At 29.5% G+C, this 72089-nt stretch overlaps 3 protein-coding genes and 1 long non-coding RNA gene across 6 annotated transcripts; 1 reads left to right on the top strand and 3 right to left on the bottom strand.

Moving 5' to 3' along the window:
* Nucleotides 1–52863: 52863 nt before the first annotated feature.
* LOC125419043 (uncharacterized) lies at nt 52864–54781 on the bottom strand. Its single transcript, XR_007238015.2, has 2 exons — nt 54642–54781; nt 52864–53497 (listed from the first exon to the last, which is right to left on the bottom strand). It is a non-coding gene; the product is annotated as an uncharacterized LOC125419043 (long non-coding RNA).
* LOC107406129 (AT-hook motif nuclear-localized protein 1) lies at nt 53623–59017 on the top strand. The gene is made up of 5 exons (XM_016013232.4): nt 53623–54788; nt 56934–57001; nt 57280–57411; nt 58105–58266; nt 58446–59017. The coding sequence occupies exons 1-5, from the start codon at nt 54401–54403 to the stop codon at nt 58677–58679; spliced, it is 984 nt and encodes a 327-aa protein (XP_015868718.3). The 5' UTR covers nt 53623–54400; the 3' UTR covers nt 58680–59017.
* Nucleotides 59018–64219: 5202 nt separating this feature from the next.
* On the bottom strand, nt 64220–68170 carry LOC107406406 (ATP-dependent Clp protease proteolytic subunit-related protein 2, chloroplastic). Its single transcript, XM_016013522.4, has 9 exons — nt 67911–68170; nt 67781–67824; nt 67600–67672; nt 66314–66434; nt 65650–65787; nt 65450–65566; nt 65016–65084; nt 64831–64926; nt 64220–64549 (listed from the first exon to the last, which is right to left on the bottom strand). The coding sequence occupies exons 1-9, from the start codon at nt 67985–67987 to the stop codon at nt 64412–64414; spliced, it is 873 nt and encodes a 290-aa protein (XP_015869008.3). The 5' UTR covers nt 67988–68170; the 3' UTR covers nt 64220–64411.
* An 807-nt stretch (nt 68171–68977) lies between these two features.
* Nucleotides 68978–71289, bottom strand: LOC107406407 (general transcription and DNA repair factor IIH subunit TFB5). 3 transcript variants are annotated; one of them, XM_016013523.4, is made up of 3 exons: nt 70954–71289; nt 70112–70177; nt 68978–69298 (listed from the first exon to the last, which is right to left on the bottom strand). In XM_016013523.4, the coding sequence occupies exons 2-3, from the start codon at nt 70144–70146 to the stop codon at nt 69121–69123; spliced, it is 213 nt and encodes a 70-aa protein (XP_015869009.1). In that variant the 5' UTR covers nt 70147–70177; nt 70954–71289; the 3' UTR covers nt 68978–69120. The 3 variants fall into 3 exon arrangements, with proteins under 3 accessions (XP_015869009.1, XP_024925204.1, XP_015869010.1); XM_025069436.3 differs by having other exon boundaries at nt 71028–71287; XM_016013524.4 differs by lacking the exon at nt 70954–71289 and adding an exon at nt 70473–70936.
* Between the last annotated feature and the right edge of the window lie 800 nt (nt 71290–72089).

Raw genomic sequence — 72089 nt, 5'->3', positions numbered from 1 at the left:
TCAAGAACATTCTTCAAGACAGTAGTGCTCGGTTTGGTGGCCTGAATATAACTTTTTCTTGTATCTACGTTATGGTTCATTTGATATGGAATCAATATAATCCTTTGATAAAAATAACAGAGATTCCAAGTTCCAACCCGTTTTTAGAATCTCTCCAAATTATACACATTTTCTTTGGATTCTATATGCTAGTAGATAATTATTACATTACTAAAAGTCTCATCAAAATATGCTTTAAGTTTTCACCTGCGTCATTTCCAAGGCTTCCTTCTCATTGATTTTTTTGGTGCAAAGCAGCCAAACCCAAAAGGGCAGTGGATGAGGATTTTCCTAGCGAGATCGTGTTTCCACCGAAGTCTATAGTATTGCAGAATGTTCTTTAATTAAATAATTAATTTTCTAGAGATCCAATATTTCTTGATACCCCCAAGCTTCATAAGGCTACATTACCATATCCTAGCTACTTAAGCATTAATATTTCAGTGATATAAAAATATATATGTAACCCATCTTTCTATCATGCATTCCAAAACTTTATTTGTATGAATCTCTATGAGTAGGCTTGTAGCTTAACATTTAACCTTTAAGAATAACCAAAAGCCAAAAAATGCCTTTTGAACCCATTATTATTGCTATTAGTGGTTAATTTGATTCTTTAGGCATGCTAATAGTAATTAAAAAAAGAAGAAGTCTTGGCAGCGTTATCCTTCCATATGTTAAAAAAAAAAAAATTGTTTGGGTTGAAGAAAAGGTAATTAATTAAATATGCCTTTTTGGGGCTATATTCTAATTTAATGAAAGGAGAAGAAACAATGAGCCCGTTTTTATCCATTTGCAGTTGCCTCTGTTTTATACTGATATTTTTATGTACTTTCCAAGCTTTTAAGTCAAATGCCATGAGCTCTCGATCTATTACTACAAAGACAAAGCAACACTAGCCAAACCGCCCAACTCTCTGAATTTGGTATTATACTAAAGAACAAATTGCCAGCATCCCCCTAAACAACAAAAATTAATCCAAGAAGTTAGCAAAACTAGTGTGCAAAAACCAAACTCAAAATTTTAAAAAAATTGATTACCTTGTCATATGATATGTTTAATCTATACATATATAATTAGATTTATATTAGATTGACACGATGATTTTAGTATTAGAATATTTTGTATTGATATTTAAACTGTTTCAAAAATTGAGATTTAAAAATACATTAATGCAATTTTAAATTTAAACTCTTGAAGTAATTCAAATATATATAAATTTTATTTTATATATATATATATTATTTAAGTAAATAAACTTATATGGTCTAATAAATTATCAATATATTTTTAGATCTGTAACTCTTAATTAACCTAAAAAAATGATAGTAAAACAAATAATAGTTGTAAAATCATCTTATCGATGTGATGTAAATTTAAATCACATGTTACATGATATATATAATATATTAAAAGAGTTTGATTGGAGAATCCAACAAAGTACTGCTTCGTAGGGAGACTTGTCTTGTTTACCGGAATTAGTTGTTTTCCCTTGCAATAGTGGAATCTCTTTTATGCTTGTCTAAGGATTTTTATGATACTAACCTCCTCATTCATACAACTTTTGAAGTTCCTGGTTATGCGAAACGTGTGGGAAGGTATCTTATTAATGTCCACAATAAATCGAATTATTCCCTCCATGTTTTTATCTAATATACACATCAAAAACACTAAAAAATAAAAAAAGGAAGGAAATGACACATTCTAAGCCGACTCTTTACAGCAGATAGTTATAGGAAGAGTCTAAAGAATTAGCCCAATAATAAATTGCTGTAAAGTTGTACATAATTTGTCCTCCGTTTTGTCTTAAATGTTATTGAGGGGATTCTCGGCCAAGTAATAAGTTGCATAGTGATTAGTGACATTTATAAAGCTATTGTTTTTTTTGTAGCAAACCAACAAATTAAATGAAAAATATGAAAATAATAATAATAATAACAATAAAATAAAGCTTAATCCCTTACTATTTTATTATTTCAAAGTGACCCATCAGTATGACTAACTCCTTAACATTTCGAAATTTGATTATTATTTATAATTACATAAAAAAAATGTAAGCTGCCGGTGTTAGACCAAAGAATGGTACAAAATAAACAAAGTTGAACAAGAATCTTGGCTATTAATTGTTAGTCCTTTAGTGTTTGTAATTAGAATCTATCAAACAATGCCCACTTGGAACTTTTTTTTATTTTTATTTTTTCCAGTTGCAATTCTTTGTAGCGTTGACGTTCCAATGAATGCTTTTTAACATGTAATGTGATATCAAACCGATGATTCTAAATTTTCTGATCAGCCAGTTTTGTCGTATACTGTGGTTTTACACTACAACTTTAAAAGTTTAAACTAAACACAAAGTCTTTCTCTTGGGACCTTGTCTCTATCTCTTCTGCCGCATGTATGTCCGACTCCAAGTTGTCCACTCCATTGTTTAATTCCTTTCTATGGGCCCCATTTGCATACCCATCAACATATTTATGCAGTTTAAATATTGTTTTCTACTTATGACTATTCCTTTTTGAATAAATTATTTCCCAGTTTATAATAGATGGATAATATGATTATATGTCATTGGTTTATTAGTTTTTTGATTTTGTATTTTTTAACCTAATTATGTATAATTCTTCGAAAAAAGAGTTTCTCATTCTAAATGTTTATTAGTGCGTGTTAGGCGTTATTAAAAGTTATTAGATATATCAAATAATAATAAATTTTCAAAATGGAAAAAGTTAAATTTAAGAACCAATGCAATTTAAAATTGCATTCAATTTTAAGTTTATGTTATTTTTTCCCCCTTAACTTTGTATTTAATTGAGATGGCTTATAAATTATATCACAAGCACACAAGAACAAGTATTTTAGATTAATTAATTACATACAATTAGGTAAAAAAAAAGATCAAAAACAAAAAATCAACACATTACCAAATGATATGTTAATTAAAAATTTCAAAATAAAAATCTAAGTAGGACGTCGTTTTAACATTCGATACGTAGTATGTTTTTTTTTTTATAAATTAGGAGAGTTTATAAAAATAAAACAGTGAAAACAATATTAATAATAATAATATTTTTCATGGATAATAATAATAATAATAATATAAATGATTTAAGAGTAATTAAGAAATTAGATATATATGTACTTCCCAGTAAAGCAGTGGAAAACGAGGTGACTAAGAATGTATCCACCTCATGCAGAATAAATGTACACAGTGCTGAACCTGCCATGGAGCATTTGTTCCTTGACTTTTGGAGGGATATTTCAAAAGAGCTTCCAAACTTTGCTTAGATCTTCTTTTTATGGATATGCCTGATGTAACATGTAGCTTACCAGCCAAAAATATGCTTTCCCAACTCATTAGTGTTAATAGTATTAAGTTGACATTGAGAAAATCTCTCAATATCCGTTTCCCATTAAGTCTCTCTAATAAATATGTTTGTCCAGAAATTTTTTAATTAGCAGACCCGTTCCATGGAGTTTGGTTTGCATAAACCTTATGCTCAGAAAACCAGATAATGTGTAGTTGGCTACTTTGCTATTAAGTTATCAAGGCATCTGCATATTACAAATCAGCAAGTTTTGTCATCAAATATGTATAAAAAAACGAAAAAAAAAATGTTACCAAAACTCTATATAAATATTTATCTGAGTTTTATATGTGGTCTTATTATCATTGTAATCTTCTCTCCAATCTAAGCAATCAATGGCAAAGATAATAAAAATTAGCCAACTAGCTAAGTTTCCATTTTGTTAAATAACTATATTGTCTTTACATATGGAATCAAATAAAAGGAAAGCTTTGGTTTTACACATTATTGGTCCAGTGAAAGCTGAAATCTTTATATATATATATATATATATATAGTTTAGCATAATATAATCTTTTTATTCTTGTTCTTGACCTTTTCCTGAGTGCTTACTAAAAATGTGTAAGAAAGGTATATTTAATTATCTGAACCCTCATTTCAAAGGTATATGTATATATAAAGCAGATTCTTAGCCTGATTATGATAAAAACATAGTACAGTATAATCTTTGTGCTTAGTTAGTTGTCATGAACTTTCAATTCTGATAAACATCCGCTATATGTAATTGTAGCTTCTACATGGCTCTCAATAAGTTCCAATCTTCTAGGATGGCCTTGTTCTCTTGCTTTTTTCTATTTTTGTTTGCTTATTCTCTCAGTTAAAGAATCATATATAAATGTATACAATTCTTCTTCGATGGATGATGACCATCGGAATATATATAATTGTGAAAATTCTCATTCGATCATATGTAATTCACAGATAGATTCATATAATTGGACAAACGATTTCCATCAAAATTTAGACCACCACGCATTGCAACAAAATTTTAAATGTATATAAAAATAAACATATATCTGGTTGTCCTTTTCCTACTCTGTAATAACAGCATAAATGCTGTACACTACTGTTGAATCTTTAATGTTCCTATTTTCTTTAGTTTTTGGCTACAAACCCATGGTTTGCCATTTGTCACAATTCTACGCAATCAAAAACCCATTATTTAAATTTAGAATGATCGCTATTTGCTTCAAAGTTAGTGGGATAATAATAATAATAATAGAAGAAGAAGAGGAGGTAGTACTTATTTTGACCTCTTTTTTTTTTCTAATTTTTTGGTAAAAGTAGTTTCATCTATACCCAGCAAAACAATGTTTGTTGGTAGAAATATGTCAAATGCGAACCACTATCATCACAATTTTAAGTCACCAAAACCACTCAAAACAAATAGTTTGACAGACAAACACTCCAGATAATTAACAAATTTCAGAAATGTTGCCTTGCTTCACTGAATAAATTTGAATTTTTCTATTGGGATTGATTTGGACAATCTAAAGCTTTACCTGCCGGGTAGTTGTTAAGGCAAAATCAAAGTCAATGTTGACCCTTAAGATACAACAAAGAGTATAACAAACTTTAGTGGAAGACACACAGACATCATTATCTAGTGCTATGCGCCTATGCCTATCTCTTATATCATATTTTTCTTTCTAAATTACTAAGCAAACTGAATTCAACAAATTAAGTCGGCGAAGTTTGACTCTGCTTCAGTTTGTCATCTTGGCTGCTAAGCAAAATAATATCTATCAAATACCATTTGGCATTTTCTACTTGTTTTGATTCTCCAGCAATTTTTTTTTTTTTTTTAAAGTAAATTGATTCACTAGCAATTGAATCTCAACCCCCAAAACAATAATATAATAGCAATTAAGGTACATGTTCTTTCGGTGTCTAATGAGGACTTTAAACATTGTTTTCATATCTTTGAAATGATATAATGGATTTGGCAGTTTTTAAGGTACTAATCCATGTCTTTGAATCCCTAATTTGATATTGACTCAAAAATATGCAAAGCTCTAATTTGATATGGAAATGATACAATGGATTTGGTACCTTAAAAATCTGCAAAGCCTAATTTGAGTTCATATCTTTGAAAATAATGAAATTTAACAACTTGGGCATGTGTAGCTCTTATGCACAACTTCCTTTTGGTTCTTGGACTTTAACATCATTTATATTCATAAAGATTTATTATTCATTTTCATCCATAAATATCCAACCTTTTTCTTTTTTTTTTTTTGGGACAAAAGATCCAACTTGTTTAAATTACCATGTATTCTTTTTGGAATTTAGAACACTTTCTTATGCTACTCTTGGACAGCAATTTTCTTGTTGGGCTTAGCCCACCGATGAACCAATACCAAGTAACAGTTCACTTTGTAAATAAGTTTTGGGTTAATCAAAGGTAACATGTGTTTGAAACGGCGACAACTAGCTAAAATAATTTATCGACTTAATCCAATCATAAACTAAAAATATACTTTCACATCGATAATTTGAATCTTTACTTTGGTGGAAATCCTAACTTCTCCAAATTGTAATAATAATAATAATAACAATAATGAAAAAAATACCAAATTTAGTGTTTTTTATACAATAATTTTGAGTTTAAATTTTTCATATAGTTAGAATATGTTTGGTTTATGGATTAAATCGTGAAATATAATATACGTTCCTAAAATTTTAATTTTTTTTATTTGGTTGGATTTTTTAAATTTGAATTTATTTATTCTATGGAATCTCAATTTCTATTCTTTAAAATAAATAAATAGAAAAATACTCTACTTAGATTGTTGTTGTTGTTGTTTTTTTTTTTTTTTTTGTTTTTTTCCCTAAATTTTTATTCTTTTATTTTATTTTTTTACACTTCGCACTCTTTTTGCACAATTTTTCTTGTCCTTTTTCGTTTATTCAATATTATATTCCATTATTGCTCTCAAATTAAAGAACAAGAATAACTATTTTATTCCACACTTTTTTATATTAGGAATTACTAATCTTATTTAAATATACCCTTAGTAATTGGAAAAAAAAAAAAGGTTTGAACATCATATAAGCTTGGGGGAGTTTATGAAAATAGCACTTATGTTAATTTTTCCAATTTTAGCATATATGTCTTTGCAGTTTTGGAAATTACAGATACATCGCCTCACATATCATTTTTATTGCAATGTCACCCCTTACGTAATTTTTAGAATTTTCGCATGTCAATAGGGCTTGTAAAATATAAAATGTCAATTATATTTTGCATGAACGCATTTACAAGAAGATGTGACTACTTACAAGTGAAAACTTAAAAAATTATGTACAAACTGGGTGACATTGCAACAAAAATGAAGTACGATGGGATATATTTTACTTTAACAAAGATATTTACGCAAAAATCACAAAACAAAAGGGGTCATAAAAGAAAAGGGTGATAGAGTGACTTGGTAGTAAAAAAAAATCACAAAACAATAAGGTTAATTACACTTTGATAGTTTACTCTCAAAGTTTTGCAATATCTTCAACTATTTAACTTAATAATTTAGACTTTTAAATTTTTAATACGTTGTTATTTGGATTTTGTTTGACTTTTAACTATATGGTCTAATTATCATTTCTTGAGTTTGGTATTAGGTTGTATCAACTTTTAAATTTGAAGATACTAAAATGTAAAATATTAAACTTGTTTTTAAAAAGTTGGTCCTATTCACTTGAGTGATATAAAATTGTAACAATTTTTAAATTATAAAATACTAAAAATGCAGATTTATAGAATTACTTTTATAACTTTGAAATTTAGTATCTTCTATATTGAAATTTGATGAAGTTAATGTTAATCAAGCAAGGAAGTTGTTAAACCCTATTAATCAAAAGTTAAAAAAATCCAAGCTGTAACAAGTTGAAAAAAGGCTAAATTACTAAGTCAAAAAATTAAAAGACTAAATTATAAAACTTTGAAAGTACAAGAGTAGTTCAAGCAAAAACATTCATCAATATAAAATAGGGATGGATAAAATCCAAACCAACCCAATGCAATAGAACTAAAGTATTCAGTTATGGTTTTATACACTTTTGCGACATGGTTTGAGTTATGACATATAATAACTAATAAAATCGATTCAGTTTGCAAGTTTGGGCTCTTTTTTATCCAACCAAACTCAATCCAAATCGAGATATATATATATATATATATATATATTAATTACACTTATCGTAATTAAATATAAACCAATCAAATAATGATCATCTCAAAGTTTCATATTTAAGGTATATTAATATGTTAACTAATTAAATAATGATACATGTATACTTGATAAATAATTTGATAGACTAAATAGTATTTCTAATATTATTCATAATTTGTTTAGGATTGTGCAAACAACATATCAATGAAAACTTGGCGGATAAATAGTTTTAGAAATAATTCAAAAACAGCATGGCTCAATGAATGCCTTGAGCTTGAAACTTTGGGTCTAACAATTTTGGAGCTTGAAATGATTGAATCTAATAAGTTCTTGTGAAAATTCCGAACAACAGTGCCAAAAACCTTATCATTATCGTTGTTGTTGTTGTTAGTATTATTATTTTATTTTGGAAAGGGGGTTCAAACTAAATTTGCGAAACCCTCTTCTTTTCAAAATCAACAAATTCTTTTTTGGAAAATCTACCTTTAAAAAATAGACAATATATCAAAACATCCCTACAATATAACTTCTTATATTTCTTTATAAGAGCTTTTAACACCGTCATTGGTTTTTTGTTTTTGTTTTTTTAATAATTAAAGAAAGTTGGAGGGATAGAAATGGGTGTATTCCATCAACTTCGAATAGCGGATCCATTTGCATTGAGCAAATAATTTGTGTACAGCCATATCTTCCTTATGGTGATCAAGCCTTTGATCAAAGGTATAACACTTCCTTGACTTTGGTTTTCATTATTTTTGGAAGCCTAAAGTTCTTCTAGTATACTATTCAAATACTTTTAGAAATTGTTTTTAAATGAGTCATGCTATTTATTATCATTGATAACAATAACCAATGTGATAAATTTTAATTGAAGCATTTTATTTTATTATTTTTTATTCTAAAACCATAAAAATGAATTCTTTAATGATAACAATTTAGATTACCATTTAGTATGCAGGTCCCACTAGTGAATGACATTTTTCATTTTAAATATCAAAAGCTAAAAACATCATTAGAAATTATGTCAAACATGATAATTAATCTCTAATAAGTAGAAACTAATTTTAGCATCAAATATTCAACAAAAGAAGAAGAAGAAAATTCCAGGCTTAATTTGCTAATGTTTATATATGTGTCGATCTCCTGTTAGGATTTCCTAATAATTTTCCGGTAAAACTTTTTACTATTAGCCATAGAATACTTCAAATGTTGAGACTCAAAGATATTTTGATGAACTATATGAGTTTGGTGAAATATTAAAATTTTAAAATAATAAAGTGAACTTTATCCGGGTTTATTTAAATCCTAACCATATTCTATTCCTTTATTGATTGCACATAGCAAAGATAATGTGATAATTTCCAATAAGCTAGAATAAAAGAACTTCTCTCTATTTGTTTTTTTTTTCTTTTTTTTTTCTTCCCAAAATTATAGACCCTATTTTTGATTTTTTAGTAAATCTTAACCCTTAAAGTAATATTAGGGCTTATATGTGAGGCCATAATGGGAAAATCATCATAACATTTTAATAAGAGAAAATCTATCTATCAGCCAGCCTCAAATTATCTCCTCAAAATCAAGACTTATTCAATTTTTAAATTGTATTAAAGGCTTAAATTTAAAATTATATTTATTAATTACTATATCAACAAAATTTATTTTTCCTAAACGAAGTCTAATATATCACTAAATTAATCTTTAATTACTTTTTAAATTTTAAATTCTAATCATTGACATGATTAAAAGATTAATAATGAAAAATTTGATATTAAAACCATTAAATCATCTTGATGTAAGCCTAACTTATATATGTATATATGTGTGTGTGTGTGTGTGTGTGTGTGTGTGTGTGTGTGTGTGTATCTTTTTCATGTTCTGATGATACATGTCTTATTCATGATAAGGCTCTAATATATGTTAGAATGGAAATGCCACAATAATATTATAATGGTGCCTTCTTTTCATATTTTGTCCCCAAAAAAAAAAAAAATATATATATATATATATATATATATATATATATATATATTTTGAAAAAATATAATTTCGTTTGAAAATTATTGCTATTTTAGTTAGCATCTTAAATATATAATGGAATATTAATTATGCAATATTTTAGTGTTAAGAAAAAAATTATCTAAAAAATATTGAGCCAGAGTATTAATTATCTAATTGAATTTTTAATTGTTCATGAGTTGCAACATGCCAATTCCGCATTCTGTGTAGATTCTTGATGCACATATTTGTTTTTTTAGGGGGGAAAAAGAAAAAAAAAAGGGACTTGAAGGTAGCAGGAAAGATTCCAATAGCAGGTTTCTTTGTTGTTTTCCTTGGTCAAAAACTAATAATTTAAAGCAGATAGAGAAAAAATTAAAATTAATATAAATCTAGGTGGCTGTGCGAGTTTTGAAGCAAGTTTTTTTTTTTTTTTTTTTTTTTTTTTGGCTTAAAAGAGTTTTGAAGCAAGTTAATCCAACAGAAATTGGGATTCATACAAGCTGGTTGTTAGCAACTAGTAATTGCCAGTTGCAATGTTAATAATAATAATAATCATCATCATCACTGTTCCCCAAAACTTCTTATGGCAAGACTTCCATTGTTTTTGTCTCCTATTGTTTTTTATTTGTTAGTATTCAGTATGTCTCATTTTCAAATAAAATGAAATATAAAAATACTGGTATTTACAGGATTAAACTGTGGATCAAGAGGATAACTTTGTGATTCATCTATTCACCTAATGTATAATATGGAGTTTCCCCCCCCCCCCCCCCCCCCCCCCCCCCCCCTTCATAAATGACCACGATTAAAGAGCTCTTACGAAATTTATCTATATTTTTTCATAAATATAAAAATTATCTAAGAGTTAACATTTGTGGATGTAATTATATTTAATATCACCAATCCTATACTACTATTTATTCTTTCGACAATTCTTTTTCTTTGTTTCATAATCAGATTTCAAATGATTATGAATTTCAATACATTTTAGATAGATATTCAATGGGCCTTGTTTATCCATGATGATAGTTTCTTTTATGAGAATAAAGTACTTCTGGCTACTGAAGAAATGAACAGTTTTTATATGAAAATCGATGAATTGTCCACTATATTACAACTTATATATGAAAATCAAATTGACCAACGTAATGAAATTGAAAAAAGAAAAACAAAGTTTTTACCCAATTATATATATATATGTGTGTGTGTGTGTGTGTGTAAGAGCAATGGAGATAAGAATCACAGAAATTAAGCGAGAGAGAAAAAAAAAAAAAAGAAAAGAAAAAGAGTGTGTGTGTGTGTGTGTGTAAGAGCAATGGAGATAAGAATCACAGAAATTAAGAGAGAGAGAAAAAAAAAAAGAAAAAAAAAGAAAAAGAGTTTTGAAACTAGAAAAAGAAAAAGACAAATAGAAAAGAAAAGAGAAGGTGAGATTGAAAAAAAATAAATAAATAAATAAAACCTAGCAACATTGGTAATCTCTAATTGTGGGTTTCTCCCTTTAGAATTCTTTTTTTCTTTTTAATTTTTGGTTTCTTAAGATGCTTAGAAAATGGGTATTTAGGTCCACCAAACTCTATATTTGGCTAAGCGTTTGATTTTTAGAAACATATAGTTAGTTCCCAATAAAGGCTTCCCACATGGATATTTATACAAAAAATTCATATATATATAGTTTTTCTATTATCAAGTCCGACCTGATCTAAATGTTGCGGTCCAAAAACATGTTAAAAATTGTAGCCATTGGATTTAAAACCTTAAACATGAACTGTTTAGATTTAAAATTCCTTCATGTGAGAAAAATTGCCGAAATTCCCTTCCCACTTGACACCACGGCTCCCGCTCGGCAGTAATTGAAGCATTTTTGGTAGCAAGAATTAAAAAAAAAAAAAAAATTCACAGCAAGGTTCTAATAGAATTTGACCATTTTCTTACCTTTGGAAATGCATATGTTGGAAGTATTCTAATTTCTCTACAGTCTTTTATATTCTCGTTGTTAAGGAAAGTGGAAAGAAAATGAATGCATATGAAGTTTAATATTTATGGATCATATACAAGTCCCCTAGCTTCTTTGACAATAACGACACCATCGGCCACATTCTTGAGGACGGGTGAAAACAATGTCTAAATTGTACTCTGTACAATAAATACTAACTTGAAAGGAATAGTATAAAATCATACCAAGGACCCTCAAATCCAAGTTCGTAAAATAGATCAAGCCCCCCACATGCAATTCCACAGAGATTCAATGCACAGGAGCCACTCATTCGAAGTGATCTCAACTGACAAGAAGAGAATCTGGCATGAACTGTACTCTTTGGACCCTTTAACTTAGCCTCAGTAGATAAAAGAATCTGGTTTTACCTTATAAAGTAAGCTATTAATTCTGTTTGCAGTAGCATCTATTGTCAACTTATCGTATTTTGCTCCAGCCAGCTCTTGCAAGAGATTAAAACTATTAGTTTTCTGCATGTTTAAAAAAAAAAAAAAAAAGAGGATTTTTAGCACTGTTTTCTTAAAAATTGTTGTCAAAAGGTAGAAAAATCGTTTTTTTTTGTAAAAGCATCGGTTTTTGTATAAATTTTTAGCGATACTTTTTTAAAATAGCCGACGCTTTTACAAAAAAACATCGGCTTTTTTTTCCTTTTGGAGACGGTTTTTCAGAAAACCGTTGCTACAAACCTGTTTTTTTTTTTTTAATTTCTTATTTTTCTGTAAAATTTTTTAATTTTTTTGTAATTCTTTTTTCTATTTTTTTTTTCTGTTTTTACAAGCATCATTAAAAATTATAAAATTGAAAGTTAACAAAAAAAAATTTGAGGGCTAAAGCCGACACTTTTATAACAAAAGCGTCTACTTTTGTACAATTTTTAATTTTTTTGTAATTTTTTTAAAATTCTTTTGTAATTCATTCTTCTAATTTTTCTTTTTGTACGTTTACAAATATCATTGGAAATTTAAAAATTGAAACTTAATAAAAAATATTGATTTTGGGGGGGGACCAAAGCCGATGCTTTTACAACAAAAGCATAAGCTTTTGTGCCTTTTTTAATTTTTTTAATTTTTCTATAAATTTTTAAAATTTTTTTTTAATACTTTTGTAAATATTTTTTCTAACTTTTTTGATACTTTTACAAGCATCATTGGAAATTATAAAATTGAAAGTTAATAAAAAATAAAAATAAAAAATTGGGGACCAAAGTCGACTCTTTTACAACAATGCATTTTTCGAATTTTTTTTTGTAACTTTTTTTTATTCTTTTTTCTAATTTTTTTTTTTTTGTACTTTTACAAGCATTATTGAAATGGTGAAGTCGGTCCTCATGGTGAGTTGGAACGATGGTGTGAGCAAGAGATGGTGGATTTAGGAATTTTGAAATTGTATGTGTGAAACGGTGGTGCGAGTGGAAAGGAAATGAATACCAGGAAGGTTAAAGGAATTTTTTTGTCAAGCAATTTTTTTTCACGTGTGACAATGAATAATTTGAGCTGTTCGTGTGATAAGTTGGAATCCAATGGCTAGCCATTTTTCTATGTTTTTGGACCACACTATATTGGTCAGGTCCGACCTAACCATAAAAAGACTATATATATATATATATGTATGCTTATGTCTAATGAATGATTTCTTAGTCAATAATTTGTCAATTATTGAATAAATAAAAAATACATGATAATACAAATTTGGTATCTTTAATTATCGTATTCATATTATCTTGACTATTGTTATTGTCATTTCATATCAACACCTTAAAAAACTTGTCAAAGTTCTTTATATGTTGTTGGAAAGTTTTTGTATTAAGAACCAATTTAATTGTTGCAATGGCAATTTAATGTACTATAAATTGGTTTTATATTTAGAAATTACAAGTTTTGAATGAATTTATAATGGTCAATAAATTATGAGAATTTAATAGCAAATGTTTGTAAAAGTCATTTAAGTTATGAGAATTTAATGGAAAATGTTATTAAAAGTTTTAAAAACCATATTAAATTTCTTAATGTGGTTGACACCTACAAATTGCCAATCCCCTTTCTATGCAAAAAAATTGTGGCAGAGCAGAAGAATAATAGGATAAAAAGTTATGTAGCTTTTTTCTATATCCTTCTTAAATTTTCTTAAAGGTTTCCAAGGGTTTTCAGTATGGTGGAGTTCAGACAATTTCAAGTTCACTGAAAAGAAGCTCAAATGTGCGACATTTAAAGCTTTTGTTTTGTTCATTATACCTAGAAGATAGATGCATTTGGATTGCTACTACCGATGGGGGGTGAATTTGTCTTAAAGACATTGTATGGAAGATAAATCTTAGATCCAAAGTTCAAATCCTATGTCCTAATTTCATTTTACTATGTTTTTATATTAATATTTTTTTAATGTTATTGTTATTTTAACATTTCATCCAAGTTATTGATTGTAAGCTTTTATATTATATTGATAATATGCCCCTTATTCTTGCTATATACTATGTATATTATATTATTATATAATTTTCTAACAATCTTATGACAAATTAATTAAGCAAGGTGTACAGGTGCTGGATGGTATACTATTTTATCATTGTGTATTGTGAACTTATGTGGGTTTTATACAACAAGCTAATGTGTGTTATTGGAATTTTTGTTTTCTTGACTTTATATTTTCCTGGCTTTTAGTCTCTATTCAATGCTAACACTGTGCAATGCTAAAAGTTGTTGTAAGATTATTTTTTTGTGTTTGTAACGGATGTTTGGAAGATTAAGTTGTCGCAAGATTATTTCTTTGTATTTGTAATGGATTTTTTGGAAGAGTTTCTAAACAGACTTTGATGATCTATAGATTCCAATGATTAGACAAAACCGAGATAGCTTGATTAAAAAATTTGTTTTGGTGATGTAGGTTGTTGATGTCTAGACTAAACCAAGGGTTTCACCTGAATACCCCCTTTTTTTTTATTTTAGAATTAAATGTATGTACCAAAAAACCCAAAATTGTACAACTTTTGTACATTTGTTTTTCCTACGTTTATTTGTACATGACTTACCAATTGGATTGGAGCAATATTAGTGTTTTAATTGTGTTTGAAACCACAAGTTTTTGGACGTTTAATTTAATCAGAAACCACAGGTTTTTTAGATACTGGACTTTATTGTATACTGATTGCTGAATAGAGGGGAGATGGCTTAGGGGTTTGATTTAGCCTGAAACCATGAAACTTGATTTGTGAATTTCATTTTCGGGCTTGTCTGGACCATTTTGGCTTAATCAATTTGATGGGACAATGTAAAATCTGAGAAACATGAAAATTCTTGACTGACGTCCTATCAAGTTTATGTGTAATGTAAAATTCGAGAAACATGAAAATCCTTGACCGACGTCCTATAAAGTTTGTGTATAAGGTTGTTTACATTTTTTGGACTAAATTGGTAAGTAGGTTCTGATTATCAGACTAAGATGAAGAGATCACTATCAATATCATCGAGATTTGAAACCAAGAACTTGTATTTTCGGTAAACCCATGCCAAATCTTTTTGGATTCAAATGTTGTATTTTTTTTGACATTTTTGGCCAAATTGAACCCATTTTTAAGTTGCTCATGATGAGATGAGGATAATGGGACCAACCCTGTTGAAAATGGTAGCCAGAATTGCATTTTCCGAGCTAGCCAGAGAGTGAAAACCAAGTCAATGTGATACCTTGCTCCAATGATATCGTTCCCAATTTAGCCACTGCACTTAAGAGGATATGAGATTTTTGGTGTAATCTTCTCAGAGGGTCACCCATCCTTGGATTACTTCCTTTAGAACATGCTTATCCTAGAGTTTTTTCAAACCCTAAAGCCATATACTTTGTAAATGTCTTATTTGTTTAGAGAATGAGTATCTTTACATTTGAACAATCATCATTCCATACTTTGGCAATGTGTGATTGAACAATAGATAGCCTTTGCCAGTTAATAAAACCTATTAGTACCTCACACCCACCCATATTACCCTGTCAATTTCACATTAATCTGCCCACCAGTCATCACAATCCACTCATTTTTTAGGGCTCAACATCTTTACCAGTACACTTTTGATCAGATACATGCTTTGATACCATTTGTAACATTTCATCACTGGTGCCCCACTCTTATACTTAATCGATATTGTCTCTAATTTAGCCATCATATTCCAAACAATATTGGATTTTTCGCTCAGACTTTCCATAGGTCACTCATCTGGAGATTGTTTCCACTAGAGCATGCTTAATTCAAAATTCTTTCGAACCCTGGAATCAACGACTTTGAAAAGGCCTCAGTAGTTAAGAAAGTGACTATCCTTACATTTGAATCATCACAATTCCACATCCGAACAATGTAATATTAGATACTAGGTAGCCTTTGCCAATTAAGTTAGCTTGCCAGTGCCTTGCACTTGCCTAAACGTACATTGGTAGTTTTACACCGATCTACCCATTGGTCAGCCCACTCTATCTTAGTGTATTTTTCAATGATTTTGCTTTTTTTTGTCTTGCATCCTATAAAGCTCATAAGACTTACAATTAACTCACGACTGATGATCCGGTTAGAGCTTGAAGAAGCTTTAAGATGATGTCATTTTGGTCACGGGTTAGGCCAAGTTAGCAGGTTGTAAATGGGATGATTTAGTTGGCAAGGACACAGATGTCAGCACGTTGACATCAGTGTGATGACATCATTAGAGAGGTTTTTTTTAAGAAAAAAAAATAAAAATTGGCTATTTTTCTCATTTTTATTTTTATCTTTGACATTTTATTTTTTTGCAATATTTAATTTAGCAACAATTATTAAATTTTGATTCTATAATTTTTCAGACATGGTGAAAGATGAACATGTCATCCATTCTTCTAGAGCCGTTAACCTATGACTATTACATGGGTTATAAGAAGAAACATAAGCATAACATTCTTACGCACATTAAAATTATGAAATGCATGTATTTTCAACTTCTAATTTATGGTCCTTTGACATTAGGGTTAACAATTCAAGGTTTTCTTATTCTATACCATATGAATATAATGATCTTTTAGATGATGTTATTGACACAATCAACTTAAAACCTTACTAGATTCCTGTGTGAGATAGATTCTATGGAAGAATGACGTATACGTAAAGGAGTATGGCAAACTGTAGTATTGTTGATTCATATGAATTTAAGAAGCATGGGAGAAATGGGCTTAAAATACTTCAAAGATCTATGGTTTGGAAAATAAGCACTTGTAATAACACGAGATTGCTGTGAGAATAATAGAACCATGAAACATACTATGCTTTATTTTAAAAATTATGATAGTTTGTTTTAGGAGACAAACTAAGGTAAATGAATATTGTTTTCATTTATTTGCCTTCAAGTCTATGTTATTTGTAATTTTATATTTTAGCACTTATAATTCGTTTTAGAATTTTTGAAATTTGAATAATTCATTTTTAAAAGTGTTTTGGTGATAACTGTTATGTGTATTTGCTAAAAGTAAAAGTGAAATATGAAAAAATAATGGATGCAAATGTGATGTTGGTGAAGCCATTTGATTAGTAAATTACCTTTCAAGAAGGGGAAAGAAATCCTAACGAAACTATGGAAATGATGACAATCTTTTTGAAAATTCCAATGAATGTGGGGGTATCTTGCTAAAGTGTTTATACCTACACCAAAATAGGTAAAAAAAAAAAAAAAGATTTGAAAACCATTGATTGCATCTTCATGGGGTATGTACATAATAGTAACGTTAGTTGGTTTCTTGAGCATAATTTTTAAATCTCAGATAAATGTAGAAACTCAATAAAGATAAGAATTATTTTAAATGGGGTATTACAGGTGATTGAAAGTCGAGACTTACACAGAAACTTAACAAAGATGAAAATGTATCTTAAGTGAAGTATTCCAGGTGATTGGATGTCTGGTGTACTTGATGAATTGTACAAGATGAGACATAGTCTAGACAATTAGCAAACTAAGTAGATACACAATAATAATCACTAGAAATGAATTGTAAGAGTACTAAAGTACTTGCTTGATAATCCTAATGGATGATGAGTTCATTGCTATGGATAAATGTAGTGAAGAGGCAGAATGGTATTCTAGACATTTATGTCTTAGATATAATACTGCAAGGCAGTTATTTTCAACTAGAGTTGTCTTTGGTGGCAATGTAAATTCAAAGGATAATATTGTGGATCCTATAACCGAACAGTTGAATAAAGATTAATCGAGATGCCATTGAAGGGAATAGACTAAAACCTATAGAATAAAAAATCGATATAATGGATACCTAAACTAGTTGAACGGAGATCACAAGATCTAGGTTCAATGAAATGACTAAACTGTCAAGATTGAGTTAGATTACTGTGGGGGTTATCCTCTTATTCATTCCTGTGATGAAACATTGATGTCTATTGAGAAAAGTTAAGTTATGCTGTTAATAATTCTTATCCATTGGAAGAATATAAGTGAAGTAATGTGGGTTATTCTTAGATAAGAATTTACCTATGTAAGAATGAAGTAAGGCCATTTCAAAAGAGAATTGTATGAGTTCAATTCTTTAGAAACACTCTTAGAATCATGGAGATGTTTATGGTCAAAATGAGCATAACGGTGAGAATTGACATGTGCAAAAAAAGATTCCTATTTGAGGTACATAATCATTTACACAAATGATATAAGGTTTCAAGGACATCACGTCTATCATTTAGTCAGTAAAAGAAATATATTCTTACAATGGAAGGTTCAATACGTAACACTCATCTATCCTATGCAGATTTTGACCATAGAACTCTATCACCAAAGTCTTTTTCTTTTAGTTTTAGATCTCAAGTTTCTTTTTCAGTCATTTTTTCAAATTCATTCATGTGGGGGATTGTTGAAAAAGTTTGGTATTAAAAACTAATTTAATGGTTATAAAAACCATTTTAATGGCTTGTTAATTGCTTTTTTAATTTGGGAATTGCAAGTTTTGAATGAATTGGTAATGACCAATTAAATTACAAAAATTTAATGGAAAACATTTGTAACGGCCAATTAAATACAAGAATTAGGAATGGCACCAATCAAACCAAACTGAAGAAACTGGCTAAACTAATGTAATTTGGTTCGGTTTTAGAGCCTATACATTTGATTCAGTTTTAATTCTAATAAATTGAATATAATCGGTTTAGTTTACAGGTTGGTTTATTTTCAAACAGATCCAACCCAAACCAAACTGAATTAAATTTATAGATATAATTTTAAAAATTATTTTTATTATTATATTGATAGTTAATTCGGTTAATTTTTAACCACAAGATCATATCCTTTAGATTCATTATTTGATTGTTTAATTCATCCACCTTTTTAAGAAAAAATTAAATCAAAATCTTATTTCTACATTAAAAATAATAAAAGAAATAATTTGAGAAACAAAAAATTCTTAGGCCCCATCATTACCTATTCTCCACCAAATGGCACCACCATCTTTTCTCCACCAAATAACATCCTTGACTCTTTGATCATCAATGGCATCAAGATATCTTTACAATCTCTTTGCTTGACATCTCTTCTTCACAACTTGACATCTGGTGCTCATCATCTGTTTAATATCTAGTTGCATCTCTTTTTCATGAAAATTCCAAATCTCGTGCTCCTTGTATGCTTGGCATCTTGGCATTTAAGAGCTTAAGGTTGTGGGTTCTTGAAACAACAACAAACACATAACTTTTCACACCACTCAAGCCTATAGATCTATTTGGTAATCTTTCATCCATTCATTCTTTCAATAGTCTTTAGTTTTTCCTTTGAAATTCATCACATCTAATTCCATTTGGATGTTATTTGATATGTAGCATGCATTTCAAATTTTCTTTCGAAATTGGGGATAACAAAAATTAGACAGTGATAAACCAATGATCCAAATCAAACCAAACTATTCTAGGTTGATTCTGTTTCACCCTCTTTATCAGTTTAGTTCGGTTTCAACTTGAACCAAATTGCCCAATTCGATTAGGTTTAGAAAAGCTCAAAACCACCTAACCCAAATCGATGCCCACCCTCATGAGAATTTAATAGCAAACATTATTAAATATTTTAAGAGTTATACTAAATGCTTGATGAGGACATGACTAGGCTATCTAATGGAACAAAGATTTGTTAGAGGCTATTCAAGGATTTATTGCAGGATCACGAGCCAAGATGTTCAAGGAGGCACTCAATGAATTGTTACAAGAATTATTTTCAATGGTAGAAAACCCTAACATTATTACTAAAGGTGGTTAAGCCATGGTCAACTTACTTCAAGCATGTGACACACAAATAAGAGATACCATAGAAAGCTCATGTGTATAATGTTGTGATGACATCTATAATGTTGTAATGACATAAGAGAGAGAAAGAAACAAACCATTTTGGTGGAAGTTGGTGGAATGTATTTAACATAAAATAGGACTCGATTTATTGAAAAAAGTTCGTCAAATATATTTAACATCAAATAGGATTAAATTCATTGAAAAAGTTGGTGGAATGTATTTAATGTGAAAGAGGATCAAATTCATTACCCTAGTTAAATTTAGCCACAATTTTTTTTCCCATTTGTTATTGTTTCCTTCTAATTTTTTTTCCTTCTATTCTCTATGTTCTTTGTGAACTTTTGAGGACCTACCAAGCTTTACTTGTGGCGTTCTTAGACTTATCAATTGGTTCTTCTATAACCAATTGTGGTATCTCACATACAAAGGTTCCTATCTGTTTATAGATAGTGGGTCGAGGTTTTCCATCCATAATCTAATTTTAGACGATCTATATTTTTTTCTTACATACTTTATTCTTAAGGGTTAAGTGTGTATCAATTTGGTATCAGAGCTTATTCGAAAATTAGGTTTGTTATCATTATTTTTGTTTCTTTGATTTTTCATTGCATTTAATCTCTTGTGTTTTTGTGTTTCTTTTGTTTTCTTGGTTTACATTGCTTCCCCCCCTTGAATCTCTAAATCTTTTTGTGTCTCCACACCTTACATAAAAAAAAAAAAAAGATTTTGGTTTCTCTTGCTTACTTTACCTCCCTATTAGTATTTTCGTCATTCTGATTGCCATTATTTATTGTTTCCACAACTTAGACAAATATATATATATATATATATATATATATATATAAATAAAAGAACAAAGAAAGAAAAGAATTGAAAAAAAAAATCCAGTTTTTTGTGGTTTGATTTACATTTATTTGTTGTTTCAATTTTTGGGAAGCCAATATTTTAGGAGTTGATTATTAGTACGTATGAAATTCTTTGTTATCAAATTCAAAAATTCTCAATATTATTTCTTATTATTCTTTCTTTATTCCCTTTGATTCATTTATTTGTTTGCTTTCATATCTTGCTGTTTTATATTTCTTTCTATCCTTGCCTATCTTGCTATTCTATATTTCTTTCTACTCTTGAATTAATTATCAAGTTTTTGAACTATTGCTAGAAAAGTTTGGCTTGTTTGTAATTAGTTTAATAAGAACTTAGTGAATAAATTAGAGTGGAAAAAGGCAAAAGAGTTTATTACAGAAAAAGCCAAATACTTGAGTGAAACACAAGTGGTTGAAAATGCAATTTTTTTTTTCTGTGTGAAACACGTGAGGGACTGAGTGAGGATATTTCTTGACATTAACCAAATTTTACAGAAATATATCTCAAGATCATGGTAAAGAAACTAGTCAAGATGAAACTACTTTTGATCCAAAATTTATGATGCAAGCCATGATAAAGGAGCTTAAGATATTAATAAAGAATGAATTGGAGCCAATGCATGATAGAATGGACCAGATGGAGATTTTCTTGCAAAAGCCACCCTCAAGAATGCCCAACCAAGGTCGTGGAAGAGGAGAATGGAAGGTGTACACACCACAAAGAAGGTCGACTTTTGAAACATTTCAAGAAGAAAAATTCAAAGATGAAGAAGTTGGCACTTTAACATCCTGCCAAGGTCGGGATAGGAGTGGAGATAGTGATTTTAGTAGAATAAAAATTAAGATACCTACATTCCAAGGGAAGAGTGATCCCAAGGCATATTTGGACTGGAAGAAGAAAATGGAATTAGTTTTTGATTGCTGATTCCACTCTCAACCCTAAAGGTAAAGATTGTCGTTATTAAGTGTACTGATTATGCTATTATTTGGTGGAATTAATTGTGCATAAGTAGGAAAAAGAATGGAGAAAGTCCTATTGGAATATTAGATAAGATGAAAGCCATAATGAGGAAATGGTTTGTCTCGAGCCACTATTACAGAATCTATACCAAAAGCTACAAAACCTTACATAAGGCAATTGTAGTGTAGAGGACTATTATAAGTAGATGGAGATCACTATGATTTGCACCAATATAGAGGAGGATCATGAGGCAACGATAGCTAGGTTTTTAAATGGGCTAAACTGTGAGATAGCAAATGTAGTGGAGTTGCAACATTATGTGATGATTGATGAGATGGTACAAAAAGCTGCTAAAATTAAGCTGCAACTTAAAAAGAGGGGAAACGCACAGTCATCATCCTTTAAACCTAACACTTGGAGACTGAATTACCCCAAGAAGTAAGAGAAGAGGATGGTTTTCAAGCCTAGAGCCGAGCCAAATCTGAGCCTACCAAACCCATGGTGCAAGGTAAAATTGAAACTATCCTTTCTCAAAATAGAGATATCAAATGTTTTAAGTCCCAAGATAGGGGTCATATTGCAAGCCAACTCTCAAATAAGAGGGTTATGGTAATTAGAGAAAGTGGTGACATCGAGATAGATGATGATGAATCCGACTACGATGATATGCTACCACTTGACGATATAGATGAGGGAGAGGTTGTACCACCTAGAGAGTTCTATGCTGCTAGGAGGATATTGAGAGTCTGCAAAGATGAAGATCAAGCTCAAAAAGAGAATATCTTCCATACTAGATATTGGGTTAATGATAAGGTAGGTAGCCAAATCATTGATGGTGGTTCATGTATTAATGTTGCTAGCACTTGTATGATTCAAATGTTTGGTTTACTAACCATTGAGCATCCCGATACTTATAAGCTTCAATAGTTGAGTGATAATGGAGAGATGAAGGTGACTAAGCAAGTAAAGGTCCTTATTCAAATTAGGAGATATGAAGATAAAGTCTTATACGATGTAGTGCCAATGTAAGCTAGGCATATGCTTCTAGGTTGTCCATGGAAATTTGACAAAGACACCACACACCATGGCTGCATGAATAGGATCACATTCACCACAAGGACCGAAACATCACACTAAAGCCACTCAAACTAAAGGAGGTTTTTGAAGACCATGTGTAGTTAAAAACAATTATTTGATAAAGAAAAAGAAAAAGACTGTAAAAAGAAATGAGGCCGAGAGTAGAGAAAATAAAAATAAGAGAGAGCAAAAGGCCAAAGAGAGAAAAAATAAAAATTGCATATATACAAAATAGAGAGATATAAAAAGAGCTTTCATGTGTAAAAAGCCAGTAGTTATAGTTATGTATAAAGAATCTTATTTACATTATTTGGTTAACTATGATGATCCTGTTTTACATAGTACTGTTATGTTTTTGTAGCAGGAGTTCGAGGATGTTTTTCCTAAGAAGATGCCATCTAGATTGTGGCCATTTAGGGAAATAGAATATCAGATTAATTTTGTATCCGGAGCTTCCATTCCAAACTGACCTACCTATAGAAGTAATCCTAAAAAGATAAAGGAGTTTCAAAGGCAAGTAAATGAACTTTTAGAAAAAGGGTATGTTAGGGAGAGTATGAATCCATATGTCGTTTCTATGTTATTGGTGCTTCAGAATGATGGAACTTGGAGAATGTGTGTAGAATGTCACACCATTAACAATATAATGGTAAAATATCGTTATCCTATTCCTATGTTAGATGATATGTTGGATGAATTACATGGTTCTTGCATTTTATCTAAAATTAATTTGAAAAGTGGTTATCACCAAATTAGAATGAAAGAAGGTGATGAATGGAAAACTGCTTTCCAAACAAAGCATGATATTTATAAATGGATGGTTATGCCATTTGGCTTAACTAATGCACCTAGTACTTTTATAAGATATATAAACCATGTTTTGCATGCTTTTATTGATAAATTTGTTATAGTTTATTTTCATGACATTTTAATTTATACTAAGAAGTTAGATGGGCATGTTTTACACCTTAGATAAGTTTTAAAGGTACTTAGGAAGGAAAATTTATTTGCTAACTTGAAAAAGTGCACCTTTTGCATCGATAAATTGATTTTCTTAGGTTTTATTGTAAGTTCTAATGGTATTTCTGTTGATGAAGAGAAAGCAAAAGTAATTAGAGATTCCCCGATACTTTCAAGTGTTATTCAAGTAAGAAGTTTTCATGGTTTAGAAAGCTTTTACAAGAGGTTTTTCAAGGATTTTAGCATCACTGCCACCCTCATTACCAAAGTAATCAAGAAGAATAAAAACATTCAAATGGGGAGTTGAACAAGAACAAGCATTCCAATTGCTCGAGGATAAGTTGTTAAATGCACCTTGTTTTGCCTAATTTTGCTAAAATTTTTGAAATTGAATGTGATGCCTAAGGAATAGATGTTGGAGCCGTTTTAATATGAGAAAGAAAACCAATTGCATATTTCAATAAGAAGTTGAATGGAGCTACATTAAACTATCTAACCCCTTAATAAGGAATTAGATGCATTGGTTAGAGCATTGGAGACATGGCATCATTTCCTATGTCCTAAAGAATTCGTGATTCACTCCGATCATGAATTGTTAAAGCACATCAAGGCAAAAAACAAGTTAAGCCGTAGACATGCTGCTTGGGTAGAATACATTGAAACCTTTCCAGATGTTATTTGCTACAAACAAGGTAAAAAAAGTATTATAGTTGATGCTTTGTCAAGAATGTATGCCTTGATTTCTGCTCTTAATTGTAAAATGTTAGGTTTTGATAAAATAATTGTATGATTTAGATAGTGATTTTGGAGAGATTTTTAAATAATGTGAGAAAAAAGTTGTTAATAAATTTTATAGGTATGATGGATTCTTATTTAGAAAAAAACATACTTTACATTCCTAGTTGTTCTATGCGTGATAAAGGTGTATATAGATCGGTTTCAATTGGTTTTTTCATTCGCATGAAAAGAGATCGGTCGGTCCGTTATTGATCCGAAATTTATTTTTCAACTTCTAAAATTGATCGGTCGGTTTTTAGTTGGGCTAGATAATGAATTGGGCTTTAAATTTGGGCTTTTTCCTGCAACTTAGTCACACAAAAAAAAAATTTGTTTTGGACCTTATTTACAACTTATTTTGGGCCATTATTACAATTTATATTAGATCTAATTGATAAGTTTTTTTTTTGGTACTTATTTTAGGTAAAATTGCACTAAAAAAAATAACTAATAATTAGTGCAATAAATTAAAAATAATAATTTTTTTAATAATAAAATCCATTGAATTGAGAAATAATGAAAGATACATTATAATGATGCATAGGTTGAAGCCATGGTCCAATTCCTAACCAAGAACAATAAAAATCAAAATTGATAACATATGTTAATAACAAGAACAATAAGTGAAAACAATGCACAAAAATATGATAGCCATGTTATTTCCAAGCTTCAAACTTCAAGCCAAATTAGATTATGTGTCCAAAATCAAAATAAAATAAATTAACTAACATTGATGCTTATCCATACCAAAGCTCCATAAAGTTAGTAACTACATGTCCCTACCAAATTTACATGACAACTAAATCATTTGTTGTCCAAAAATAAAATCTAAATCATTTACCTAGGCTTGACTTTGAAGCTTCATTGTTTTTGGCCATCCAAAAACCAATTGTAAACTTTTCACCCCCATCATTCCTAGCAAGCTAATAAATAATAAACATAAGTATTGTTCATTAAAAATAGCTTCCAAATCAATTACTAAACAATAGTTTTCTTACCTTCTCCAATATTGCTCTCCAAAATAATGCAAGAGTCATTTGAATCTAAGATATGAATAAAATTTAAAAAATATAAATACTAAAATATTAAAATCACTACAAATTTTAAAAGGAAATGTAATTAAGTATTTAATATAAAAATTTATAAAGCAATTATAAAAGTACATTTTTCAACATTTTGGCACAATTTAAAGCAATCAATATAAATGCGGATGTCCAATGGAAGATGGATTGATCTAATCCAATTTTGGGAATATATTAATGCCTTCACCATATTTAGGGTTAATGAGCTTCTATATGGATCCAAAATATGTCTTTCGGTACTAAAAATGGATTCCTAAGCAATGGTAGATAATGGAATAGCAAATATGTCCCAAGCAAGTAAGGATAAAACCTTGTATTTAGTGGAATTCACCTTCCACCACTCTAGTACATCAAACATCGCATCGTCGCCATCTTCATCTGGTATATTTAAATACATATCAAGCTCATTTTTCATGTAGAGACCACTAACCGTCTTCCTTCTCTTAAACTCTCCTATTATACCTTTTTCTTCATCATGACCACTAGAATTAAAAATAGAAATACTTCCCACATTTATTGATTGGACATCCTTTGAAAATTGAGTGCAAGGAGGAGTTATCAAAGTAACATAAAATTCAAATAACCTATTTAAAGCGTCCTTTACACCTTGTAAAATTTCGTTACAAACTTCTTGAGGATATAGCCTATCAATAGCAATTTCAATGAAACTAAGTTTGAATCGGGGATCAAGTACATGGGCAACAAATAACAATTTATTAATTTTTCCAACGGATCCCTAATACTTATCAAGTTTTATCTTCATGCTAGTGCCCATATTACTTATGAAAACATCTTTGTCCATTATCCATTCCAACAACAACTGCTCAATCGTTGACAATAAACTAAAAAACAAATTAGAGTTTACTTTTAAAGAGCCACTAAATGTGAATGTAACATCATAAAAGGTCTTCAAAAATCTAACAAATACACAAGCTTTCTCCAATCTAATGCTTGAGGTGTACCACCTTCAAAATAAGAGACATATTACTCATCCTCCTCCATTCTATCAAAAGCCTTTTCAAACTTACAAGTGGCTTCCAATATCAAATAAGTGGAATTCCATTTAGTTGGTACATCCAAAACCAAAAGTCTTTAGACTCAATCTTCGCCTTCTCAACACAAGCCTTAAACTTTTGTAATCTAGAGGGAGAGGATCTCACATATTTCATGGCATTTTGAATGAGGTCAATTGAGGAGTTGTGCTCATTCAATCCATCATTCACTGTCAAATTAATAATATGAGCACAACATCTCATGTGAATAAACTCACCTTCCAAGACACAACCATTCTTCCAACTCTTCAACCTCCTTTACAAATATGAAACGGCAACATTATTTGTTTTAGCATTGTCCATGGTGATGATAAACTCCCTCTCAATCTGTAATTCAATCAAGCAACTCTCAATTAACTTTCCAATTGTTTCACCCTTATGGTTAGCAATTTGATAAAAATTTAAAATATTTTTTTGTAATTTCAAATCATTATCAACAAAATGAGCGGTGAGCACAATGTAATTAATATTTTAAAGTAAGGTCCAAGTGTTCGGGGTAAGGCTAAACCATGACTTTATTCGTCATAAAATAACTCCTAAGTTTCTTCATCTCCTTCAAATAAAGTTGATACACATCTCTAGCAATGGTTGTTCGAGATGATGAATCAAACCTTGGACAAGCCTCTGCACAAAAGTCGTTAAATCTCTCTCCCTCCATAAAAGTAAATGGCAACTCATCTTTAATTATCATCCTAGTACAAACGGCTCTACAAGCTTCTCTGTTGAATGCCTTAACTTGAATATTAATACATTCATCTTTCTTTTTACTTTTAAAAGCAATAACCTTTTGGTTAAGGTCCACCAAATTGTAATGATATTTTTTACACGAATGCAAGTGTTTGTGGTACTAGTTCCATTTCTTTAGGTATCACACACGTAATCCATACCACAATAATTGCAAGAAGCTCTAGTCTCTTTAGGATCACATCCTTCAATCCAAGAAAAGTGATCCAAACCTCTGAAACGGTCTTAGGTTTTTTATCTCTTATTTTCTTGATGGTTGTACTAAAAGGTTGTGGCATTTCAGACTCATTTTTACGCATTGTTGGTGGCACACTAGGTGGAGGACTTGATGGTGCCTTACATTGAGGACATGGTAGTAAATGAGATAAGTTGGTTGGAGTAGAAGACGCATTAATGAATTAAAGTTTAGTTTTAGAAATTGAACGAGTATCACTATCCATCTAAAACATACACAAACACATCCAATAAAAATTATAATTAAATATGGTTTTAGTATCCTAACACAGTAAAAAAAAAGCAACAAAAAAATATAATTCCATTTCAAACACAATGTAAACAAACAACATGATAAGATGATCAATAATATCACTAATAGCATAATGACTTATATTTTATATTAAACTATCTAACATTTTCTATAATAGGACACCAATTAGATTCCAAATCATGATTCATGGTTGAACAAACATTTAAAGCCAAAGCAAAAAAATAAAAAAGACCCAGAAAGAATAAAACAAAAAAAAGAAAAGTAACTTAATCTACACTTTATCAACTTTAATCCATTTGAATTAAGGCTCCCCAATTTTAATCCATTTAATTTCTTTTTTTTTTTTTTTGGAAGGACATACCTACAGCCTTATGTCAAACTTATTTACATGTAATATAATATAATATAATATATAATTATATGATTGAAAACGGTTTGGGAACCAATGTGTATATATATGTATATAATATATATATATACATATATTGAAAATGACGTGTATATAATATATATATATATATATATATATATATATATTTGAAAACTAGTATTTTTGAAAACAATATGTGAATGAAATTATGATGCACCAATATATGTGAGTCTATATAAATATGGATTTTGCAGACAAAGGTATTGCACACATGATATACATCACAAGCTAAATCACTTAGAATTTTGGTTTAGCTATTGGATAGTGAATATAGCAATGTCACAGTTTATAAGAACTTGTAATGCAAAATAAACAAAACAAAACTTCAACTTAAATAGAACATAAATTAGAAAACCAAACAAAATATACAAATCTTCCAAAACTTCAATTATTCTCCACAATTCAATCTCCCATCTCCACACTTCCATCATACAAAAAAAAAAAAATACATAACATACAATTCTTCCAGCATACAAAATCCATATTCCTCAACATACAAAATTCACATTCTTCCATGTTTCATAAAAAATAAACACAAAATTAGAGAGATAAATTTAGTCTATGTACCTTTGAGAATTTATGCCTACTGCCCAAATTCTTTGATGGGTTAGGGGTTGCAGTTTTACCATTTAACCGTTAAGGATAATCAAACAAACAAAACTAGTTGACAATATCTTCTTCATTCATCATTTTCCTCATCGCCATTAGCTATGGTAGTTAAGTTGAAGGCATTCTATCATTCAATTAACTGGTTCTTCCTTTCCTCATATGTGAGCTTCTTTAAGTTGAACTTGTCAAACAAAGAAAGAAAGTAACGATATTAATAATTATGGCAATGGTAATAGAGGTGAAGATTACACACAAGATGGGAATGTGGATCCCAAGGGCAAATCTATTTTAAGATGAAAAACTGGCACATGGAAAGCTTGCTACTTCATTATAGGTATTAATATTCAACCTGCCCTTTCTAAATTCATTAAGCGTATTTTAATTAGAACCCAAATCATTTAATTTTAGGTTTCAGCTGAGATTTGTGCACTTCAAAGAGATTATAAGCATATAAGCAAGTTGTTCAATGTTTAATATTCATAAGTAAGCTAGAGGTCTTAGGTAATCAAGGGAAGCTAAGTGACAAATTAAAGTGGGGAACTGTGACATCTACAAACAATGTCACAAAATAGAGTGCTACCATATGGATCACTTCCATATTAGGTGCTTACATTGCAAATGCTTATTTAAGTCGATAGTGTACTTTTGTCTCTGCATCAGCAACCTATCTCTTGGTAAATTTTCCAATTCTGCTTGCATATATATCTATATATATATATATAAGATGCTTTTTTTTACTCTTAACAAAATCACAGCCATATATATATATATATATATATATCTGCAATAATTTGACAGGAATGTGCCTGTTGACACTATCCATTTCATTACCAGCTTTAAAGCCATGACTATGCAGTCTAAAAGAAGAAGATTTTGCAAAGACATCAAATTTTCAAATGGTTATATTCTACGTTGCAACCAAAAAGTGAAATAGCAATAAAAATTGAAACAAAATTGTAAGCCTTGAGAAAATGTTCCACCAATAAATGGTGGGTTTTGAATTTTAATCAAAAAAGTAACAGGGAGGTGTACCATAAACGTTTTTGGTGTACGGCTTGTGCTCCTCGGGTGGTTCTTGTCAAATTTCTTCATTATAGGATCAACACAGATGGTAGCATGAACTTTCTTGTATAGTTCCTCAAGGTTATCTACCTCAATTCCTCTTTTGATGTACTCACTAAAGGATTTCACTAAAAAAAAAATAATAAAAAAAAGTAAAAATTTCGTTAACAAATGCATACAGACAAATAAAATGTGCATTTAAAAAGAGAAATAGAGAAAGGATTACTAAGAGAATAATAAAAAATAGAGAAGGATTACCAAGAGAATAATCAAAGTTTGTGATAAATGAAAAATGAGGAATATGAAGAAACCCAACTAAACTTAAATAAACCTAACCTTTAAACTAAAACCCAAAAATTTTAGTAAAACATAAAAATTTCAACAAGTTAAACTTACCAATAGTGAGCCATGACTGCGCTGTTTCATGATATGATTCACAAGGAAATGGAGATCGAGAGGAAGAGACAAGATCGTACATAGAGAAGGAGAAGAGATCTTAGAGTTATGTTGTCTAAGAAATAGAGTAGAGATCTATCAGAGTTATAATTTGGGAAATTTTGGAGGTAAAGCCATAAGGGTGATATACATCGAGATCTTAGTAAGGAGATGAGAAATAATAAAAATCCATTTATTATTCGATCGGTTTTGATCACCGCTGATTTTTTAGCATCGATAACCATTACCAATCGAAGCATCTTGATTGATGCCGATTAACCGACTGATCGAACATATCAATTGGTGTGGTTCGATATGTCTGTCACTGTAGTTTAACGATTAAACTGCACACCGTTAATGCATGACCTATTAGTTAAAGAGTTACATGGTGGCGGTTTAATGGGTTATTTTGGAGTGGCTAAGAGTTTAGATATATTAAAAGAGCATTTTTATTAAGAGTTTGTGAGAGGTCTATCAAGTGTAGGCAAGCCAAATTAAAAATGCATCCACATGGGTTGTATATGATATTGTAGATTCCTAAAACACTTTGGGTGGATATTTCTGTGGATTTTGTTTAGGGATTGCCAATGACTAAAAGATGTAAGGATTTTATCTTTGTTGTTGTAGATAAATTTTTTAAAATGGCATATTTCTTTGCATGCAATAAAACAGATGATGCATATCATATTTTTAGTTTATTCTTTAGAGAAGTTTTTATATTACATAGAATACCTAAAACTATTGTTTTTTATAGAGATGCTAAGTTTTTAAGTTATTTTTGAAAGACTTTGTGGACAAATTTAGGGATTAAATTGTTATTTTCTACTATTTGTCATTCTCAAACGGATGATCAAACTGAGGTAGTTAATAGGACTTTGTCAATATTATTAAGGACATTAATTAGTAGAAATATAAAAACTTGAGAAGAATATTTGCCACATGTATAATTTGAATATAATAGGAATGTGCATTTTGCCACTACATGTTCACGATTTGAAATTGTTTATGGTTTTAACCTCTCAACTCCTTTGGATTTAACTATTTCCAAGAAGAGATGAGCCATTTCAAGTATTGGAGAGGCTTGATGACAACTCATATCGTTTGGATCTTCTAGGTGAGTATAATGTAAGTGCCACATTTAATGTTACAAATTTATCTCCTTTTAATGCAGATTTGATGACAAATCTTTTTCAAGAGAAGGAAAATGATGAGGACATGACTAGAGCTATCCAATGAAACAAAGATCTGTTAGAGGCTATTCAAGGACCTATCATAAGATCCCAAGTCAAGGGGTTTAAGGAAGTACTCAATTGGTTGGTACAAGAATTATTTTCAATGGCAGAAAATCCTAACATCACTACTAAAGGTGGTCAAACTATGATCAACTTGCTTTAAGCATGTGACACACATGTGGGAGATACCATGGAGAGCACATGTGTATGATGTTCTGATGACTCCTATGATGTTGTGATGACAAAAGAGAGAGAGAAAGACACCTACCATTTTGGTGAAAAAAATGGTAGGATGTTTTTAACATCAAATAGGACTAGATTTATTGAAAAAAGTTGGTGAAATGAATTTAACATCAAATAGTACTAGATTCATTGAAAAAGTTGGCGGAATGGAATTAACGTCAAATAGGACTAGATTCATTACCCTGGTCAAATTTAGCCATACATAGTTTTTTTTTTTTTCATTTTTTTTCCTTGTATTCTTATAAGTTTATATATATAGCTTTATACATGAATAAGATTCATACCTTCATTTTGAGATATATTGTTATTATGAAAAAATTATTCTCTTGTTTAATGTGAATTTTTGAGAACTTATCAAGTTTTGCTTGTAGTGTTCTTAAACTTATCAATTGGTTCTTCAATAACCAATTCTGGCGTCTATACATACCAAGGTTACTATCTCTTTATAGATAGTGGGTCAATATTTTCCACCTATAATATGATTTTAGATGATTCAAATTTTTTTTTTTTTTTACATACTTAATTCTGTTAGGGTTAAGTGTGTATCAATACCATATTAAAAATGTTTGAAACTTTTGGTTGAGGCTTATAAATTGCCTAGCCCCCTTCTCGTGGGATAAAATTATGGCAAAGTAGAAAAAGAGCAGGAAAAGAAGTTCTGTAGTTTTCTTCTTAAATCCTAGTCAAATTTTCTTAAAGGTTTCTAGCGGTTTTGAGTATGATGGAGTAAGACAATTTCAAGTTGCAATATTTATTAATCAATTGTATTGTAAGAGACAGACATATCTGCATTCACTAGCATTGGTGAGAAATAAATATTTCTTCTAGGATACTATATGGAACACATACATTTGACTTAAAGTTTAAATCCTACATCTTAATTTCATTTTACCAGGTTATTCATATTAATATATTTTTTTTAATAGTTATATTATCTTTAATATTTTGTCTAGGTTATTGCTTGCAAGCTTCTTGTATTATATTAATAATAATGCCCTGTATGCATGCTATATATTATGTGTATTCTATTATTTTACAAATTTTCAAACCTATGCTAGTGATGGAAATGTTCAAACATAAAAAAATAAAATAAAATAAAAAGGTGATGGAAATGGATCTAATTAGGGTTTTTTGTTTTCCTGCACTTTTAAAGTTATGAAAACTAAAAAAAGGATAATAAAAACATTATATAACTAAGTAATGATATCGATTATCAAAAGTAATGGTATCGATTTTTCACAATACAATTCTAAGTCAAAGGTTTTGATGAGAATCCATTCTGTACTCATTCCATCTACAACCCGCTGGGGTACGGATTCTGTATAATTGAAGACTGGACCAATCACTAAGGCACAAGCTAAGAGATTTAAGGAAAACTTGGCTGGCTTCATACAAGGAGAACTAAAGCTCGTTTTATGCATCCAAGTGGTGAAGAGTGAGATGGACCGAGGTAACGTTTTGGTGCATCTGTGGACTCCGAGTAGCAAAGAATGGATTCAATACTTTATGAACTCAATTAATATCACTAAGAGAACATGGAATCATATCAAGGCAGAAGCAAAAGCATCAAAATTCAGTATTTGCACAAAAGCTTTCTTTTTGGCCAAAAATGCTCATTTTGGCGCTGACTTTGTTCTCTTTTGTTGTTCAAGCAATTTTTCTTTGTTCCAATCAAGGGAAACGTATGGGAATCAATATTAATCATATTTGGCATCCTACGTGGCATATTGGATCTGATTTGGAGTCTTAACAAGTTGAAGATTGGTCAAAGATATCTTAGTTGGCAAACTAGTCAACTAGTTTCCTAATTTGATATTGACTTTTTGTTTTAGGAAACTACCTTTTATTTTGGTTTTTATTTAATTATTTTCTGGACAAAATTAACTTAGGAAATTTAATATTTTATTGTTTTAATTGTAAATTAATTAATTCCTAATTCAAAACAAATGAATTAATTAATCCAATTTAGATTAGGAAAGTAAGAATTTCAGCCATATCATGCTCCATGGCCCATTTTACCTATTGTGATTTAGGGTTTTGGCTTTGTACTCTTAGCATATTTAAAGGCTTATTTTTCAATGAGAAAGCAGCTTAGTTTTTATTGAAAAATTTATTTTTGAGAAAGAATTGTCTTTGTTCTCTTGAACACCTAAAACACTTAATAGAGATCAAGTGTTTTAGTTTGACTTATCAATAGGACATTCATTACCTATTGTGGCATATTCATCATGTACTAAGGTTTTAATCATAAGTTGATTAGGGGTTAAGATGACCATTAAAACCTGAACTTAATTGTGATCCAGGCTAATATAATACAGGTTTAAGAGTAAGTAGATCTAGGTTTGTATCATTTGGTATCAGAGCCAAATTTTTTTGACTTTTGATCTATCTTATTTGCTTTATTTTGTTTTGTATTATTCTGCAATTTTAACATCAGGTTAAGGCTTTTTCCTATCTGTTCACATCCTGCATCATAAAAAAAAAGAAAACAAAACAAAAGTTTCTTCATTGCCAAATTTGTTTATTTGTTTAGCCAATTTTTTTGCTTCCTTATTTGTTGGTTGTTTTGCATATTAGTTCTTAGTAATTTGGTTAATTGTTGATTTTTCTTTGCTATTTTAATTTAATTAGTTGCATTCATATATTAAAAAAAAAGATTTGAAAGCATATTGCATAAAAAATCAAAAAATTGTGCAATTTATTCTTGTTTAAAGTGTCGATCAAGTTCGGTAGGATTTTGACATTGGATTTGCAATTTTGGTGTTGTTTCTTGATACTGGAGTTGGTGTTTATATTCTGTGAGTGATTTTAAAAAATAAAAAAAGGAAGAAAAGTCGAAGATTAAAAAAAAAAAAAATTTACTGCACAAAGGCCGGTTTTGATAGATCATTATTGGGAATTGTTTGTTTTTCAGGAAACAAAATTGTAACTGTTGAGTTGTTGATTATTTTTTCAATATTTGGTTGCTAGATTTTGAATTTTGAGTGCTAAAGTTGTTTGGATTAAAATTGGTAAAGGATTTGAAACAAAAACTTAAATTACAAGAACTATAACCAACAACTTTTCCATATTTTTGTAAAAATTGTTTCTTGTTCGTTGTTTGAATCTCTTTTCTAAATTTTATCATTGAATTATTGGTGTCTTAATATTATATTCTGATTCTTATTGATTTCAAAAATTTCTTGTTGATTTACCTTGTTTTTGGTTAGTTATGCCGAGATTAGGTTTTACCAATTCACTCGGTATTTGCTTGTTTTAGTTACTGTTTTGTTGATAAGTTTAATTAGAACATATTTGTGATCTAGTTGCTATTTTGAGTGTATTTTAATAGAACTTTAAGATATTCTTGTGAGTGGAACAAGGCAAGAGAGTGTGAGCTTAAAAGAGGGTTAAAAGCTGAAACCAATTTGCATACACGAGTGTCGAGAACTTGTTTGAGTGAAACACGTGAGAGAGTGAATTTGGTGAATATTTTTGGATTATTTTTACTAATATGATATATTCAAGGATGAGAAGAGGACATGGTTCATTAAGAAATCTAGAAGAGGAATCTGTCAGGTTCAAGGGTGAATCTCGAGCAACATGAAATGGAGGTAAACCCACCGACATGGTGGCAGTCTTGGAACAACTCCAAAGGATGAATGCTCGCTTTGATCACCTAGATCAAAGAATGGACAAATTTGAGAACTCACAAGGTGGGCTGAATCCTAGGGTGGATTTACATGGAGATCGAGGACAAGGTCGAAAAGGCCGTGGATGTCCTAAGGAAGGATTTGAGGAAGGTAATTTTGGAGACAATCTAGAGGAGGAGTTTGATGATATTTTTGCATTCCAAGAAAGGAAAAATCGTGGAAGGCAAGATAGAGATGAGATGATGACCTTGGGAATGTTAAAGTGAACATCCCACCATTTTTGGAGAAAAGTGAATCGAAGGGATAACTATAGTGGGAGGAGCATATGGAAATGATATTTGATTGGCATAACTACTCTGAGGCAAAGAAGGTTAAATTGGTCGCGTTGGAATTTGGACATTATGCATTCTAATGGTGGACTAACGAGCAAGGTACCAGAAGAAGAGTTGGTGATGAATCTATTGCCACTTGGAGACAAATAAAAGGAGCCATAAAAAAGAGATTTATGTCGACTCACTACCATAGGTTGCTGCATCAAACGCTACAATCATTATCACAAGGAAGTAGTACTGTGGAGGACGACTACAAAAAGATAGAGATGCTCATGATGAGATTGCGCATGAATGAGGATCATGAGGTAACCATGGTACGATTTTTGGTAGGTTTAAATTGAGAAATAGCCAACCAAATGGAGTTACAACAATATGTGGAATTAGAAGAGATGCTTCATGTGGCTATTAAAATTGAGAACCAATTCAAGAGTAGGAGTACAAGCTCACAATTTGGAGGGTTTCCAATAGCTGGAGGCTTAATTCAAGTGTTTGGAAAAGCAATCCCACATATAACACACGGCCAAAACTGAAGTAAGGAAAAGAGAGCCCCAATCAGCCAAAGAGGGATACAAGGTCGGATTCAACTCAAGTACCTAAGTTGGAAGGTAAATCTGATCCTAAATCCTTAAGAACTAGAGATATTGTTTGTTTTAAGTGCCAGAGACAAGGACATATTACCAATTAATGCCTGAATAGGAGAATTATTGTGTTAAAAGATAATGGAGAGTTGGAGTATGAAAGTACGGAGTCCAAAGCTGAAACTGAAATTGTAGATGAAGCAATTGAAGATAAGGAACAAGAAGAAGTCGAGACACTTAAAGCTTCAAAAGCCGAACTAAGCTTGGTAGCAAGGAGGGTTCTAACCGTGTATAAAAATGAGGATCAAGTTTAAAGAGAAAACATCTTCCATACTTGATGTGAAATTCAAGGTAACATTTGTTGTATGATAATTGATAGTGGAAGTTGTGCTAATGTAATTTGTAATATAGCAGTTGAGAAATTAGGGTTGACAACCATTAAACATCCCGAACCATATAGATTACAATGGCTTAATGATAATGGTAAGATGAAAATGAACAAACAAGACAAGGTAAAGTTTAACATTGATAAATATGTGGATGTTATTTTATGTGATGTTGTGCCTATGGATGCCATACATATTTTATTAGGTAGACCATGGCAATTTGATAAAGATACTATACATTATGGTTAAGAAAATGCTATTATTTTTAAATTTAAGGGAAAGAAAATTAAGCTCGAGCCATTGAATGCAAAGGAGGTATTTAGAGACCAATTACAAATGCAAGAAAGGAGAAAGGTCGAATGGCTCAAGGACAAAGCAAGCATGGCACCCACAGCTTCACCATTTGTGAAAGAAGATAAGGCTGACTCATCCATCCAAGGTAAGTCTTCAAAAACTGAATTTGAGGGGAGAAAGAAAGATAAACCCGAGAGAGAGAGAAAAATGGTGAGAACGCCGAGAGTGGGGGAAAAATAGTGTTGGCCAAGAGAGGTAAAGAAAAAGAGAGGAAAGAGAAGAAAAAGAAAAAAATTTATCTTAGTTTAGGTGAGGTTAAAAAGGTAATTTTGAGGGGAAAAAAAACTATTACTGGTCATGGTTTATAAAGATGTTTACCTAAATGATCAAGCTGACCTTAAAGAGCTTAAATTATCAAATTCTATTTCTTCTCTTTTGCAGGAATTTAATGATGTCTTTCCGAAGGAAATTCCTAGAGGTTTACCACCTATTCGAGGGTTGAACATCAACTTAATTTTATTCTTGGAACTGCGATTCCTAATAGGCTTGCAAATAGAAGCAATCCCGAGAAGACAAAGGAGCTACAAAGCCAGGTAAGTGAATTGCTTGAAAAATATTATATTCATGAAAACGTGAGTTTATATGCTATCCCTATTTTATTTGTACCTAAGAAAGATGGATCATGGCGTATGTGTGTAGATTGTAGAGCCATAAATAATATAACCATTAAATATAGACATCTCATTCCTATATTAGATGATATACTAGATGAATTATATGGTGCATGTATGTTTTCAAAGATTGATCTTAGGAGTGGGTATCATCAAATTAGGATAAAAGAGCGTGATGAATGGAAAACAATATTTAAAACTATATATGGATTGTATGAATGGTTAGTAATGCTTTTTGGTTTAACTAATGTACCTAGCACTTTTGTAATTTACTTTCACGTGTATATTGTTTTCGAGGTTTATCTCCTATTTTATGAAATTATATTAGTTTTTCTTATCAATGGATACAATTTTCTTTTCCATATTTTCTAGTTACACTTATATGTCAAATCTGTATAATGATTGTTACCAAAGATAATCACATTTAATACAAAGCCTATATGGTTAGTATATTAACAATTACATTTAAAATTATCAGAGGATATATCTTCTGATCATTACTTCTCATATATATTATACATCTAGAAATGAGAATGAGGAAGAAGATAGTAATTTTCTATCTCTAACCAGAAATTAGATTTAGTCTCAAATAAAAGTCTAATTTGATCAACCATGGTCCAACCATTCAAAATTTGAAATTCATGATATTTTCTCGAAATGGATGGTTATATGATGCTTGTTTTGTAATAAATCACAAAAAATTTCAATTTGGTGTGTCATCTATTTGTAGTTAACCATTATCAAAATAGATCATAATGTATCTTTCGTTCATAATTGTCTGATTATTTGCAATAACCACTTTTGTAATTTAGTTTCAGGTTGTATATTGTTTTCGAGGTTTATCTCCTATTTTATGAAATTATATTAGGTTCACTTATCAATGGATACAATTTTCTTTTCCATATTTTTTGCGTACACTTATATGTCAAATCTGTATAATAATTCTTACTAAGGATAATCATATTTAATACAAAGCTTATATAGTTAGTATATTAACAATTACATTTAATATTATCAGAGGATATATCTTCTTATCATTACTTCTCATATATATTATACATCTAGAAATGAAAATGAAGAAGAAGATAGTAATTTTTAACTACTAAAGAGTTTTATATTATATTGAGGTGATGTTTATCAATTATAATATAATTATAATAGTTGATTTATATATTTGAATTAATAAATAATTTTATCAAATATATTTTTTACATATAAATTTATTAATAATAGTTTATTTATAATCATTAGCGTATCCTATAAGTCCATTAACTAACAAAATATATCCATTCAATAAATATATATATATATATATATAAATTTAACTTCTATACTCAAATTGATATTAATTAATTAAATAAGTCAATCCTAGTGTTTTTAATAAATATTTATATTTTTTATTTTTATAAGTTTCCATCATTTTTTTTTATAAATTTATCATATTCAAAAATTTTTGATATTTTAATGGATTTTTTCATATTTTGAATTCTGTATATTTTCTTTTATACCAAGATTTTGAATCTTGCTTTGGATTCAATTTATGAATATGATTTATTTTTAAAAAATAAATTCCATAGAAAATTTATAAAATTAAAACTTCTTACTCAAGCAAAGTATATAATAGATTTTACACCCAAAAAAAAAAATAATAAAATAAAATAGAGATTTCAACTTTGTATGTTTAATAGTGGTTTTTATCATAATTTATTTTCTCTAATTTTCATAGTACTTTTATTAAAAAGCACTTCATAAAAGAAGTGCTGGAATATTTTTTTTATACACAATTGAAAAAAAATAAAATTTAAAGTTATTCATGATATTTTGGTATTTTAACTAATGCATTACATGCTATTTTCATTTTCATCATGCAGAACCTCATTTTCATCATGCAGAACCTATCCAGTGAGATATCAATATTGATGCTTTTCTTTTCCTTTTTTTCTTTTTCTTTTTCTTTTTTTTTTTTTTATCTTTTACTTTTTGTTTCTATCTCTTCTGGAAGCACTTATTATAAACACCCAGAGTGCATTTTTTTTTTAATGAAATAAAACAAAATCATTTTTTTTTGGCTAAATACATCAAATGCCTTTTTGTTTTTTTTTTTTTTACAACATTTATTGGAGCTTAAAAAACACTTCCAAACATACTTATGTGTGCTTTCAAATTTTATTTCGCAAAATTTATTCAATTTTGGTATTATTTTCACAATTTTTGTTTTTTGTTTTTTGTTTTTTTGTTTTTTTTTTTTTTTTTTTGGTGGGAGAGTGAGTCTTTATTTATTTATTTATTGGTTTTAGTTTTTTTTTTTTACTAGAAGAGAGAGTGAATATTTGAAGTTTGAACACTTGAACTTGATCAATGAGAGATGGCAGAACTACAATCAAAAATAAAAATTGAAAAAAAAAAGAAAAAAGAAGAAGAGCATATAATTAACTGGTGTAGATTCATTATTGACTGAGCATTGGATTTATTGAAATATTAATCAACTTAATTATGGGGTATATCTTTCAAAAAACCAAAAAAAAAAAAAGATTTATGTGAACACTCGCTCAGCAATTGGATTGTTTACGTTAATTGCTTCGGCTAAATAAAATTGTAATGTAACAGTTAATGCCACATCATTATAACATACACTTATCACATATAACTTTGTATAGTAATGTAAAAGTAAAATATTCTCACTACAAAATTTAATAATCCTATTACATTCTATATATATTCTCTTTTAATTTAATTTTTACTACCTACATAGTTTATCCTTAAATAAAATTAGATATATACCCTATAAGTTTTTACTACAAATTCCTTTTGACATTGATAAACACCCTTCCATTGCCCTAATCCCTAAATCGATTTCAATAGGGTTTGTCGATTAGCCAATCACATTATAGTTGGTCATTGAGGTTATCGGTTCAATATATTATTCATTTTCATTTTTATTATATAATTTGGATAGAACATGATATATTCGATATACAGATTTCAAACGAGCTCAAATCATCTAGATTATGTATATTGGACAACTACTTTACATACCATTCATTTTCATTTGGAATATATAAATTAGATGAAATAACAAATATTTGGTATATAAAACCCAAATGAGTTTAAATTGTTCGGGTTATATAATTCAAACAAAACAAATATCTTCGATATATAGAACCTGTAAGGGTTCAAATTATCTGGGTTATATATAGCAAACAACTACTTCACATATTGTTTGTTTACATTTGAATCATATGAGCAAGAAGAAATTGAGTATGTTCGATAAATAGAACCTAGATGTTGAACCTGTTCGGGTTCAAATCGTCTTGAGTTATGTATGCCAGACGACTACATATATTGTTGATGCAATTTCTTTCTCCTGTATATAGAATCCATACCAAATTATAGCATTTTAGCTACTATAACGCATACTTATTTATAGCGTTCTAAGTTCTAACTACTATATCTAATGATTTCAAACTATATATAATGAAAATTAAAACAATTGATATGAAGAACAGATAAAACAAAAACTTAAAAATAAAAAAATAGAAAATAAATAAATATACAGAGAAAACAAATAAATTATAAAAGCTAAACGCTTATATTTTCAGGTTTGAAAAAATGATTTCCCTACTTTTTTGTGCATTTTTCTTTTTTAATAGCTAAATTCCATTGTCTGCTGGCTTTATTATATTTCCCAATGGTTATTTTTATTCTATTTATGTGCATAAGGGAAGTTTTGACCTTTTAACAAAAGATATTTTGGGAATATTAAAAAGTAATTAAAAATGTAATTTGATTATTAAATTTGTAATGTGGATACAGCCACCTTATGTAAGTCTTACATGGATTCCACAGGATAATTATTAAATATTTGATTTTGAGTATTTCTTTTTTTAATTTTTATTTCGAATGTTGTTGCTCATAATTTGGCTAGATTTTCTATGTCTTTAAATGATGTTTGTATTTGGTTGGAAGGAGTCCCTCGTTGGCTTAAGAGGCATAATGATGTATATGATATTTATTATTAATGTAAATATCCTCTCTCTTATTCCAAAAAAAAAAAAAAAAAAAAAAGAATAACAATTACTAACGGCCAAAGTTGTATTATTTGTATATAGATTTTTCTTCTACTAATTGTTACTTTCATTTCATTGACCTACTCGCTTTCACAATTTTTTTTTTTTTTTAAGTTTAATACATTTTGCTCTCTTTTAATTTTGTAGGATTTTACTTTGGTCTCTAAAAGAGCTTCTAATTTATAATTTAATTTAATATGAAATAAATTTTTAAGTTGGCTAGTTAAATTCTAACATCTCTTAAGAATGTCTTCAATAGCTTTGTGGATTGTTTCCTATATGCAATATATATTGAAAGGGCTTCCAATTTATGTACTTTATAGACTCTCAACCTAAAAATTATTTTCCAATAATTTCTATCCAAATCTTAAGTAATTAATGACATCTCTATATATTTTTTCCTTAAATAATGATAGTAATAATAATAATAATAATTAATAATGATTTATTTATAGTGACTTATTTATCTATTTTTTCTTTTTAAAAAATATCTTGATAAAAAATGTTATGATAACTCATTCTGTTTAACATATCATCTAAAATAAACAATCTCTTGGTAGTATTTATTTTATTTTTTAGTACATCAGCTTGATGGAGTTTATAAACAAAGCCATTGGAGTTTCTTTTTTTTTTTTTTTTTTTTTAAATCTCTGTCTATAAATTCTAATGTGGCAACAAAAATATAATAATCCATAAAGTCATTAGCGATACTTTAAGGCCATAAATAGGCTTGAGAAACTCATGATTGACTCGATTTTAATTTGCTCAAACTCAATTTGTTGTTAAAATGAGCTACTCTTGAATAATAAACGAAGCTTGCAAGCCAATCTTAAACAAGAAATTAAGCTTTTGAATAGCTTACAAGTAATTCATATTTGTTATTTATAATGTCTACATAAAAATTATTTCATTAATTTAACATAATCAATACTAATAATATCTAAACAATATTTTCATATTTAATTTTACATATTTTTAATTTAAAAATAATGAAATTCCTTAATAATTTAGTATTAAAATAAAAAATAAATGATATCAAATATTCAAATTTTTAGATTTTTGTATTTAAACAAGCTAAGCCAAGTTTGAGCTACTCATGAACAAGCCAAGCCAATTTTAAGCAAGGGATTTCAAAATGTTATGAGCTTGAGCTGATGATGCAAGCTGAATATTCAACTAGACTCATCTCATTTACACTTTTATACACAGCCACCTATGCAACACTCCATCTTGGTAAATGCCTGAAATATTTAAATTTTGATCGAGTTTGATCAAATAGACCATTAGTGGGTCCCAAGTTTGATTTTTGAATGGTCAAGAATTTTGATTTGACCAATATATTATTGAATAGACTTATCGATATGAGTTCGTAAACCGGCAACACGGCCTAATTTTGAGTTACTATTGAAACATTATTGTTCTGAGGAGATTTTAAACACTAGTATTATATCAATGTGCAATCAGTCGTGAATTTTGTCTATTAGTGTTCTGAGGATCTATATATATATATATATGGGAACTGTGCCTTTATAAAATAATTGATAAAATATCCAAAAAGTCCTTTAAACTTTTGTAGACCCTTGAAATCGAACCAGGTCAACTAGTGACCCTTTTTCCCCATCAATTGGGTCAAGCTGGTTTCTTCTTTTCCACCACGTGCCATCCCGAAGTGTTTCCCATCTTCCAGCAACTCTGACCTTAAAATCTCTTGCCAAATTGCTGCCAAATAAGCCCGAATGTCAACAGCAACAGTTCGATGGGTCACCAGAGATTTTGGTTATTTTTTTTAGCCATTCTAGGTCTATCCTTACTCCTTACCCACTATTTTTGGATTCTTTGAGCTTGAATCCGACCTCCGTTTGTCAAAATTCTTCATAGTTTGAGAGACCTATCAGTATTAAGTTTGGCCAAATTTTCCTACATATTTTTTGGCCACCAGTTATGTTTTTGAACCAAGTTAAACACGCCATCATATTTCTCATTTCATAGGCTTTCCATCGATATAAAGTTTATAAATTTTGAACATCATTTGATAATTTTTTAAGTTTTTTGGTCAATTAGTTTAACATTGGATAAAATTGAGTTGTATTTGGATACAATTGGATAAATTGGACAAAATTAAAGTTGGATTAGTGTAATTAGGTGTTAATAGGATCCAATAGAAGGTTTAATTTTATTAAATTGATCTACGAGTGGAAATTAAAAAAAAAAAAACTCTATTTTCAATACTAGATCCTAAACGGTTACAGTATAATTGAATTATTCGATGTCCAATTTATATAATTTGAGAGTTATACAAAGTATTTTAAGAAACTTGAAGCAACAATGCCTTGTGTTTGATTTCTAGAGCCTAAGAAATATTTTTATTATATTATAGACACTAGTACAGAAATTAAAGGTGATCATACAGAGAAGTAGGAGTGGATATCAGCGGTATCTATACGTGGATTACGTTTTTAAATGATTTTGGGCATATTACCACGACATATATGGTTTGAATATTTTATATATATAACTTGATTTAAATACTTATCGTATACACATATAAATATATGCTTTTATATATATATATATATATATGAGTTATCATTTCATCTAACTTTTGACAAGTTTTTAATTGATTTTAAATTTTAATAAGTTCATGATAAACTTGAAAATCTTGATATCTAAATATCTTGGCATTTTAATTGATGCTTTAGTTTATTTGGAAAATAATGGGTTTTAAGAAAAGAAAATTGGAATTATATTTCAAAGCATTTAAACTGGTTTATGGTATTACATTTTTCACTGTTGATATTTATATTTTGGCATAAACTGATGATTTGGAATATTTAAATAAATAGTTAAGTTTGAATATTAAATTCTGGATAAACATGAAAAGTATGATTTTGGAAAGGTTATTATGAATAATGTACTATTTTTTTAAAAGGATATACCATATAATACTATTGATTTGTTATATGTTAGTAGCTGCGTATAGATTTAGTTATCCTATATATAGTCACGATATGAAAGAATGATAATTGAGTTGTATATACTCACATGCATGTATCGAATATTTTTATATGTTTGTGACATAGTCCTCTGATTAACAGGATGAATATCCTAAAGGAATCAAGAAATGCGAAACACTACATGTGAGATATCGGAGGAAATGTGAGTGTAAGAGAACAAAATTTCAAGCATAAAAATTTTATAAGAGGGTAGACTATAACAAACTGTCCCAGAAAAACATACAAATTTTTCAATCTTGACCAAGTTTGACCAATTAGACAGCATGTAGGTCCTAAGGCAGACTCTTATGCAGTCAAGTTTTGCTTTTAACTAGTATACCATTGTGTAGAACTTTCCAACACAAGTTCATAAACTATAGGCAAACCTAATTCTGACTCATGGTTTAAAAGTTGTGGGTTTATGAAGTTTTAGGTATCAATATTTTACCAATAATAGAACAAGTATCAATTTATGTCTTTTATTAGGCCAAAATACTTATAACTTCCTCAGGAACTATGTTTGGGATTAGCTAACACAAAAATGACCAAACCACACCTGGTTGTACAACCATGACCCACCATTGATGTCACCCATGTAGTCGTAGTTTTCATTGGATCTGGCTAATGCTAGCATGATACATATGTCTAACCATTAAGTTAAACACCATGAGATCGGTTGGCCCACCAAGTTTCAAGGCGAATGGCCAATGGATGTCCCAAGATTGGAGGATCAAAGATGACATCCATTGCGCACATTCATGATGAATTTTGACCATTTTCTTGCTAAAGATTGATATACGCGCCTCACACCTAGATTATCGATTGAATTCTAACCAAGCCCCTAAAATTTCAAGGCCAATGGCCAACAAACATGCCCGGATCAGGAACTTTTCAAACAACAACGAGAATTTCCCATAAATAGCATTCTTCTTGGATTTTGGCCATTTCAAGCAGTGTTATAGGTCTTTCACCCATATTTTGGTCCCTTTGAGTTCAAATATAGCTTTATTCTCTCACAATGATGATAAGTTATGTGTTATTTCTTCATGACGATAGGATGACAGGTTGTTATGATATAAGAAAATAATGATTGAATTGTGTGCCATTCTCTTGGAGTGATGATGATTTGTGTATCACTCCTTCATGCATTGGTTTCTTTGTATTTCTATGTTGTCTAATGGTGTTTTCAACATCTTACACCAATTGGCAATACTATATATATATCGTATAATATATTATATGATTTTCCAATAGATGTACATGTATTGATGGTTTTAAGCTTAGCGAATGACTAACGAGCTCTCAAGCAGAAAGTTCAAACTAAACAGATTATGAATGACCCTTGATTAATCTTTGGGATAAAAGTTGGGTTTGTGAATTGGTTTTAAGAAAGAGAGCTTTTTAAAAGAGTGAAAGTAAGGTCTTGAGTGAAAGATTTTAAAGTAAATGATTATCTTCATATTATTATTTTATTATACTCACTGAACTTGTCTCATAGTTTTGTATTTTTAAACTATTCCCCTAGGTCTCAATAGATAGATGGTACATGCTACATTTGGGCATTGTTCATCATCACCTTCATATATGTCGTTGTTCTTGCATCTTCATATTCCTTACATTTCTGCTGCTATGTTGTTTTATTTATTTTTGGACTCATATACTTCATTTAGTATGCTCTGGTAAATTAACCTAATATGCATGTTTTATTTCTATATTTTTATTTCTCTTTAACTAGAATCCTTGATTGCTATAACTATCAATTATAGAAATTCTATTAAAATTGTGTATCTTTTTTTTCTCTATTTTACTATTTAGTTATATCCTATTTATAGAGAGGTCCTATTAAACTTTCAATACCAGTTCAGTGGGGTTTTCCCTGGGCGTGATTCATTTCGGATATCTGAAAATGACCTCGAAAGTGGTCCTGTTAATATATTATTAGACCATGTACCCAGTTGAAAATGTACTAGTGAAAACATTGAGCTCTAAGGGGAGTGCATTATAATATCTATGAGCCTTGAAGTACGCAAGGCCAGAAAGAGTAAAGTCGATGAACATTATATTGGGATGGATTGTTACGACCAGATGTGAATTAGTGTAATGCCTCTAGGGTAAGTGTGGGAGTATGCAAGGCACTAGCAGGCTATCTTACTTGTGAAGATCATCTGGTGTCCAACTCCATATCACCTAGATATGGAACGATAATAGTTCAAATATAAATAAAGTTTACACTTTCTTAACAATCGAGACTTTTTAAAAGTGGTTGATTTCAGGATTTGAAAGAACATTAAAGTTAAGCATGCTCCAATTAAAGAAATACTCCTGAGAAGTTTGAACAAAATCCCATACAGTTGAAGTGCAATGTGTAAATATGAGACAATATTAGTAGTACGAGAGAGCGGGGCACTACAACATATCTTTTTTAAAATATTTATTATTATTATTATTATTATTATTATTTTATCTGGAATGCGATGTATAAATGAGAGACAATATCGATGGTGAAAAAGAGTAGGGTGTTACAACCTATCTTTTTTAAAAAAATTATTACTATTTTATAAACTTGAATCAAGTTTGAACACTTTTAAAATAATGCAATCTGAATACTTGGCTCATTTATACCATTATCCATAGCCACCAAGCTTTTTTTTTGGGGAAAAAAAAAAGAATTATAATTTTTTATTTTTTTATGTGAATGTTCGGATTTGAAATAAGCAATAAATTTTGTTATTGAATTGCCTTCAACTATAAATAATAAAAAAAAAAATTTAAGAAAATCCTCTTGTATATTTTTTTTTCCTTCTCAAAGTAACCTTATTTGCTATTTGAATAATGAACAAATAGTTAACAGAATCTTAACATCCACTAGCACTTTATGTTGTTTGTATCTAATAATTTGTTTATTGATTATGAGGAATGCTATAGGTACTAAATAATTTTATCAAAATATATACCATATGTCATATGTCAACCTTCTATTAATTAGCATATTAATATAATCTAATTATGGGTAACTATATACACCTTCAATATTATATATACCATTCTCAACTTTATCCTTCTTCAATATCTTACATTGTGTTTTAAAAGACTCGTCCATGATTCACCTCAACGCGAGGCTGTAAAAAATGTCTCAAAGTTTAAAATTTAGGGTATTACTCTTGTGAGCAATATGCTTTAAAAGCTAGAACAGACATCATAGGCACAAAAATGCACTTTTTTACACGTCAAATAGTGAGACATAGGCCTCATAAATATAATTAAATTTAATCCTTTTATTTTTCATTATGTAAAAAACTTATCTTACCCTTATAAATTATTATTTATAAATTAGAAGTGCATGTTTTATTTTATATTTATTTATAGTTTATTAATTTTATATTTATGTAAATTTTAATTGATTTATTTTTCAGTTTAAAAATCATTGATATTTTTTATCTTTTAATTTTATATTAATTTAAATATATACTTAATTTTTCAATATTAAAATTTAATTCTCAAAAAGCTTACATCCAACGCCTTAGAATTTATGTCTCATCGCATAACAACCAAAACACATCTTTTTGCATTACCTTTTAAAACATTATTCTTAAGTATTTTAATTTTATTTTTTTGGTGATGTAAATACCATATATTTATTAAACATATTATATTTAAGTAAATAAACGTTATTTTAAAAATTTTATTTGTTTAATTAATGAAATAAAATTAACAATACAACTTTGAATGAGTATGTAATTTAGTAATAAAATTTATTTTTATAGATTGCATAATCATACTAAAGAGATCGATTTTCAAACTAAATATGTTTATAGTAAATCTAAATTTGTTAACTTCATATTATTTTGAAGTCATTATCATCGTATTATAACTTAAATTATGCAAACCTCTTATATATATATATATATATATATATATATTTGAAGTAGAAAATTTGAACTCCATCTTTTACACAAGTAAACAGTAAAAATTATTATTGAGCAGTTTTTAAAAGGATATTTACGAATTACTCAGGAATAAATTCAGGAATAGTATGAATATAATATGCCCCCGTATGTATTTTAAAAAAAAAAAATTATGTTTTCATATGTATGGAAAATACGTGTTTTTCGGAGAAAAAAAAATTTAAACACGTATTGAACATATTACCATATTATACAAGTGAAAAATATGAATTTAAAAAAAAAAATTCAATTACTTTTTTCTTTCACGGTTACATAAAAATATATATATATCCTTTACGTATTTTTGTCATTTCATATTTAACTAACTTATAATTATGATTAAAATAATAATAACATATAAAATTGAAAAGCAAGTTCTATTACTGCCTTTTGTTTTGTGTTATTATATATATATATATATATATATTTGTTTTGTAGGTGAAGTCGATCCATAAGTTATACCCCCACAATTAAAGTCATCGGGTTGAATCACATTCACACCTCTCTTTGCATTAAAAATAATAATAATAATAATAATAAAATAAAAGTAAGAAAAAATCAATTTTCTTTTACACTGAAAAACAATCAAAACCTAAAATCGCAACACCTCATTTGGCTGCTATTCTATTTGAAAAAATCAATTTTCTTTTACACTGAAAAACAATCAAAATCTAAAATCGCAACACCTCATTTGACTGCTATTCTATTCGTCTTGACTCAGAATTTCTCAATTGAAATAGACATGGTTGCACAGTTATAGCCCAATTATTATTTCTTACTCATATTTCCAACCAAATTATTTCCATCAACCACATATATTAAAAATTAGTATTTTCCATTTTTCCACTTTGACATAATAATTCATCTTTTCTTTTTTTCTTTTTTAGTGTTTTTTCTTGGCCATTCATCCTCCTGATTACTGATAAGCCACTTAAACAAAATATATAATTTAATTTTACATAAAAAAAAAAAAACAAATAAAATAGGAAAAAGTCCCATGCTGAGAGTCCATAGTCGTTGTCTCTTTGATTTGGACGTGCAGGGAGTGCACCACTTTCATCTTTTTTCCAAGTGTTAATTTCTTTTGTGACCAAGTGGGTATTTTTAATTTTCCCTTTTATTTATTTAATTTATTAAATTTTTATTGGTTTAATTAATCTATTTTTATAATCTTTCGCTTTCTTTAAGTTACATTATAAAAACTTTATTAGGTCATTACTAATTAAAAATAAAATTGAAGATGAAAAATTTATGCCATATTTGCAGGCCAATATTACTCCAGAAACGATTAAAAAATTAAAAAAAGTTGTGGAAGCTAATGTACATCGAGCTTGCCACCACATTTATAAATTCATAAAAAACCAATTAAATATCTGGTTTGATCTTATCACCTTTAATTTCTTTAATATTTTTTTTCTTGTTTTTTGGTACCTTATTTTAAACCCTTTATTTATGTGAGATGCATTTAGTCTTGTGAATAATATATAATTTGTATTTAATTCAATTTGCTTGGTCAATGCTTGTGGTCCTCTTATTTCTTAATATTTAATATTTTCCTTGAAGTGTGATCATTTCCAATATCGCTACCATTTTTTCAAACCAATTTGTTGAAATAAACTTTGAAAAATAGAAAGCAACCTTATAATTTGGTTAGAAAATACTATCATATTAAAACCATTAAACTTTTTACCTAAACCTTGATGCCAAATAATATATATATATATATATGTATATGTATATTGTATATACTTGCTGTATTTCTACACGCGAGTCTCAATTTTGGGCAATTCATATTCTGTCCTATTATTTGATGTATATCTAACGTTTAACAAACAAAACCGATAACTGCAGTATTAATTAATAAAGCTTACGGAAATTTGGTATATATTTTATAGTTTAAGAAATACATTTTATGCCCTTTGTTTTAAAACATTGAAATTTAGGGTGCGGTCTGTTAATATGCGTGTTTTTTTATTTTTGTTTTTGATTTGTTTTGTTTTTATGCTTTTTTCCTATTAAATTGATTGCTTATTTTGATTGTAAGTTAAATTAGTTTATGATAAATAAATATATTAATTAATTATAATCTAAGGAGGGAAAAAAAAATATATATATATATATATAAATATCAAATGAAACACAATTTAAAATTACTTTTTTATATTTATAGCTAATTGATGTGTTTAATAAATTTTAATTATTGTAAATGATTACTGATAAATAATTAAAATAAACAAATTATACATATTTAGTTTTTAAAAAAAAAACAAAAACAAAAACAAAACAAAAACTACATGTCGTTGATGCTTAATTTACAATTTGGCACAGTTTAGAGCAATTGAATTTTAGGTCTTGGACTAACATTATTTGATATAACTTACATGAATGATGTGACTTATATGAAATACAGTTATTCCAAACTAAAAGATATTAACATTGAAAATTTATTTATTTATTTTTTATAAATGGGGAGAGAGATTTTAGTATTTAAAGTTATCATTAATCAATCTGAATTATTTCAAATGGACATATGCAAAATCTTTAAAACTAGAAGATATTGGCATACATTTTCACGCAAATCCAGTGTGAATTATGTATATACATGGAATGACTGTTAGCCCTGTTTTTTAATCAAGAATTCAATTAAACTAATTGAGGATTTGAATTGTAATGTTTTAAAATGATAGGCTTAACATGCATTCTTTTAAAACTATAACGGACTAAAGTTTAACTAATCCTGATCAATAAAAAATAAGTAAATAAATAACTTGAATTGGTTTAACTAATCCTGATTAATAAAATATAAAAAAAAAAAAAAAAGTAACTTGAGTTGCAATGTTTTCAAAAAATAAGGTTAAAAGAATTCTTTTAAAATTATAAGGGACTAAGTTTAACTAATACTGATCAATAAAAAAAAATAAAAATTAACAATAACATATATATATATATATATATATATATATTGTAAAAAAATTAACAATCACATATACAAATATGCATAGCATTCGATTAAGGTTAAAAATAAATAAATAAATAAAAATAAGTAAAAGGAAAAAGAAAAAGGTTTGTAAATTGAGTTATAAAATGCTTGAAGGCACAGTCCAAACTCGAAACTGTTTTTTTAGGGTAAATCCAAACTCCAAACTTATAAGAAAAGATGAAGCAGATGCAGTAATAAAAACCTCATCCTAATACTAAAAAATTTAGCTAATTCCACTATCACTTTAAAATAAACATTATATATATACATATTTATTTATTTATATCAGAATATATTAAAGATAACAACATTGATAATTTTGATAATATGATGAGAGGCTCCCAAGTCCCAACATGTGCAGCCACCACCACCACCAACACTGCAGTCTTTTAAGCAATCCCACCCATCACCTCCAACTTCAAACTTATATATACAAATCAGAACATGCAGAGCACTCATTAGAATATTTGCCTTTTTGGATTTAACCCCTTTTCAAGCTTATTTGTGTGACAAAGTTTTCATAACCCTATTTATATCACTATGCTTTTCTGTCAAGCTATCACTTTCCTCTCTCTCTCTCTCTCTCTTCTTATATATGTATATTAACATTTTCATGGTTTATCCCATAGAATAAACTCCTTGCTCTCCACTCTCAAAAGAAAATATTATAATTTCTTCCCCCCATTTCTATGTCTTACTTATAAAGGGGTAATTCAAAAAGGATTAGGATCTTTTATCTCTCTCTCTTTTCTTTTCTTTTTTTCCTATTAGTGATATAATGTCACTTTATTTAAAGAAGAATTTTTTGTTTTTTTTGTTTTTATTTTTATTTTTTTCAACTTAGTTTATTCTGTGTTTTTGCCAAATTTTTTTAAAAAGATGTAATATTATATCACTTGTGAAATAATGATAAGAAATGGGAAAAAATATTTAAATTGAACACCTGTCAGGTTGTACAATGCATAGATAGTTACAATATGTGCCTGAACATATATAGTTCATCAGAGGAAGAAAAACATCATATCTATCTCTATCTCTAATAGAAAGTAAAGTGTGTTTAAAATTTGTTTATTTTGCTTAAGTATTAAGACATTGAACCAAAAAAAAAAAAAAAAAGTATTAAGACATTTGAAATAATAAGTAATGCTTTTTTTTTATATAATAATATAAGTAACTGAGGTGTTTTCCAGCCAATAGCAAAAAAAGAATGTGTATCGATACCATTACCAAATAAAAATAAATAAGAGGAGAAATAAAGAATAAAATATAAAAGAGCAGACACTTTTTTCCAAATGGGTGGTACCCATATGCTCTAATATTTTAGAGAGTATTAAAATTTGAGGGTTTGCACGATTTTCCATATATGCAAACAGCCAAACACTGTCTTATTTTCTTTTTTCTTCCTTTTTTAATTTTTTTATTATTATCATTTTTTTCTTTTTTCTTTTTTTGGGGTTAGTCTTCTTCTTCCTTCTATCTCTTTCTCTCTAACAGCAAAAACCAAGCAGAACAATAAATTATAAATGTGGTGCAAAAATGGGTTAAAAACAAAGATGCAAAAATTGAAATTAGATTTTAATTTTGGAGTTTGTAAGATTTGGTGTTGTATTTATTAATATCTTTGCTTGTACCAGATTATGTTTGCCATAACACATAAAGGTGATGCTTGGCTTAGGCCACTCTATCTTTTTCCTTTTTCTGGACAATTTCTTCATCCCTTGGCAACCTAATTTTACCTTTTTTTTCCATTCAGGCTTTCACCTGAAAATAATATAAAAAAATAATCACAACAATAATTACTATTATTTCACTTTTGCCCATTTTTCAAGCAAAAAAGTATATAAAATTAAAAGAAGAAAAAAGAGAAAGAAAAAAAAAATCCCTACCCACTTTCAATTTTACTTTATATATTATTTTCTAACACAAGTCACCAGATTCCAACCAAAACCCCCAAATATATATATTTTAACATTAAATATTAAATCATCACAACAATATTCATTAATGCTCATTATTAAATTAATATTATTATTTTTGCTTCTTTTCTTTTTTATTTCTTATCACATTTATTTTTTTAATCTCAATTTGGACAGTCTTAGGAAAGTTAAGGCACCCTATTAGCTGAACAACGAAAACAAAGTTTTCTTATTATTATCTGAGCATTTTCTTTTCCATTTCAAATCACAAAATCGAAAGAAAAAAAAATCACAGAACCCAGAAAAAAAATCAATCTTCCTCTTCCTAAAAATAAAAATACAATTTTTTTTTTTTTTCCATTCAACTAAAAATCAAAATCATCAACTTTTTTATAAGCTCTGTTTTTTTTTTTTTTTTTTCAGCCAACTCTGCTCTAACAAAAATAAGCTTTTTGAGTAAACAATTTTTTGAGTTTTTCTGCAGACAATATCTCATTGTGAAGCTTCTCTGGTAGTTTTTCTACACTTTAAAAGCTTCACAAGCTATTAAATCCAAGCTTTCTATTAATTTTTCTTTTCTGGGTTTTGTTTTTTGAAGTGTGAGGTTTCTTGGGGGATTTTTATTTTTAATTTTTTTTCCAAAAAAAAAAAAAAAACTTTCAGTTTTCTTTGAGTAATTGATATTAGGAAACAAATGGGTTTTTCATAAAAAGCTCAAAGAAAATTTGTTCGTTAGGGAGGTTTAAACATGGAGGGTAGGGAAGGCGTGAGTAGTGGGGTTACAGTGGTGGGATCAGATGCTCCCTCGGACTACCATGTAGCTCCAAGGTCCGAAAACCCGCCCCAGACGGGTGGATCAACTACCACGACGCCGGCAGTTGCTCCGCCACCGCCGTCAGCTCCGGCGGTGGCCACGGCGGCGACACCGGCAGCTGGTGGTGCGACTATGCCGGAAAAGAAGAAAAGAGGGAGACCAAGGAAGTACGGACCTGATGGGACTGTCACTATGGCACTGTCACCAAAACCGATATCGTCTTCAGCGCCACCTCCGGTGATCGATTTCTCGGCCGAAAAAAGCAGGAAAGTTCGGCCGGCTAGCTCAGTCAGCAAGGCCAAATATGAATTGGAGAATTTAGGTAAAAGAAAAAAATGTCTGCTTTTTTTTTTTTTTTTTTGGGGTACCCTTTTGAAATTTGAACCATTTTGCATATGCTTTGCTCTGTCTTACATCTAAAAAGTTATGAAAAATTTTGGTGTTTATATGGGCTTTTTTTTTTTTTTTTTTTTTTTTTTTGGTTTTAGTGTTTATGTGGGGATTGGACTAGTATTGCTCTTATAGGGATTGAATTTAAGAAGAGTGTCCAAGTTTTGGGTTGGTTTATGAGAGATTCTCATTGGGTAGATGTGGGTCCTCTGATAGGATACCCCCTAATTGAGATCTTCTTGTGTGTGTGTGGGTGTGTTTTTGTGTATGTGTCGTAGTTATGAAAAGATAAGTAAGTCTTATGGGTTGGTATGGGAATGATGGAATCTTCTTGTTATGGCTGTCATTTGGCACTTCCAACCTTTTTTGGGAGGAAAATTGTGGAAGGTGCCAATATTGGCCACCCTGCTAAACTCTGCAAGTGATGGTGAACAGACTTGGACTTGAAGTCTTTCTCGGACTTGCTGACTAATCTCTCTCTCTCTCTCTCTCTCTCTCTCTCTCTCTCTCTCTCTCTCTCTCTCTCTCTCCTGCCAAAATGACTGGCAATTGTCCTCCCTTAATCTAGCAGGAAAAAAAAGTTGATATTACGTTACATTTTTTTTTTTTCTTTTTTTCCTCTCTCTTTTTTTTTTTTTTTTTTTTTTTTTGGTTGACTCCCGTTTTGATTTTGTAATTAGTTTCATGGAATGGAAACTGTAATTATTGAAGGTCAGTGATATTTGATAGTCTTATCATGTATGATGACTCTTTTTATCAACTTGGTCAGAACTTTGAAGTCAGGTAAACGTCAGGACAAAAATGGTTTTGAGCTCCTTAGTCCCTACTCTCATTTGTCAGGTTACTAGAGTGTCATTATTCAAATTGAATCTCTAGATGATAGATAAATGGTTTATTAGGATACCTGTCCTTTCTTTCGGGAATGTGTTTCTTTAGTTTCTCATCTTGCAGGATTCATAATGCATATCCAGAGTTTGATACGGACCTACATTTTAATTACCATCAAAATTTGCCAGTTGTATTGAACTGTTTTTATTCATTTGTTTAGTATATAATTAATTTCTTTCTCCTTTTCTGGATAATCCAGTAACTTTTTTTTAGCATTTTAGTCTAGCATTTATACATTAACTGGTACTTTTTTTTTTTCGGTTTCTGCTCTTTAGAATGGTAAGCTAGATCAAAAGGAAGTTAACTAATTTAATCGGTGGAGATTTATATACACAATAACTATTACTTCAGTCATCTTAATTCAACAGTGAAGCAGAAACAGAGTTACTACCCAGCATAACCGTTTATTGGTTGCACTTGTTCTGGAAATGAATGGTTTAAATATGTATGAAATCTGATATTCAACAAATTCCATTTGACTGATTAATGTTCTCTTCCATCTAACGGACAAAAGTGCAGATTGTATTATGAATAAAGAAAAACTATGTAAATATAAGACTTAGGGGAGATGATGTTCGATGTGAAACACATAAAATAGATATTAATTAAATATGCAATAAGTAAAATAAATATTTTTCCATAATCTTTGAGGTACAGGAATGAATGACATGACAATCCCACCAATTTAGAATTGCCACTGTAAACTGTTGACCAGTAGAATGGATCTTAGGTAGTAAACCTAAAAGGAATTTTTATCATTTTTCCTTTGTGCCTAGCACAGCAATTCACACTTCTGGTGAACAAGGGATTTGATTGCAGGTTCTGGTATAGTATGAGGGGCTTTTAAGCAGCTGAGCTAATTGGCACTTTCAACATGTTCACTTTATATCCATATCGAGTCCAATTTTTTTGGATAAATTCCTTGTTTCCTGCAAGTTATCAGGACACATGTATTACAGAATAAGTTCTTTTATCTATTATAAATCATCAAGGAAATGATATTGGCTGATATTTAACAGATGGGGGGAATGAATGCATGAATGAAGGGTACAAGATTCATAAAATTGTTTCATTTTCTGCATTATATGCTTTGTGGAATATTTTATAGTGATGTTACTTCCAAAAACCTATTGTACATCGTGAAGGCTTTTCTTTTATGGGCATTGACCTCGTGAGAATTTATTTGTAGGTGAATGGGTTGCATGTTCAGTTGGTGCTAATTTTACACCCCATATCATCACTGTTAATGCTGGCGAGGTAAATTTTTCAACATATCTTTTCTCTTATCTTAGTTCATCTTACATATGAGTTTGAAGAATAATCATTAGGTTAATTTTGAGTTGGTCTATAGAACATGTTATATAATGGCTTGACACAGCCAACTGCAACTACTAGAACTTTTTCCATGTTTTTCTGTTTTTTTGGCTCATAAATAGCCTGCTTTAATGTGGTACCTTCTCATGTTTGTCTTATTTTGATTGCTTTTAACATTTAAATTGACTTGGACTTATAACTTCTTATTTTGGCTATCATAGGATGTTACAATGAAGATAATATCATTTTCTCAACAAGGCCCTCGCGCTATATGTATTCTCTCAGCAAATGGTGTAATATCGAGTGTTACACTTCGTCAGCCTGATTCTTCTGGGGGTACATTGACGTATGAGGTGGGGCTTCTTATCCTTAATGAACTTAACATTTTTGTTTCGTCAAGTCCTTTAATGATGGCATTTCTGAAACATTATATAAGACTAACTGTAGCTCTGTAATATAGCTGTATATATTGTTGACTTTTCCAATCAAAACATTAGTCTATAGCATCATGCAAGCATGAGTATTGCAATATCTTATCAATTTTTTAAATCTCATCCCAATCTTTTGTTTCACTACTCATTTAAATAATCACAATAGTACGAGCGACTCGGCCTATTGGTTATCATGTTAATAAGGTAGGATACTTAGTTGTGAAATGAGGTTATATTGCATGTCAAATCAGAAAATATGTTAATGTAGATCGTAGTGATAGTCTAATGTATGTCACTATCTTCCTGCACTGTTTGATTCTTCGCTGCTGGTACATTAGGCCTTATTGCTGTACACTGTTACATTTTAATCAAGGCCACTTGGTTTTTGACCTCTCCCCTTGTATATTTACTTGAACTGCAATTATACTGCTCCTGGAAAACCATTACTTTCTGTTAAACTTTCCCAAATCATTTGCTGATAGTTATTAAGGTTTTTTCATTTTTTTTTTTTTCCAAGAACAAATATTTCTTTGACCTTATCTTTTTATATTTATTAAGTATTCTGTTGGTAACCTCTAATGAAAATTCCATGTCTTCCCACTCTTTTCTTTGCAGGGTCGCTTTGAAATACTTTCGTTATCTGGTTCATTCATGCCCAGTGAAACTGGAGGAACAAGAAGCAGATCTGGTGGGATGAGCGTTTCTTTAGCTAGTCCAGATGGACGTGTTGTAGGTGGTGGAGTTGCTGGGTTATTAGTAGCTGCAAGTCCTGTGCAGGTATTGCTTCTCTTTCAACTTTTATTTTCGTATTTTTATATTTTTCTGCTGCAAAATAATTATTGAGGATTGCTGTTCTGCAATATGTATAATTGTGAGTAAACGGTTGATGTTCACCACCTCCTAAAACATGAGGAAAACTTTGATTACAACATTTTCTTTTCCTTGATACAAATTAGGTTGTAGTGGGCAGTTTTCTAGCAGGGAACCAGCACGAGCAGAAGCCAAAGAAGCAGAAACACGATTACATCTCAGTAGCAACTCCGACAGCAGCGATTCCCATTTCAAGTGCTGATCCGAAAGCAAACCTCACTTCTACTGGTTCCTTCCGAGGGGATAGTTGGTCTTCACTGCCACAAGATTCAACAAGGAATAAGTCAACTGACATTAATGTATCTTTGCCTGGAGGGTAATCGAAACGTCCAGTAAGCACCAGTACTGCTTACGTAGTTGCAAGATGAGGTTTGTCACTGACCACATTGGCAATTAAAACCCCAACTGTTGGATCTCACTTCCCCTTTGTTTGTTTGTCTGTAATCTTATTGACTCTTAGCGTCTACTTGTTTTCCCATCTGGGGGGCTTTCCTCCTTTTTCACCTTGAGGTATCATTTTAATTAGTTGTTTAGATTAGGCGTTGTCGGCGGTCACTTCGTGTCATGTAGAAAGTAGAATAGTTTGTTGTAATATTGACATCTGAATTTGCCTTTTTTTCTTTGGAGTGGATGCATTGTGATTTCGAAGTTGCTTGGACATTATTGACTTTCTGTATCAGATTGTGTTATGTTGCCTCATTTAGCAATGGGAAAGATTGCTCAACAACTTAATGGCAAAAATTAAAAAATAATAATTATAAAGGAAGAACAAAAAGAAAATAGTGTAAAGAAGCAAAGAAACCATAAAAAATAAATAAAAAGATAAAAAGAAGGAAAAAACTGAAGGTGGGGCATATGTAATCAAATTCATATATATATATATATATATATATTTTCCCATTTCCAAGTGATTCTTGCACACTTCCTTTTTGCTTCTGTCAAGCTTTTTGTTAGCATGTATTGCTGATGCGCTTTTAATTATATCACAGTGAAAGGAAAATCGGTAAAAAGAGTTTGGAAGCACTTTATCAATTCTTCACAAAAGGGAAAAAGGAAAAAAATAAAGTCTTCACAAAAAGAAAAAGAAAAATGAAAAAGAGTGATTTGTCGTAATGAAGGGAAGCAATCTGTACCAATTTTCATGGTGATTTGATTGCATGCATGCATGCATGGAATACCCCTTTAATATCATATTCTTGTCACATATCTCAGAAGTAAGATATATACATATATATATATATATGTGTGTGTGTGTGTGTGTGTGTGTGTGTGTGTGTGTGTGTGTGCGTGTATATGTATGTATTCGTTTTACTTACTTTTTTGATTAATTATAAGTCACCCTCAAAAGATCGAGAAAGCAAATTGATGTTTGCAGTCTTTGCAGATAGAAAATGACCCAACCTGATCATCTGGATGCATGTATATATCATACCATGCAAATGACAAGAAAAGATGATGCATGGCAATTTATTAACCCATACTTAATTAATTATTCATCAATGATAAAAATAATAATAGCGATTCTACTTTTTAAATTCCAAAACTAAGAAATGAGAATGGAACTTTATTGAATATTAACAAGAAGAAATCTTGCACTAAGATGTGCATGATCTTGATGCTCCATCAACGACATCCATTTTTTTTTTAATGAAATAGTTCAGTAGGAAAATCATTATGATTATTATTTAAAGATTTAGAGTTTAAATTCTTCCCTCTAATATTATTAAAAATAAATAGGTAAATAAATAATAAATAACCATCTCATATATTTTTGTAGAATTAATAATTCAGACTTTGGAGTTTGTTTTGGTTGTCAAAGTAAGTTCGAACTGTTTTTGTTGGAAATTAAGTTTGGACTGCTAGATGGCATGATGCAATGCATATATAGCTACTGTTCGAGTCAGCTACTTTCAACATCAAGAAATCATCATTGATTGGCAAAAAAACATAGACAACAGCAACACCATAATTAAATAATTCATGAGCTGCAGAGATGCAAAGAAGTCAGTGACTAAGATCTAAGAGGCCAGGACCCCCTTTGGCTCTCTGGCTCCTCAAAAGGGGTTTGTCTACTTGAACGTAGGGTCTTCTTTCTTGACCCTACAATTCCATCCATCCACTTCAGAAGTAGAATAATACAGCAAGTTTAGGAATCAGGTCAACGACAACCAACACATGGTTTTGCTATTGTTTATGCATCTCAAAATGTTAGCAGGTGCAGTTTACCCAAAAAAATTAAAAAAATAATAAATTAATTATAAAAAAAAAAAGTTAGCAAGTGCAAAGAATTAATGTCCATGTGACCCATCAAGACAAGAATAAAAAAATTAATATATATATATATATATATGTATACAGGCGCTCACCATAAAGCTTAAATTAAATATTTAATTAATATCATGATTAGCATTAAAATAAATTTTAATATTTAGATTATATTAACGGTTAAAATTTTAAATTATATTTATTAATTATTAAATTTTTATAAAATTTAATTTTTTTAAATAAAATTTTAATATATCATTAAATCTATATTAAATAAGTTTTTAAGTTTTAAATGATTAAAAAACTAAAAAAAAATAGATAGTAACACCATAAGGTAATTCTAATATAAAATAATTAGATGATTGGATAATTTTAGCATCAAAATCTTCTTTATTAACAACTGAATCATTTAAAATAATAATATTTAATAATTTATTTATTTATTTATTTATTTATTTATTTTGTGGATTCAGTGAATTAGTAGCTAAAATTCTATTTAAGCAAAAAAAAATTACATAAATCTGAAAAACTATTAATGTATTTTTAAAATTTCAATTAGTAAAGTAATCTAAATAATAATTAACATAGAAATTATTTATATTTGAAAGACCTGTATATAAATACAATTATGTAAAAGAAATAATTATGCTCGTTAATTGATTCAATTTATTTTTTGGATAAATATTAATTGATTCAATTGTATATTAATATATTGATCTATCATCATTAATTTGTTTTCTTTGTCAAACTTTTGTTAATATTTCTCATTTAAATATATTATTTTTTTTAATATTGTGGAGGTTATTCATTTGAACTTGAAAGTGAACAAAAGAAATTTCTTTAGTTTCATTAAGCAATTCGAATTAACAATTATTACGAAATGAATAAAAAATTATAAATGTCTTTTCAAACTCCAACATATTTTCTTAACATTAGATTAAAAAAAATTTCCAATTCTTTTTTTAATGTATTCAATGTATTTTTGTCAAAAGGAAAGACAAGTTGTTTCACACTCATTCGGACAAGTACATAGAGTATTAATAACGTTTATGTCAACATCAAATCATCCGCGAATCTAGGGAAGCTTTCACAAACATTATAAATGTTTGAGGAAATAAAAATTGGACCTTTTTGGAGGTTTTTTTTTTTTTTTTTCTTTTTTTCTTTTTGTTGGTATATATTTTTTGAAATCTAACTTAAATACAATTTTACATTTTTATTTCAATTTTTTTTTATATTTTAAAAAATTATATATTTTTTTTATTTTTTTATTCATATTTTATATTTTTAAATATATTAATCATAATTTTCAAAATTTTAAAAATTAAATTATAATTAATCTAAAATTCAAGAATTCTTGATGCAATATTCCTTTGATTTAAAGAATATCATTAATTTAAAATCACAATACTTATATATATATATATATATATATTTGTTTCATTCATATCTTGTGCATTAGAATCATCTACACTATAAAATACTAGTTATAATTTAAAGGAAATATTTTATCTAGACTTTTGAAATTTGCATTAATTATAATTTAATATTTTATATTTAAAAAATTATAACTAACATCTTTGAAAATAAGAATAATAATTTACTCCCATTCACCCCATCCCTGTAGTGCCCTATGGGATGGGGACGGGACAAAATTTTTCCTCCAGTCCCCATTTACATATACATAATAATAATAAAATATTTACTATTATTTTTTTATAATTTATATATATTTTTATTTGATTTAAAAAGAATATAAAAAATATTAACTATGTTTTAAGTATATTCTTTAAAAAAAATTTAAAACCCTAATCCGACTCCCTAATACACAAGAAATTGGATGGGAACAGGGATGGGAATCCCCACAAGACAAGATATAGGGAGACCGTCTCGATTCCGACCCATCCCGTTGTCATCTCTATAAAAAGAAGGTGTAAATAATATTATTTTAAAAGATATAAATGAAACAATACAAAAAGATAATAAATTTTTTAAATTTAAAAGGAAATTGATGATATTATTAAAACTAAAATTATATTTAAGTTAAATTTTAGAAGAGATTGATAAGATTAATCCTAATTTAAAAAACTTCAAAGGTTATATAGTAATTAATGCAAATTTTGAGATATCCATATCAAATGTACTTTATTTGATTGTTATTTTTATTGGTCTTTTACTCTTTACATTCGGCCAGCTATAGCAAGTCAAGTTTGGTTGGTAAGGCCCATGGGAAGTCAAGTAGCTTACCCTTATTCATTCAAAGGAAAAAGGAGGGTATTATCAATTATATTGGGACGTCAAGAAGCTGACCCTTGCTCATGCATAGGAAAATGGAGGGAATTTATTTATTTGTTATATTTAACTTAATCTGACCAATCTAAACAGAGAAAACGCCAAAAAAATTTCTGGGTAATTTTAACTTGTAAGTTTTTCCATTTCTTAAGCAATTGGACAGACCAAAATTTCTATGTTAAATTATTTCTCTATGATAAACATAGTAGTATACAAGTAATATACTTCATTCAACCTTCTAGGAAAACCACCAACATTAATGAATAGATTTACGCTAACACTTCTATAAATTTCTTATTTCCTGCAAGAGAAAGCTTGGTAGGCAAAGTATAATCTGACATAGCAAAAGCATGAACCATGAGGCTTGTTAGATTACAAGAACTTGTTCTATTTCTTTGTGTAGTTCTTATTCTTATTCTTATCCTCAACTCTTTTTTGCCATCAAGTTCTCCACAAACTTTTCGATTTGTATTCCATCCTATATTTGTTTTTTCGGTGTTTAACATCATAATATTTGCCATTGTTGTTGGAAGTCAGCACTCATCTGCTGAGGAAGTTGATAGGGTCTTGAATTATCTATGCCCTCCATATGAACCAGAGAATGACAAGCACGACGAAACCCAGGAAGAAAATGCCGATACATTTATTAGTTCAGAAGGTAATAATGATGAAGCTGATGATGATGATGATGATGAAAATGGAAGAGGCTGGCATATGGAAGATGAATATGATGTAAATTTGGAGAAAAAAATTGAAGACTTTATTGACAAAGTTAACGAACGATGGAGGGAGGAGAAGTTAATGGATAATCTATCCAATCAGTTGCAAGTTGTTGTCTCTGCACTATGTATAATTTGAATATTTAGATATTGCTCTCTTCTTCTTTTTTCCCCACTTTTGGTGGAGAATATATTAAGATGTGCGTATTTTGTTTTGTAGAGTGTAGAGGAAAAATCTATTCTTTCTATTATTTTTTTGGTATGAAAATGTTTCTTTTCTAAGATAATCGAGAATTTGGCATTCATTATTCATATTGACAATGATAAAACAAATGTTTGATGATGATACCTGGATGAGATTATTGATTGGATCAAATTCTGTACAAGCCAAACCCAATCATGCCTAGCAGAAGATCATCCTCAAATCCAATAGATATGCAAAGAATTTATGAGCAATGTGTGAGCATGTTCAGCAAGAACAAATACTACGTTCTATGCCAAACAATCGGAAATTCTATTTCAGATCGTATTTAATTGTGAGCATTTGTTATGAATGATATAGAGCCTTGTTTTTGACAAAATAATAATAATAATAATAATTCTTTGCAAAAGCCTTCACAGTGAACTTATTATAAATCAAATGTTTAAAAGAACAATCTTCTATGCAACAAGTTCTAACCATATAGCCGATTACATAGGACCTACACTGAACTTGGGAAACATTTTGAAATCTATAAGCTGCAATCACACAATCTGGTGATTAAGCAAAAGTTTGACTAACCAAGACCTGTTCCGGCATCCTTGCGAGGCGCATCAGCCTTAATACGAGGAGGCCTGACTACTCGATCAATAAGCCCATATTCAAGAGCCTCCTGGGCATTAAATCGCTTCATCCGACTTAAGTCTTTGTAAATCTGCACAAAAACATTAGGTATAAATTCTATGAGGACCATACTCTATTTTGAGAAGATTCTAACATCTCAAGAATCTAAAGATACAAAAAATAATTTTAGATATAAAAGATGATGGGAAAAGATATCAATGCAGATCATCATGAAAAATGTAAGTAATGTCTTAAGTTGGTTTGTGGACTTGGAAAATCTCAAGTTGTTGAGGGCCCTTAATGACAGAAATAAATAACAATGCATAATCAGTTCAAGAAAACAAACCAAGGCCAAATCACAAACAAACTAACCTTTTCAACTGGCTGGCCAGTTTTCTCAGCCAATTCTTTAAAGAGGTAATCTCTGATTCTGAGAAGTTCATTAGCTTCATTCTGGATGTCATCAGCCTGTCATAGTATCTAATACATCCATGAAAGCTGTAATGACCAAAACTATGCAAATATTAATTCTACAGTATGATCACAAACACTCATACCTGACCACGAGCAGCCCCAGCTGGCGACTGTAGTGCAATCCTTGATAAAGGCATTGCAAATCGATTACCCTTAACAAAGCCAAATATATATAGAGATCAAATACCAAGGTTAGTTACAATAAATGAATGTAACCAATAATAAAAGGTCTTTACAAAACGTTGAAGGAAAATAATCTAACTATGCCCCAACAAAAAAAAAAAAAAAAGGAGACTAAAAACAAAAACAAAGCCAAACAAAATAAAAGGGAAAAAAAAAGGTTGCCAAGCCACCTCACAGAAAAGAAAAGTCCTAAATAAACAATTAATTAACCCAACCTCAAATGTTAGGTCTGACTATCAAATTATACAACATTTTACAGCTCTCTTACTTCACATATGCAGCTCACTAAGAAATTGATCAATCTAAAATTACAGGAAAAGTCTATCAATTTCACCTTTTCCCCCGCTGCAACAAGAAAGGCTGCTAGATTATATGCATAGCCCACACAATGGGTGCCAACAGGACTCTTCAAGCTTTGCATGGTATCATAGATAGCCATGCTTGGAGTAAGCTGCAAGAAATGCAAGCATTTAACAGAAAAATTATATTTTACAAGCAATAAGAAACTTAGATCCTTCATTGCAAGGAACTTACATCTCCACCAGGACCGTTGATGTACATATAGAGCTTTTTGGAATCATCAATACTGTCAAGGTACAGCATTGTTGCAAGAATTTGGTTGCTAAATTCTTCATCTATATGTTGCCCAATGAAGATAACACGTTCTCGGTACTGAATTTGCAGGATTCAGAGAATTCCACAAAATTTTCTTATAATCCAAATGAGTTCAAGTAAAATTCTTTACAAAACTATTAAAAGAAAAAATAAAATAAAATAAATTGAAAAAAAGGAAGAAAACACCAGCAAAATATTAACTACAATATTTTGTCCCCTGTTCAGGGGGAAGAAGCAATTTGGGGTTGGGGGTTGTAAGAACAGTTATGCAATCCATCTTTTGATATTACTAGCAAAATAAGCTTATCAATTAACAATATAGAAATAGTCAAATATTTAAGATAAATTCTCTTGGTCAAAAAAGAGAATGAAAATGAAACAGTCCAGAAGAGAGTTTATAGAATTGGGTTTGCTGGCTAGGACACTCCTAGGTGCAAAATAAGAAGACAAGCACCTGATTTATTTCATCTTTGTTTCAATAATTAGTAACTAAACCATTTATGCAATTAACACAATGTTAATATATTTGAAACACAGACTTAATGCATACTCACTTATTAGGGAACTATATCTAACAACTTACTAGGGCATTCCACAAGTCAACCCACTGCCAAGTTCCCTCACCAGGAGTTCTATAGGGCACTCTTGGTGTTCCAATAGGCATCATTCCAAATTGTGCTCGTGAGGGTTTATGGTTATGCAACCTGCAAGAATAGATAGAATACTTGCATGAAAAAACATATTGATTAGAATTACAACAATTTTCAAAGAAAAATATTTGCATGGAAAAGAAAAGGAAATTGAGCTTCAAATCAAATTGTGGGTATATCAACATTCTTTGAGAAATGTAAAATTAAAACAATAAGACATCTTCCATAGAAGACATCAATATAAATTATGGAAAAATATATATATATACTGAATGAATATATAAAATACTAATGTTACGCAGATGTTTTAACCTGACAATGGAAGGGACCCGAGTATCCCAGTAAGAGAAACATGTTACAATCCTAGGCTATTTGATTCAGCTTTCCATCACCATGATCCGTAATCGTTCATAGGGAAATAAACAGCAAGCTTATACAATGTGCATTCAGCAAGCATAAAATGTGCTTATATAGTTGCGACACTACCTAAATTAGTGAAGGTATTATACCAAAGAAGATCAACCAATATATCATCAATTAACATACAGTTAAAAGTACTTTAAAGAAAGTCAATAGCTTTTCACTAATTTATCTAGAAAATCCACATTGTAGCACTCTCAACAATTGCTGCACAAATATTTTAAAGGACCAGAGGAACAAGTTTATGATACAAAATGACCAAATGTCTTTGCCATGAGCCCATCACTTCAGAGCTCTAAAATTTAGACAGACAGACAGACAAAAATTTAAAAATAAATAAATAAATAATAATAATAATAATAATAATAATAATAAAAAGAAGAAGAAAACAAAAGAATACCATCCTGCATAACCCAATTTCAAAATAATAAAAACTTCTGAAGAAAAGTAAAACACGGAAAAAAAAAATTATAATAACAAAAAAAAAAAACTGCTACAACAGAACGCGCACATGAATTAACTCATCAAACAGAACAAACTGAAAAAGCCCAATTCATGTGTTTCTCTATAATGTCGCTTGCTTCATTGGAGTTCAAAAAAAGCAGCATTTGAAATAAGCTCATCACGGATAAATACACAAACAAAACTGCTTATTCATACTTGAGGAACTCCAATACATTAATAAAGTGCATTCTTTTGATGCTTTTCTGAAATAGAGGCAGCTCCATCAATTTGCACCCACCAATCAAATTGCAAAATGGTTGAGAATACTAGGACAAACTTGTAAACAACAAATTACCTTGGTTGAAGGCTCTTATTAACTTTTCCATAGAACTCAATTGTCAAGTTGGGCTTTCCAGCTCCAAAAGGACCTTCAAAAACAAAACTTGGGATTCAATTATTTTTTGTTTTTTCATTTTTAAAGAAACAGAGAACAAAAATCAGAACATTAAACCTAAGAATGCAATTCCAAAACATACCTGCGGATTGAAGCTTAAGTCCAGAATAGAGCTTCGTACCCAAACTGCCCAAAAAATTAAAAATTTCTTTTTCGTATCAGGACCTTAAAATTTCAAAAAAGAAAAAAAAAAACCATGGAAGATAGAGAACCTGGGAGGGGGATGAAAGTGTCCAGCTTGAGCGTGAAGGCTTGGAGTAGAGGTAGTGGTTTGAAAAGAGAGTGACATATTTTCGAGGGAGATAAAGTGGGGAGCTCTTCCCCTATTCTGGGTACCAAGGGGATGAAAGTTTCTGTAAGAACTGAAGGAGGATGGTGAAGAAGAAGATCGACCAGAAGCTAAAGTGAATGAAGAGGCGCGGTTCTGATACACCCAATAGTATTTTTGTTTTCCTTTCTGAAATTAATCAGCGCCGTTAAGGATAAAATGCAAAGAAGATGCATATGCCAATTTCACATTCTTACTGCTTCAACAATTTTATTTTACTATTTATTGTGCTTCTCAGTGAAAATAAATAAATATTTATGCGTTTGGCTATAAGGATTTGATGAAAAGTTTTCTTCTTTTTCTATTTTTATTTTTTTTATTTTTCATCCTTTCAGTATTTCTTTTTCTTTTTCTCTTGCCTAAATAAACAAAGAGTTGTTATTTTGTTAGCAAAATGGCGATCATTATTTTGTAGGAAAAAAAAAAAAATGCAACCATTATTACAGTAGCACTCCCAAGATTAAAAATTTATAATCCAATGTTCTTCTAAAAGATAAATGGGGTCTTTTCTTGGACTGTTAGACAATAGTTTTGAGATTAATGGAATTATTCAAAAATCATAGTAAAAAGAAACAAATTTGTATTTTGGTCATATTCTTAACAGATTTTAGCTAGTAGCTAAAATGGCACCACTAATACATGAGCAAAAGTAAGTCATTTTCAAATAATTCAAGTTAATTTTCTTTTGACAAAACGCAATCCTACCCTTTCCAAGGAAAATGCTACACCAATAGAAAAGCATGTATGCTAGGGCATTGGAATTTCAAGTTAGCTGCTTTTTTTATTTTTTATTATTATTATTGTTTATCTCGGATCACCATCCGAGAAACTGGGAGTACTGCCGCCGGACTGTCACATGGACAACATTTCAAGTTTTGAGTGTTTAAACATTGCAAGATGCATCAATGTGGCTCAGGGAACTACCATTTACAAATTGGAGTCTTGGCAGTCTTTGGCAAAAAGCAAATTTCACTGATGTTATCAAGTGTCATATTAAGAAGTACAGTTCATTTACTGATACATAGACATCTATTACATTCAAGTTGACAAGGAGAAAAAGAATAATAACAACTGGGGGGAGGATGAAAAAATAATCAAGCAGGCTTCTCATAGGAATTCTGATCTCTAAAATCTGAAACGGCACTTCGTATCATTTCAGCCGCGTGGGGTTGCACAAACATATGAGTGCTATCCAAAATGTGTATTATGAATTTCTGTGATGCAGGCAGCGTACTATTCAAATTGATTATGAATTGAGCCATTGGTACATCACTGCAGAAGAGTTAAATAAACTGTCATTCAGGAACAAGAAATTCTGCAGTGGGGGGGAACAAACCAACTCTAACCGTACAAGCTCAAAACTGAAAAACTGGATTACAGGTGATGACAGCATTAAAAAAATTGGCGGTTCGGCCAAAACCAGAAATCAAGCATGCAACTCGAAAGCTATTTGTATTACAAATCTTTACACATCTACAAAGGTAAGTGTTCCATGTATCAAAGCATTTGACATAGAATTATAGACAAAAACTCATTTAGACCTCAAATAGGACTAAATGAATAGATACATCTAACGGTGCATAAGCAATGAAAAGTCATCGGCTGTTAAGGCCATAATTTATACACTGTTGGATGTATATATCCAACAGTCGCAATGACATTGATAAAAAAAATTCGTATGTGAATTTACCAAAATATATGTACATATATATATATATATATATCTTCATATGTGGAACCGGCCCCATACGTAAAATAGAAGCTCTAAGAGCAAAACATTTATGTGGAGTACAAAACATTTTTGTCATGATCATATCAATATCGAAACAAACAAGAGAGCAAAACGCACATTCCAAATAACCATCACAGCCATATACAATAAACAATCATGAGCAATTTAACAGCTACACTTACCAATAACATTACATTTTTTTAAAGTTTTAATTTAGTATGGAAATGTACTTTATGGCACGAGTAAGATGGTGAAACCAGAATCTCATATACAGGAAAAAGAAAAGCAAATAAAACACTTGATTGTGTAGATTTGAAAGATAACAGCAATTCTTCAAGTTGGAAGTACTTTACCAGGAAATGAACAATCCTTTGGTAGCATTAACCATACTGGTATCGGTAATCTTTTGAAATTTTAAACTGCAACAACAACAACATAAAAAGCAAACAAATAAGCAAATAAACCAATGAGATAATAGCAGGAAATTGTAATCATCACTACCCCATTTCTTAACATACATTAAAAAAGTACCAAACAATTTTTAGTTTCATATACAAACTCAATTCTTAGGACACATCATCTCTAGATTTCAGCCTTCTTGAATAAAAACTGATTTGAAACTGTATCAACCTTTCTGAATCAACTTGGTAGAAATGCAAAATGTTCATAAACATGAATGATCTTCTCAACTAAAAAGAAGGCTTTAGTTAGTACCAGTCTCTATCTTCTAGCAACGCAAGCAAGCATGTACTTTCAGATTATGCGAGTCAAGCTCTCCTTACATGAGTTCAAGCGGGTAAAGGAAATTAATAGCTTTTGCAAAGCAGAACTTCTTGAATTACAGATTGTATTTGGCCCATTGACTTTGTCCCACAACACGATTACAATTATAAACCAAAGGAATCACACTGCTTAAACATTATTCTAATTGACCCTTTATTTGATCCCTCATAAAATCAGAAAACCGATGCAAATAATAAAACCATTTAGATAATCAAGCGCCCAGAAATTATACGTACTTAAAAACCCTTTTTTTCCTTAAAATTCTATCAAAATACACAAATGTAAGAAACCCCAAAAGAAAATTTTAAGTCGAAGTGCGTGCTAATTTGATGTGTGTAATCCGAGAAAGAGAGAGAGAGAGAGAGAGAGAGGGAGAGAGAGAGAGATTGAACAACAAGAGAAATGAGGAAACCTGTAAAAAGTTGGATTTTTGAATTGATGGGATGATATAGAAATTGGTAAGTAAGGACGCAGATGAAACCCCACCTGATCCCCGCTGTTGAATCTCTGAAGATTTTCTTCAGTCTTCCTCCGTTGGATTTGTACTGCCTCACATGCTACACTTTTATTTATTTATTTATTTAATATCTTTATTTATTTATTTGAAAATCTATGAGCTTGGAATAAGAATTTTTTTTATTTTTTTTAAGAATTACAAATATTCTAAATTAAAAAGTTAAAAGATTGTATTAAAAGTCTACCACAATTTGAGGGAAACCTTTTTATGTCTTCGGTGCACCGGTGACAAAGGGTCATATCATACTCCTCCTCAAACACATAATACTTTATAGGTAGGGTTTTATATCGAGCATACATATTTTATTTTACAGTTTCCCTCTTTCAATATACCTCCTCAAGCAATATTAATATCTAATTTAAAAAATTTACTAAAGAAGTTCATGTAATTTTTAATAATAATAATAGTATTAACATTATTTTTTCATCAGTAAATCATGTAAGTTTTGCATCCTAACCTAAATTATCCAACTCTATCCTCTTCAAAAATAAAATGGAACCTCAAATAAAGTAAATTTTTTTCCAACTTTTAAAAATATATTCTTAAAAGAGTTTGGAATTTTGGATTGAACAAATTTAACATGTTCAAAAGTATACAACTGAACACATTTTAATATTATAAGTTTATGATTCAATGCTCCAAAATATTAAATTACAACTTTAAATATATTCAAAAGTATACAAATGAATTACTTTAAATCTGTTCAAAAGTTTACAATCGTTTATCTTCAAAGTTTTACAAAAATTTATAATCGAACCATCTAAAAATATATTAGTGAAAAAGTTACGAAATTGCTGGATTGAACAAATTCAAAACAAATATGTTTATAAATTCATAATCGAACATCTTGAATATATATAGAAATTTACGATCAAATATTCCAAAATAATAAATTACAACTTTCAAGATGTTCATAAATATATAACTAAGCAATTTTGAAGAAGTTTAAAAATACAAAACTGAGAATCTTAAAGATGTTTAAAAATTTTGAACCGAACATTTTACCCAAAAAAAAAAATTCAAAAAATAGT

The sequence above is a fragment of the Ziziphus jujuba genome, chromosome 6, assembly GCF_031755915.1.
Source record: "Ziziphus jujuba cultivar Dongzao chromosome 6, ASM3175591v1".
NCBI lineage: Eukaryota > Viridiplantae > Streptophyta > Magnoliopsida > Rosales > Rhamnaceae > Ziziphus > Ziziphus jujuba.
This window is presented reverse-complemented; position numbering and strand designations above follow the sequence as displayed.

What these genes read in the sequence shown, in the direction of transcription:
- LOC107406129 (XM_016013232.4), top strand. Translation starts at nt 54,401, where the DNA reads ATGGAGGGTAGGGAAGGCGTGAGTAGTGGGGTTACAGTGGTGGGATCA. An exon ending in ATATGAATTGGAGAATTTAG is followed by an intron (nt 54,789 to 56,933) that starts GTAAAAGAAAAA and finishes ATTTATTTGTAG; the next exon opens with GTGAATGGGTTGCATGTTCA. An exon ending in TAGCTGCAAGTCCTGTGCAG is followed by an intron (nt 58,267 to 58,445) that starts GTATTGCTTCTC and finishes GATACAAATTAG; the next exon opens with GTTGTAGTGGGCAGTTTTCT.
- LOC107406406 (XM_016013522.4), bottom strand. Translation starts at nt 67,987, where the DNA reads ATGTCACTCTCTTTTCAAACCACTACCTCTACTCCAAGCCTTCACGCT. An exon ending in AATAAGAGCCTTCAACCAAG is followed by an intron (nt 66,435 to 67,599) that starts GTAATTTGTTGT and finishes CTATTCTTGCAG; the next exon opens with GTTGCATAACCATAAACCCT. An exon ending in CTGGCCAGCCAGTTGAAAAG is followed by an intron (nt 64,550 to 64,830) that starts GTTAGTTTGTTT and finishes GTTTTTGTGCAG; the next exon opens with ATTTACAAAGACTTAAGTCG.
- LOC107406407 (XM_016013523.4), bottom strand. Translation starts at nt 70,146, where the DNA reads ATGGTTAATGCTACCAAAGGATTGTTCATTTCCTG. An exon ending in AAAGGATTGTTCATTTCCTG is followed by an intron (nt 69,299 to 70,111) that starts GTAAAGTACTTC and finishes ACTCTTCTGCAG; the next exon opens with TGATGTACCAATGGCTCAAT.